The 72,089-nt window shown below is 36.3% G+C and overlaps 4 protein-coding genes across 4 annotated transcripts; all 4 read left to right on the top strand.

Annotated features, from left to right (window-relative positions):
- Positions 1-18,778: 18,778 nt before the first annotated feature.
- On the top strand, positions 18,779-21,596 carry LOC141484195 (uncharacterized). Its single transcript, XM_074179282.1, has 4 exons — positions 18,779-18,858; positions 18,980-19,417; positions 19,686-19,917; positions 21,451-21,596. Exons 2-4 carry the CDS (start codon positions 19,000-19,002, stop codon positions 21,542-21,544), a joined length of 744 nt encoding a protein of 247 aa, XP_074035383.1. The 5' UTR covers positions 18,779-18,858; positions 18,980-18,999; the 3' UTR covers positions 21,545-21,596.
- Positions 21,597-26,525: 4,929 nt separating this feature from the next.
- LOC141484210 (uncharacterized) lies at positions 26,526-54,049 on the top strand. The gene is made up of 2 exons (XM_074179295.1): positions 26,526-31,042; positions 49,971-54,049. The coding sequence occupies exon 1, from the start codon at positions 28,802-28,804 to the stop codon at positions 29,183-29,185; it is 384 nt and encodes a 127-aa protein (XP_074035396.1). The 5' UTR covers positions 26,526-28,801; the 3' UTR covers positions 29,186-31,042; positions 49,971-54,049.
- LOC141484169 (uncharacterized) lies at positions 34,164-38,407 on the top strand. The gene is given in 5 exon segments (XM_074179265.1): positions 34,164-34,262; positions 37,515-37,533; positions 37,536-37,559; positions 37,562-37,670; positions 37,895-38,407. Coding segments are annotated over 5 exon segments (666 nt in total). The 3' UTR covers positions 38,310-38,407.
- On the top strand, positions 39,256-56,632 carry LOC141484170 (uncharacterized). The gene is made up of 8 exons (XM_074179266.1): positions 39,256-39,871; positions 39,964-40,092; positions 40,155-41,323; positions 48,873-48,935; positions 49,005-49,130; positions 50,029-50,160; positions 52,491-52,612; positions 56,395-56,632. The coding sequence occupies exons 1-8, from the start codon at positions 39,808-39,810 to the stop codon at positions 56,630-56,632; spliced, it is 2,043 nt and encodes a 680-aa protein (XP_074035367.1). The 5' UTR covers positions 39,256-39,807.
- Positions 56,633-72,089: the final 15,457 nt, after the last annotated feature.

The following is a 72,089-nucleotide window of genomic DNA, read 5'->3' on the forward strand; positions in this document are numbered from 1 at the left end:
AAAATAAAGAGTGAAAAAATGGAAGTAAGAAGTTGAAATCAGAAATAGTAAATAAAAAGTTGATTTCAATCGGGTAATCAAGTAGGGATTTTCAGAGTAGGTTCGTCGGAGAGAAGCCAAAAAATAAAAAATAAAAATAAAGGTAGTATCGCTTTCTAGCTATAATTTTTGATGCATGTAAAGTTCACCCACTTATACTAACCCATAAAAATGATTACAACCACAGGAACAACTAGTACCACAGGTACTTCACCGATATATACGAGGGCCGAAATGATGATGCCAATGGCGTACTCATTGGGAATGATTGCGTCAACCCTGGATGTTTTTTCCGGAAAGGAGGTTATTAAATATTTTGAAAAACTAGAGCAAAGGTCTAGCTTAGACGGATGGTCTGAGGACCAAACTGTCAAGTTATTGAAATTTAAATTAGTAGGTGAAGCTTACAATTTTTTTAAAGCCGATCCAAATTTGGATACATTGTCTTACAGCGATCTTAAAGCACGATTTATTGGAAAATTTAGACCGATTAAATTACCAGGGGAGAACCAATTGATGTTGAGTAGGTGTTATCAAAGGTACGAAGAAGATGTCTCAACTTATTGTACGAGGTTACGCGTCTTAGGGGCCAAGCTGTTAAACGAAGATTTGGAAAGAGCTGAAGCCACAGAAATTGCGGGATTGAAGAAAAAGAATAAGGAAATTATAATGAATCAATTTAAGATAGGACTACGGAAGGATTTATTGAGAGAAGTTGGAATTTTGTTGCTAAGGGAACCAGATTTGGACCTGGATAAGGCAGAAACCCTTGTGAGGCTACAAGAGACTACACTTATGATGATTCAAGGGAAAAGAAACTCTTCGAATGTTTCGCAAATCGATCAGGAAAAGATCTGTTTCAATTGTGGGAAAATGGGACATCTATCTACAGTTTGTCGAAGTGGTCGAGAAAGAATGCCGAGCAAGAGTTTTAGTTGCTACAAGTGTGGAAAAATAGGGCATTTGTCAAGAGAATGTGGCAGCGAAGAAACAGTAAGGAAGGTGACTTGTTACCACTGTAACAAAGTAGGACATTACGCGAATGTATGTCCAGAAAAACGGAATCCACCCGGAAATTGGAGCCCACGGAGACGATATGACTCTTATGAAAAAGGGCGAAGAGAGAATACAAGGAAGGCATTAAATCCACAAACCGAAGAAACCGGAAAGAGGCCGGTCGATTTCAGGAACTTTGGAAATGGTCGACATACCGGGGCGATTCCAAGACAATCGAGACCTGATGGACGCTTTTCAGCGAGAAGCGAAGAAAATAAGAACGCTTTAAACTAAGTAGGCCGACTTTTCAACCCCGAGAAAGCGGCCAAAGTAGGTATTTTTATAGGGGAAAACTAGAAACGGCAAGAAGATGTTGGGATGCAGGAGAAAGGAATTGGAAAGGCGAGAATGGAAGAAAACGAAACCCTCGTGGAAGAGAAAGAAGCCAAAGGATGGGCAGCAAACAAAAGTCTTTGCAAATACCCCAGGTGGAACGACAGGAGATACCCTATATAGTGATTCTTCAGGTAAATGGGGAATCCTGTAATTGTTTAGTGGACACTGGAGCGGCGGTCACATTGGTAAGAAAAAGTCTGGTGCCAGAAATCGATATTAATTACAAGCGAAGAAGAGATACTCATCTCATTAGCGTTACCGGACATCAGCTGAAAATTTTTGGAACACGACCTTAGCTCTTGGGATCAAACCAGGGATGGAAGAGACGAACTTTGAAGCATATGTATGCGAAGACGAAACTGCGGGAATTACGCCTGTTATTTTAGGAAGAGATTTTTTTGTTGCAAATAATGTACATCTGATCTATGGACCAAAGCCTGTAATGCGTATATGGGAACGTACTGTACGTTTCCGCTCGAGAAATGAAGTAGAGGACGGAATCTGTGGAATTGAGAAACAAGTCAGACACTGTTTCTGGAATGGGATACGCGAGGATTCGCAGGGAAAAACTTATGGAAAAAGAAACATTGAAGGAAAAAATCAAAATATACAAGAAGATGGGCAGAGAACATCAAATGGTTGGACCGAGTGGCTTGGGCAAGTTCGACAATTTTATAAAATGTCAAAATGGAACGAGGTGAAGACTTCGGAAGAAAAACAACGACTACTGGAACCTACAGTTTTGGTAGAGAAAACTAAAAAAATGGAGAAGAGATTAGTCCAGGAAATGGGGACACAAACCGAAACCGAAACAGAAGAGGAAGTCCGGGAATCGGATGAAAAATTGAGCCTGGAAAGAGAACATCTGAACAAGGTGGAAGTAATCATTCAAGAATATGGAGAACGGAGTGAAGACGACTCAGATTACGAGGGGTACGATGAAAATATGACCCGACCAAGATTCACAATGAATAAAAAGAGGGAAAACCCCCAGCGAGAGGAAAGAAAGAAAAAAGAAGAGTTGCAACGGGAACAAAAGGAAATCCGAGAGCCCAGGAAAAACGATCTTGAAGGAGACAAAGCAAGGAAGAAAATTTTATGGAAAATGGAAAAGGTGGGAACAGGAGAAGAAAGAGCGGTTAAACAAATGGAGGAGCTGATAGTAGGGGAGGAACTCCACAGATGGGAAACGGACGTAGTAGCAGGGTATGACTTGGATATTCCGGCCAGGTCAGAAGTGGTGATAATGGGGAACTTGAAGAAAAATCTAACAGGAAAATTTCTAGTATGCGAATCGGTGGAAGTAGGAAACTCTCACGTAATTACCGCAAAAACCTTGACGGAAAATGGTAGTCAAGTACCGATAAGACTGATAAACTTGTCGTGGAAAAATGTTGATATAAGAAGAAATCATAAAATTGCGCATGCAGTGAGGAGAGAAACGAAGGAGAGAGGTTGAAAATTCAAGGATTTGATTTTTCAAATGACAAATGGATCGAAGACGGATTTGAACTAGATCATCTAAAAAAGGGAGATAAGGAAAACTTAATCAAATTACTGAGGCAATACAAGGATTTGTTCAGAGACGATGACGACGAACTTACTAGTACTACGAAAGTGAAACACAGCATAACTCTAGAACCCGGAGCACAACCCATATGCCAAGCGCCATATCGCATACCGTATGGACAAAGGGAAGTGTTGCAACAGGAGATTGATAGGCTGTTGAAACAAAAAATCATCAGACCATCTTACAGCCCATGGTCGGCACCAGTGGTATTAGTGACACGAAAATCACCGACTGGGGAAGAAAAAGTGAGGATGTGTATTGATTACAGAAAACTCAACAGCGTCACGAAGAAGGAATATTACCCTTTACCAAATATATCAGATTTAATTCAAGGATATAGTTCAGGCAATAAGGTCTTATTTTCGGTGATTGACGTTGCAGAAGCATATCATCAGATAGATATGGAGGAAAAAGATATACCTTTGACTGGGTTCAGTACCTTTCAAGGTCACTACGAGTACTCCAAAATGCCATTTGGATTAGTCAATGCGCCCAGTACCTTTCAGCGTTTTATGAATATGACGCTTTCCGGACTTACAGGACAAAGTTGCATGGTATATTTGGATGACATCATTATATTCAACGCCGAAGGAGAAGAAGATTATTTAGCAAAAATAGCATAGGTCTTTGAGAAACTAAGAGAAGTAAACATCAAATTGAAACCGAAAAAATGTAATTTTCTATTAAAAAAGGTGAAATACTTGGGACATATGATTACACAAGAAGGAGTTCTTCCTGATCCGGAGAAAATTGAGGCCATTAAAAAATTCCCAATACCCCGAAATGTCAGAGGAGTCCGAGCATTCATGGGACTCGTGAATTGGTATAGAAGATTTATACCGAACGTCGCAGAGATATCAGCACCTTTAGTGAATTTAACGAAAAAGGATGTGAAATTTGAAATTTCCCTAGAAGTGTAGGAAGCAATAGACAAATTAAAACAAAGTTTGACGGCAGAGTCTGTCTTAATCTTTCCAGATTTCGAGCAATCATTTATTGTGTCCACAGACGCTTCAGGACTAGGAGTGGGGGCTATTCTGAGTCAAATGAGGGATGGTTATGAAAAACCAGTCGCCTATGCAAGTCGAAAATTTAAAAAAGCAGAATTGAATTATTCAACAACAGAAAAAGAACTGTTAGGAGTAATATTTGGGATTCAAACGTTCAGATGCTATCTTTATGGGAGAAAATTTACCGTAATTTCGGATCACAGACCACTTAAATGGCTACTTTCGATGAACGACCCAGGGTCGAGATTGACCAGATGGGCCTTGACATTAGCAGAATACGATTTTGAGATCATACATAGACGAGGAAGACTTCATGGGAATGCGGACGCACTTAGTAGGATGTATGCTAAAGATGATCATTACTTCGATATAGAATTCGAAGAGTATGAAGAATACTTAACAGTTCATCAGCCGCTGAAGACGAAGAATTTAATCTTGAAACAAGGAGACTTATTTTCAGCTCCCGAATCGTGTGCCCTCGCGCACTGCGTATCACAAGATTTCGCTATGGGACAAGGAATCGCAGTACAATTCAGAGAATCATTTGGATCAGTGAATGTTCTACTAGAACAGAAGAAAATGGTAGGAGAAGTGGCGGAGTTGAAACTCCCCGAGAGAAACGTGTATTACTTAATAACGAAATTTAAATATCATGATAAACCATCATATCGAACGGTGTGGAATGCTCTGCGGAATTTAAAGAAGACATGCGAAGATAATCAAGATAAGAAATTAGCAATGCCAAAAATAGCATGCGGACTAGACGGATTGAATTGGGAAAAAATACAAGCAATGATTGAATTCATTTTTTATAATACAGACATAGAAGTGTTTATTTATACGTTGCCGAAAGAAAGTGGAGCAATTTTACGAATTGAAGAAGAAATTATCGAACCAGAGTGGGATAGAGAACTACTGAAGAAAGCGCAATCACAAGACCCATTCTGCAAAGCTATAAAAGAACAACTAGGACAAATAGAGGAAAGGATGGACGATGTGTACTATCTCTCAAAGGACGGAATATTATATCGAATAGAGGATAATACAGATAAATTAATAGTACCCAAGATATATGTTAAGAAAGTCTTAGAAGATTTTCACGACTCACCACTCGCTGGACATCAGGGACAACAAAAAACTTTGTGGAATATAAGGAAAAGATTTTATTGGATAGGCATGAGGACGGACATTATTAATTATTGTACGAGATGCGATGCGTGCAATCGGAGAAAAACTTCAGCACATCAGAAGAAAGCTCCCCTACAGCACTTTACTCCTACACGAGAACCTTGGGAATTAACATCAATGGATATCGTGGGACCCCTAGTTACTTCAATGAATAGGAATAGGTATTTATTAACATTCCAAGACTATTTTACGAAATACCCTGAAGCTATACCTATACCGGATCAAAAAGCGGAAACAATAGCAAGGATATTCGTAGAGCACATCATTGTGAGACATGGAACACCTAAAAGGCTACTGACAGACCGAGGAGCAAATTTTATGTCCAACCTATTTAAAGAAGTGTGTGAAGTATTAAATATTGAAAAAATTCAAACTTCTAGTTACGCTCCTACGTCAAACGGGCAGATTGAAAGAATGCACCGTGTTTTTAAGGATATGTTGTCGCAATATATTTGTGAAAGTCAACGAGATTGGGATAATTGGATACCCTTTGTTTTGATGGCTTATCGGGGGAGTATTCACAGTTCAACCGGTTATAGCCCATACTTTCTTTTACATGGCCGAGATCAGGTACTTCCTATGGATAGCTTCATTCGATCCCAGAGATTGAAGTATGATTATGACGAAAATTATGTCTCGGAATTCATGGCTAGGATGCATAGAGTATACTCGGAAGTTTATAATAATACTGAAAAAACTAAGGAGAAAAGAATTAAAGAATTCAATAAGAAATCGGAAGAGAGAGCATTTGAACTGGGAGACTTAGTGTACCTTAAAAATATGGCCACGAAAATTGGGACGTCAAAGAAGCTGAGTAAACCATGGATAGGACCATACCGAATTATGACAAGAATAGGTCCCGTAACATACGAACTTAGGAAGGTGGGAACAAGACAAAATCAAATTGTCCATGTAAATAGACTGAAAGCATTTCACGGGAAAGTAGAAGAGGACCCAGAGGAAGCGGAAACACCTCTTAGACGAAAGAAAGAGGAAAGAGTGATGGAAGAAGAGGAAGAAGAGGACAAGGAAGAGGAAACTTCAAAATGGTCACCTGCAGTAATTCCATAGTTTTGGGCCCCTGGCCTACTAAGAGGAGAGAGCAACCCCAATACAAGTAGTGATGAGGGATCATCAGAAGAAGGCTCCGAAGAAAATTTACTGGAGGAACCTGAACCGGTTCTAAGGCGATCCACAAGAATTCGCAAACCTCCGGAGAGGTATACACCCTAGAGACAAAGTTAAGAAAAAAAGAAAAAAAAACTGCCTCCGTGGAGGGGGCCAAGAATATATCTACCAGGGCCGACATTGTCTGATGGAAAAAAAAATCTCAAAGTAAGTAACACTTCAAAATATCGCGTGTAGCGAATTTCTTTTAAAGAGGGAGAAGCCCCTTTAAGCTTCAATGGAGACCACGGGTAGGCAATAGGCTAGGTATAAAAACGTTAGAAAAACTGTTTTGACAAAGTTTTAGGTAAGGAGTGATTGTTTTGATTTTTCTATGGAAGAAGTTTGGCCATTGTTATATTTAATATGTCGATATTTTGTGTTAATTGTAACTGAAGAACTGATATTCTTACTTGTATTTTTGATTTTGATTGCGTAACGATATTATAATAGCAATTATAGGCTCTCGTGTGGAGGTACGGGTTGATATCCTTCATAATGAAAAGGACAATTTTGCTCAAAGACATCAAGTTGTAGGGACAGCCTGCAACATCATGTATGAATAGCCTTAGAACAATTATATAAGGACTCATTGTACGCTGAATAATCATTATTGTAATCTATTCTTAGGTGGTGCGCGAATCGGAAAAGAAACCAATTAAACAAACAGTGCCACATCATGAGCCAACTCCGTAGAGCAGCAACTGATAGCAGCAACGGGAACAACTATAAGGCGATTACCTTTATTCTGACCTTTCTGCTAATTCTGGAGTGTCGCGGAATAATTGTGTACGACTGTAATGACTACAATACAGACATTATAAAGGTATCAATTAGGGACGTGGCGCAATGCCCGGAACCGGAATCTGAATACTCGAGTGTCGATGCCCAAATTAAAGTGATTCAGCGAAACGAAATAAACATCATACAGGTCTGGACTTGTTTAATCGAAATAACTCGGTTAATCACCCATTGCGGAATGCATAGCCATAGTTCGGTAGTGGCCGGCGGACTTTCAAATTTTGTGCACCGAATCGGGGCAGACGAATGTTTATCCTTACATCGTTATCGAAGCATACGGTTGTATCACCAGGATATAGGAGGTATAGCGATGAACGGGACTACCACAGCTTCGCTGACCATCGCTGGGACGGTGAATGCAGAGGGTACCTGTAAAGGCACTACCTACCACGAAGGAGGGCGCACCTGGGAAGATGTAATCATTACCGCTTCTATAAAAATTCAAGCGAGTGATTATTGGGCAAAAATCAAAATGGATGAAAACCAGATACAGCTGGTAGGAGGAGTAACCTGTTCATTTCTAACAGGATACTGTTTCGACACGACGCTAGGAGAAAACGTCTGGAGAAGTAACACTCAAATCCCGTGTGAGCTTACTTTATCAAGGAAAAGCGGAAGTGGTAACCAATGAAAGCAATAGGGAACGCTACGTAGTAGTGGAAAGTCAAGACAAGATATTTGCTCTTACTTTACTGAAAAAAGGAATAAAGTGTCATGCCGAAATCTGGCAGACCGAGCACCCTAGGATAGTAATCTGGATGAAAGAAACAGGAAACGTATTAGACCCACATATGGAAATACTACCATACAATACGGACCTGATGACCTATGTAAACAGTAAATTCCTATACGTAGAGCAAGCGTATAAGAGGAATCTGGAAAAACTCCATTTAGATACAATTCATCGGAGATGTCTGGTACATCGAGAAGTACTCAGAAACCGTTTGTTAATGGCACCCCTGATACCAACCTTGATTAGTCAGATAGTCCAAGAGGATGGAGGACATGTTGGACGTGTACTAGGGGAAGTACTCTACATTATGAGGTGTGTACCAAAATCCGCAAGTATTAGGCGAACCGACAAATGTTACCACGAATTACCCATAGAAGTAAATAACCAATCCAAGTTTATAGCCCCAGTGACGCGGATCATTCAAGATCACGCGGAGGAAATAGACTGTAACGGACTTATTCCCCCCCTTGTATTTTATAGACAATGAATGGATTGGCCTAGCGCCATACCCCACGATTAAAAGGGCGCCAAAGGAACTAGAAGTAGAGACATCGCCCAAGTTGAATTTTTCTCCTATATTACCAATAGGTTCAGCAGGGTTATATACCCAAGACGAAGTCCATAAAGCGCAGAAAATACTAACATTTGGATCCGAAAGGAAAGCAGTGGAAAATATAGTCTCCAGGCGAGTTGTGGGACTCGAGACGACAGGGCAAGGATTTTCAACGTTGAACATATTCAATTCGGAAGAAATGAAGGAATTAGCCCATTCGACAATGAAACAAATATGGGGATGGTTTACCGACGTCGGGATGTTTATGAGTGGTCTCATAGGATTCTATACCATATTCAAAGTAATTAAATATGCAGTTGGAGTAACCCTGAACGGACTACGTTTATATAAAATAGTAGGTTGTGGCATCACCCTACTAGCAAGCTTATGGAGCAATCTTACGATGTGGATCATGTATCGCCAACGAGAATCAACACCGCCAACTAATCCGGGTGAAAATTCTAATGCGGAAAACATAGATATTGAAAACGGGAAAACCCCTATGGGAAGTCCCATACCGCGAACAAAAGTCTATCCGGACTTATCCGTCGAACCCCACTGGACGAAACGAAACGAGGCAAAATAAACAATGAACTCTTAATTTAGTAATGTCAAACGGCAATTTAGTGCGGTTCGAACGAATCGGAATTAAATCGACTAAATATCAGCGAAAAGTCAGAAAAGGTCGCCTTATAACACAGCATTCCAGCAACGAGACAACGCCAGTGTTTTCAGCAAAAGTGCGTCGAAAGCTCGGGAATGTCAAGTGAAAAAGTCAATTCTTAAAATGCCGATACCCGCGTCCGACAATATAAACATAGTGTTTAATTAGGTCATAGAAAGATAAGAGTCTCTCAGAGGTAAGAGGAACCTCCATATAGTGAACAGGACCGGACTTAACTTTAGTGTAGGGCCCTAGAGGATTGTGGGCAGTTAAATTTTTGGTTTTATATTTTATCATTTTATTAAATACAGGTCCCAATCACTTATTTTGGGAAAAAGTCAAGGCAAGATGTAGCCTTGGACTTTTTTTCAAAGGAGGGAGTATTGTAACAGTTCGCCTTATGAGAAGACGCCCTGTATTTTATTTTTAATTGTGTGGTCTCACATATTTATCTGAATAGGAAAAATTGAAGTTCATGGGGATACGATATCTTACTGAACGGATGTATATAGGATTTGTACGTGCTAAAGGCATATTTCTTAACCACAAAATACAGTGGGTTTATTCATAGTTACTTTGTAAGGGCCAGACGAAAAAACTCATTATTATTGATACACTTTGTTTATGAAACGCAGCTGGGTCTTTTGAAAAGTCAGCGATAAGCTGGGAACGTTATGCTAAAAAACCACTTAAATACTTAACGAATCACGAAGCGACTGAAAGAACTAAATGATAGAATTGAATTCTCTGATTGGATGTATGGGCCGTAACTTTGCCATTCAATTTTGAGAAGGGAAATATCCGCTGACTCAGGAAAAATAATTAGAGTGGGTTTTGCCGGGAAGTCGTGAGGTGTCCGTCGGTGATTTTGGGTCGTCGAAGGGTCGATTTGAGAGAAAATAATTAGAGGGTTTAAGTTTGGGGAGTCGTGAGGTGTCCGTCGGTGATTTTGGGTCGTCGAAGGGTCGATTTGAGAGAAAATAATTAGAGTGGGTTTTGCCGGGAAGTCGTGAGGTGTCCGTCGGTGATTTTGGGTCGTCGAAGGGTCGATTTGAGAGAAAATAATTAGAGGGTTTAAGTTTGGGGAGTCGTGAGGTGTCCGTCGGTGATTTTGGGTCGTCGAAGGGTCGATTTGAGAGAAAATAATTAGAGTGGGTTTTGCCGGGAAGTCGTGAGGTGTCCGTCGGTGATTTTGGGTCGTCGAAGGGTCGATTTGAGAAAAATCAATTAGAGGAGAATTTTTTTGAGATAAAGTCGGAAAACTAATTAAGTAGTAGAAAGAAAGGGGTAACCGAGAGTTCAGTCGCGAGTTATTCGAAAAGGGTGATATTCAAGGTACTTTTGGGAGTTTGGGAAAAACCCGATTTTCCTTTTCTTCTTTTGGGTTGCAAATTCGACGAGTGAAATTCGGAATTGGTGTTAGATTCAGCGAACCATAAAAGGATTAGCCGCGTTCAATAGCTGAACGGAGGAATAGAGCTATTGGTAAGTAAGTTTTAGGGTTTTTTCGTCTGGTGGCTAACCATATAATTTTATTGAAACACTGTGGGTGAATATTTATTTAAATAAATTGTCTCATATAGAGTTGTCGAATAAAGGGTATGCTTATGAATATTAAATCGAATGCCGGTTGAGCATGCTCTTATGGTCTGGTTGTTAATTTGATGGTCTGGTTTCTTTTTGCTTATTTTTGTCGTTAATATTATATTAATTTGTAAGTTTCGAATTTCTTATATATTTTTTTTTTATTATACTTATCAACTTTGAAAGCGGTGTATTATTGCCGGTAATTATACTGGTAGGAGAGCAGGGGAAGAAGGGGAACATAGAGTATATTTATATCTCACAATACATGAGAGAACTCACTAGGAAAAGTTCATAAGAGGTATCAATGGCATATCCCGACAAAGCGCCTGGAAGGACTTAAGTGAAGAAGTTTTCTATACTAAAACAGTGCCTATTTGATAGGAGAAGCTAAGCCAAACCTTTGGAGGGTGATTACTTCTGCAGACAACATCTAAGATAGTTCTCTGGTAAGTATCATTCTTCGTTTCTAAATTTCAAATGGTGACAGCGGCTGCTCTAATTTTAAGTTTGGCTATAGTTTTCCCTAGCAAAAAGTATCTTCCGCTTTAAATACAGAGTTCAAACCCATCATAGGGGTTACATTAGTAACGTTAGATTCGTCAAAAAATCCTTTTTTCGGAAATTGCTTGTCAAAAAATGGTCGCCATTTGAAAAATAATAGTTAAACACGAAAATGTTATTTTGTAAACTTGTCTCATTCATATTCAACACACTAGTCACTAAAACTCCGCTATTGCAATTTTCTGATATCACCTGAGGTCCATAGATTAGTTTACGTCCGATCATGGCCACCTAGATGCAATTTTAAAAGTGACTCTGAAAAAATCAAGTAGGCTGAAAAACTTCCGGAAATGTCAGTTTCTGATCCAGAATTGTCTCAGAAATCCAAAAATGTTACAATATACAGGGTGTTCCATTTAAAAATTCAGAACCGGAGCCATTTCCGCTGAAACCGGAAGTGACCGGAAAGTGAAAAATATGTGAAAACATTCCTCTCCACATACCATTCAACTATACCAAATCTCATTTCAATTCTCCTAATAGTCTAGAAATTATGACTTGTCTAATAGATTCGTTGACACCGGGTATATATATATATATATATATATATATATATATATATATATATATATATATATATATATATATATATATATATATATATATATATATATAATATAATATAATATAATATAATATATATATATATATATATTATATTTATATATATATATATATATATATATATATATATATATATATATATATATATATATATATATATATTATATAAATATAAAAATCTCGATGGATATACAGGGTCCTGCAACAGTGGCGCGGTGTTCCATATCTCTATATAGGAAGCAGATAGGAATCTAATTTTCTATAATATTACTTTATTGCTCGAGCTCGACAAAATAAAAATATTGGCGGTCACACAGGGTGTTCGATTTTTTCTGGGCGGATCCCAACTGTGTCTTTTTAAATGGCAACCTATATTTTTTTATCGCTTTTTCGGTTTCTTCATAGAAAATAAAATAAACTTTATGTATATCTGCATTTCGAAAATATTGACGGTTTTCGAGATATCTAGCATGACAGGTTTTTTTTTCCAATATTCGTCACTCAGAATATTTGAAATTATAAAGTGGTGCCAAGTCCAGTTGAAATTTTTTTTTGGTCGAATATTCTACATTGGTAACTCTCTCAAACGATATATCTGAAATCGACCTGTGATATACAGGGTATGAAAAACCGCTTGCCAAATATTGTAAATGAAAATTTGCAAAATCTTCCTTATATTAAATGGAACACCCTGTATATTATTGATCCATAAGAAGCGCCAACGAAACCTCTACAAATTTCATTAAGTATTCCCTATGGCTAAGTTCAATAGTTTTTCTTAAATGAGCATTTCTTTCGAAAAATGGTCATTTTTTCAAAGCGAAATCCATTTGACGACTGATAAAAATATACGAAAGATAACTTGTTTCAATTTTGTACATTAGAAGGTGTCCAAACAAATATTTTTCAACGAAATAAATGTATGTACCTATCACTTTTTGCTAAATGGAAAATTATTTTTTCATTGGATGCAGAATTTCACTCATAAATCGTGCAATATCAAACCAAACAAGTTAAAAGAAAAAAACATTATAAATAACTATTTTTTCATGTTATTATATTCATTCAGAGCTTGAGTTCTAGATATTCAAATTTGTCAACTGGCAAATTACAAAACTACAAAAGGGAGAGTTTAATTAAGTTTGATAATGAAACTTTTATAAAATATGTTCAACATGTCTTCCATTTTCTTGAATGCAGAGCTGAAGTCTATGTTTGAAAGACTGTTCTACCCTGCGCAAGACAGCTGGTGTAATGCTGCGAAAAGCATTCGTTATTCTAAGTCGCATATTTTCGGGAGAAGTTGGTGGCTCAACGTAAACCATATTTTTTATGTATCCCCATAAGAAAAAATCTAGTTTCGTCAAATCTGGTGATCTAGCGGGCCACCGTACAGGCCCATTCCGTCCTATCCATTTATTGGGAAATACTTCATTTAGATGATCTCTCACTTCTGCCGAATAGTGAGCAGGTGCACCATCATGTTGTAACCACATTCTATTGCGGAGGTCAAGAGGAATATCATCTAACAAACCTGGTAAATCATTTCGTAAGAAATTGAGATACATTGCACCATTCATATGTCCCTCAAAAAAGTATGGACCAATTACATATTCTCCAATGATGCCTCCCCAGACATTTATCGACCACCTATGTTGATAATCCACCTGTCTCAATAAGTGAGGATTTTCTGTCGCATAATAATGGTAATTATGTCGATTTACAAATCCATTTTTATGGAATGTCGATTCATCCGACCATAAAATATTATTGAAAAAATATTCGTTTCGACGAATTTTGTTCATGGCCCAATTGCAAAATCTCACTCTTTTCTCGAAATCAGCATACAGTGGTTCTTGATGTAACTGAACGTGGTATGGATGCAAGCGACGTTTCTTCAATACTCGTTGCACTGATCTCTCACTTATATCCACTATTTCCCCAATTTGTCGTTGACTCCTACTAGGATCTTCTTCAACAGCAAGAAGAACTTGCAATTCATTATCTTCATTAGTAGCTGGCTTGATGCGCTCATGTTTGGAATAATTAATAGATCCAGTTTCAACGAATCGTCCCAAGACCTTTCGGAAAGATCTTTCATCTGGATGCCTTCTATCTGGATACCGTTGAGAATAAATTCTACTTGCCAATAAACAATTCCTGTCTGATTCACCTAATATGAAAATCATATCAATCAAATCACTTTTTGATAACAACATTCTGATGAAATTATACCGACAGTTCAACTTCACGATTGACTAAAAATTTCAATATTCATTTGCAGCCAAATATTTTGTTCTGTCATTTGCCAGACTACTTGATTTCCAATTAATATTTCATTCGCTGAAAGGTGGTTTTAGATCGAAAGAATATGGCACAAATTCCGAGATTTTTGAAATTATTGTAACTATTCAAGAATGTCCATTTTGTGGTGTAATTCGCAACTTGTTTATCTAGCAACAGGTAATTTTAGGAATGGGCGATATTTTAAGGAAAGGGTATTTTTTGTATATTCTTATCAGTCGTCAAATGGATTTCGCTTTGAAAAAATGACCATTTTTCGAAAGAAATGCTCGTTTAAGAAAAACTATTGAACTTAGCCTTAGGGAATACTCAATGAAATTTGTAGAGGTTTCGTTGGCGCTTCTTATGGATCAATAATATACAGGGTGTTCCATTTAATATAAGGAAGATTTTGCAAATTTTCATTTACAATATTTGGCAAGCGGTTTTTCATACCCTGTATATCACAGGTCGATTTCAGATATATCGTTTGAGAGAGTTACCAATGTAGAATATTCGACCAAAAAAAAATTTCAACTGGACTTGGCACCACTTTATAATTTCAAATATTCTGAGTGACGAATATTGGAAAAAAAAACCTGTCATGCTAGATATCTCGAAAACCATCAATATTTTCGAAGTGCAGATATACATAAAGTTTATTTTATTTTCTATGAAGAAACCGAAAAAGCGATAAAAAATATAGGTTGCCATTTAAAAAGACACAGTTGGGATCCGCCCAGAAAAAATCGAACACCCTGTGTGACCGCCAATATTTTTATTTTGTCGAGCTCGAGCAATAAGGTAATATTATAGAAAATTAGATTCCTATCTGCTTCCTATATAGAGATATGGAACACCGCGCCACTGTTGCAGGACCCTGTATATATGTATATAATAAGATGTATATAATAATCCATGGCGTGGTTTCACTGTGCGTCCATACATACAGTTGTTGTCTCCATTGATATACCGGCTAACTCGGCATCTCTTTTTGAACGAAGGTGATGAAATTGGAAATCTGTTTTTATTGTTGGTGGGAACAATAAACACTTATCGTATGTAATACTCTAGCGGACATCTCAGCATCCTTTTTTTATATGCAATTGAAGTTTTAGAAATCAAGTATTGTATACCTGCGACCATAAGATATATTTACAGATAAGGACGTACTAACGGTGGGTTTGGATTATTTCATACTGAACTGTTAAATCAAGTTGAATAATTGAAATTTTGGAATTAAAATATATAGAATTAATTTATATTTTATATTAATTTGTTACTATTACTGTTTATGACAGACAAAAGATAGTTTAATATTGAATCTACGCAGAACAGAAGCTTTTGCTTATTGCAGACCTGTATGTTAACGTGATTGTTTTTAAAATGTATAACAGGTGTGTAAGTAATATATAGTTGAACAAAATATTCCTCCTAACCGAGATAAAGGAAGATTTATTTTAAAAAAAATGATTTTGAAATTAACATATTTAACTACAAGAGATCAAAAATATGATAAAGGTCAATGGAAGTCATTTTGAACATTTATTGTAGAATTTATTTTTATGAAACCTAATTTCGTTTATCTTCATATCGTACTAGTTGATAATGAACATTATCAATTCTGAAATTTGTAAAATAAAATTAAAATTGATAAAATGAATTTGAACGAATAATCAGAATAAAAAATGTGTAACAATATTATATTAAAACGCCAAAATCACCAAAACTTCATCAACAAGGTAGAAGGGAAACGTTGATCTCAAAAATATTGGGGAATAAAAAAAGTCATTAGGATGACTAGGGCTGAGGAGGGAGGTACTTTTCGAACACTGCCGTACGCCTCTAGTAAATTCGAGAAACGTTTACTACAAGTGTTTTTACGTACAAAATGAATTAAGATGCACAATCACATGTTTTGGATATCCGCATAAGGAATTTTTCATTGTACAGTCTCACCGAGCTTCTATATTATATACCCATAGACAACACTGCACGTGTTTAGTGTAGAAAAATTCGTGGTTTTTTCCTTATTTGTTACTCAGCGTTCGTAGTGAGTGGTACTTTGTTGTGATTTGTAATGTACTCGTTTAGGAAACGAACACATGCCATGGTGGCAGCGGCAAAAAATATGGGTAAGTACATTTTCCGTGTACTAAATATTTTAATAAATTCTACCACTAATTCCAAAAATTGCTTTTTCCGCTCCGAACCATTCTTTTAGTTTCTTTGGACAAGTTTGAGAAAGAAAAGTCCATATAAGCTTTTTTAAAAGAAATATTTTTGTTGATATAAGCGGACAAACATTATACGGGTAGAAGGAAATGGAAATAGTAAGTTCAAATTGACTGTGACCCTTTTTGTATCTGAAGACAAAAATAATCTTAACCTATTTTTTTCTGATATACAAAGTAATTTATCAAAACGTACCGAATCTTGAGTATCACATATCTTTAGAATTATTTAACCGATTTAAATGATATTTGCACAATAATAAAACTATCTGAGACTGAGCTAAAGCTAAATCAAACGGGTCGAAACTCCAGGGCCAGAGTTGATTTTTTTCGGCTTTAAACAATCATAGTTTTGCAGAATAATGGTCGTTATTGAACTATACTTTGTCAAGTACAACATTCTGTAACTTTTACTACTATTGTATCACCAAAAAATTAACAAAAATATATATATGAATAAGAGGCAAAAGTAATTTCATGCACCCCATTTATTTTTCTGAGTGATTTTTTAAACATTTTTCCTACTATTTGATTTTGTATATCATGACTTCGGATGTAGAGGAGAAATGACCTTTATAACGCAATTTTACTCAATTCGAGTAGTGTGCAGCGTCGAACTTAAAATTTTATTATGTCAGAATTTAGTGGTAGAACTTGGTTAAACCACATAAATGTACCAACCAGTTTTTGAATTTGAATATGTGTTAGCTTTGTTAACATATTTCAATTAATCTTGAGATGATATAGGACGTCAAATTTCGAGAATTTTCATAATAATTTCTAACCATTTCCCCTCTACTAAGTCTTACTGAACAGCTTCAGTTGGTAGGATATGGTTCTTAAAAACAATAATAAATGAGGAGCAAGAGTTAAAGGGTGCTGCGTTTAGTAAAATACGAAAAAATGGAATCCAACCCTAGAATTTTGAGGTGATAAAACATTTTTAGTTCAAAACTTTCCATCATTCTAAAATACTGTGATGAAATCAAGTTATTAACGTCTCAATTTGTGGGAATTTTATTTCGAAATTAACAGATAATAATAATAATGTGTCTTTATTATTTTGAAATCCATATAACATACCACATAATCGCAACAAGGAGGCGGTATTGAACTTAGTTGCTCTTCCATACAACCTCCTGCTCTTCCATACAAATAGATATTAATATAATTTGAATAAATATTACCTTTTTACTGAAAGGCCAAAAAGGTGCAGAAAATCTTTTTTGCCATTAATAACTTCCCCACACCATTGTTAACTAGAAGGGTGCTTGATTATATATAATATATATAATAACTTCCATTCATTGACTTTTTGTGGATAGTCATAGATTTCAATATATTACATGAAAGATGTTGATTTTGAAAAATATCAAAGTGAAAGTGAAAAAGTGCGGCCCTGAATATTTTAACTGTCCGAATAGTTTTAGGTTTGAATTAGATACTTTTATTATATGCATCTTTGTTTTCAAAGACAAAATGGCCTCATTTCATACTAGGTACCTACCGTGTTACTATGTCCATTTCCTCCCGGAACACCCTATATATAAAGAATTGACTTTATTGGTTTTAATTTTCCAAAATTTTCTTCAACATTCTTTAACAAAAGCCCAAAGCGTTTCAGAAGTCATTGTTATTCTAAGCTTTTGTGAAAGCACTTGCACAATGTGGATCTGTATGAGTGCGAGAGACCGTCACGACAGTGCTCTCTCTCTTGAACTCATACAGAAATACAATGAACAAACACCCACTTTCTTAACAACTAAAAAACAAAGGTTCACAATAATCAGTAACAGTGATATCCAAAATGCTTTCGGGTTAATGGATGTTTTGTATCTAGAATTTTGGAAACATTAAAATTTTGCTTTTCTAATATTGTTCTAAATAGGTATAGTACAGGCGTTGCGTGGATTTGAGTATAGTGAAACTTTCATCTACTGGGTGTCTCTAGTATATTGAACATCTCTCAATTTTTCAGATATCTCTGAAGAAAGCTTTACGGAAAGCGACGGAAGCGAATATGTTTTCAGTTCTACTACGAGTAGTTCTTATTGTGATACATCAGTCGATAGATCAAAAGAAACTGTGGCTGGATACCTCGAAGTGAATCCAACTATTTTAAGAAGTGCTCAATTACAGACGATTTCGGCTGCTAGCATGGGAGGTAAGCTGTTACTTTCCGAAATACTGATAAGGAATTTTACAAAAGTAAAAATCATGAGCTTATTAACATTTTTAATTTTACCGTTTCCTGGTCATATTTATAGCAAATGTAATGTAAGATAAACGCAGCATCTGAACTATGTAATATGAAACAAAGAAGCTAAATAACCTATTTAATTCATTCCAGGATGCAGTGACGAAATTGACATAATAGTGTCCGAAAGTGATAATTTCACCACATTAATGCCAGTAGAATATGCAGTCAAAACAATTGCAAACAACAATTATGATAGTAACTCTAATGTCATTACAAGTACGCCTACTATTAACCGAGATAGAGAGAAATTGGGTAAGAAATTCAACCGAATATAATTTTTACGAATGCATTTCAGCAGAATGGGAAATACAGAGCACTCTTACCTGATACTATAATTCATACAACTCAAATAACATAATTTAATTAATTTCAGAATGCAGTGGCGAAGTTGCCATGATGACGTCTGAGAGTGGTATTTTCACCGCATTAAAGTCTATAGAATATCCAAGTAATATGATTGCAAACGGCAATTATGATAATACTTCCTCTGCCTGTACAAGTACGCCAACTACCTACCAAGATAAAGAGAATAGTGTGGTCTATAAAAGGAGGAGAAAACATCACTGTCCCTATTGTGATGTGCAGGTGAACAATTTTCCAAGACACCTAGAGAGGCAACATGGTGATGAACTAGAAGTGGGACGCTTTCTCGCGCTGGATAAAAAAGATCCAAATCGAAAAAGGATTATCAACAAAATAAGAAAAGAAGGGGACTTTATCTCTGGCAATTGCATACCTGTTCAAAAACGGAAATTTGATAATAACAAAGGAGCATCCAGTGATACGCTACTCCCTTGTATTCACTGTAAAGGTAAGTTTGGAAAAGAAGATGTGAGATCTCGACCTTTTACTTCTCAAGCAAGGGTTTTCATAAATGCGTACTGAGTCAATACGATTAACACTACTTTTGTCGATTTGAAGAGTTAATTTATAAAGCCACTTCATTTTGAAAACAAAATATGTATCTGTGTGGTTACAGCTCTGAAAAATAACTCAGCATTCAATTAATATTATATTAATTAAATATTTGAAATTGAAATTAATTGTTGTATTTTTCAATTTCATTTGTTTCATTTCAGGATACTATATGAAGAATACATTGAGACGACACGTTGCTCGTTGTTCCCTGAATGCAGAAAAAAAGAACAATAATAGGCGCCATCGACATCAGTCAGACAGCCAGACACTACTAGCTGGATATTTCGGACCAAATGATCCTTTGCGAATATCCGGGGTTTTGCAGTCATTAAAAGCTGACATCGTGTCTTTGGTCGCAAAAAGAGACAAAATAATATGCGAAGTTGGGCGAAGGTACGTCAAGTGCCATAAAGAAAGACATTTAATTTCCGTAGCGAAACGTTATATGAGAAGGCTGGCAAGAATAGTGATAGAAGTTAGAAAAATACTGGAGGACAAGTCGCTTACTCTCGCTTCTCTGTTACACCCTAAGAAATTTAAATATATAGTTATAGCTGTTAAAAGTATTACAAATTACGATGCTGGACAAAAGGCATTTGGTTCTCCTTCTTTTGCCCTCCAAATGGGGACCTTGATGAAAAAAGCTATTGCAGCATATTACTCTTTAGAGGTACAAGAAAATATGAACTCGGATAAGCTGGATGAATTGAATGTCATGAAGAAACTGATAGAAGAAGAATATGCCATCGAAATATCGACTGAAGCTGCACAAAACTCACCTGACTCACCTGAGTTGATAGCAATGATGTCCTTTCATGTACCCCAGAGAAACACAAGGAATAAATATTTATTAGCTACTTCCACATATAACACCAATGTGGGGAAAAACTCTCCAATAAATAGAATTACAGACTCATTCAACAGTTACTGTTCCAATTTGGACGTTTTCTCCATGTCCTTACAAATGTATAAAAGTAACATAAGGAAAATATTCAATTTTTAATCATTTATGTTTTAGATTAAGCATTTAGATCATTTACCTGTTGAACGCCAGTTTAGTTAGCACAATCTGTATTTTAGTGGATACTTGTTTGGGTTCTTTTACCTGTATGTGTCCCGAATTTAGAATAAATAAATAAATAAATAAAAACATCAATGTAGAGCGCTTTAACAAACCAACGATAGTACCAATTGCTGAAGATTTGGCAGTAAGTTTGTCTCTTTATTAATTGATTAATGTGGTAAATAAGTGTTTCAAAATTGAATCTTGTATCCTTTTTCTGAATATAATGCTTTTTGAGTCAGTTTCTTTTTCAAGGAATCTTAGAGTTTAGTACCTTTTAACAGACTCATTATACTCGATTTGTATTCCGAAATGAGCTTTCAAATTATTTCCCCTTCAATGAACCACTAACTGTTCGACAATATTTCAATCAGTGGCACAACAATTTGTTTTGTGTACTATCACCTGTTTTCAGGTGAAAATTTACTGAACGTTGCATAAGCATCACTTTTAATATGTTGTAATTCGGCCCATAAAACTTGTTAACTCTTCCAAGATTTCCTGATCGATATTTAATCACTTCTAGAAATATTAGAGGTATTTAAAGCTTTTATAACTTTTTCCTGAACAACACTTGCATATTTCTATCTTGTTCTCTCAGAATGATAATGCTTAGTCAGTGTCGATACATTCTTCTTTATTTTCATTAAAGAGCCCAAAGGTTACTTTATGTGAACTTTTGAAAATATCTAGCTCATAAAATCCTGGAACCAATGTTCCATAAACTCGTAGCACAGTTTGTGGTCGAAACCTCCCCAAAACCAATTACAAGCAAAAGCTGTTGTTTTATTTGACCAGAAACACCAATATGAAATTTTTGCATGCCTCACTATTGCTACTACATATTTTTTTTTCTGTTTCAGAAGCTCAAAGTGTATCTGGAGAGCATATTATCCGCGGCCAAGGAGCATCTCATACAAAATGACAAAAACGAAAATGCATTTAGGGCTATTATAGAAGCAGCATACTGTAGTCTATTACTGTTCAATAAAAGAAGAGTAGGAGAGCTTCAGAGGATTACACTGGATATTTATGAACGATACATTAACGAAGAGATAGAATCGGGCGACTTTGATATGCTGCTATCACCAGCAGAGAAGATCTGCATCAAAAAATTAAAACGTATTGTTGTACGTGGAAAACGAGGCAGAGGTGTACCAGTGCTCTTTGAGAAAAACATTAAAGAGGCCTTAGATATCGCTGTCGGATTTAGAAGCAATTTCTGTCTAGCCAATAATCCATATTTATTCAGTATATGTGGTACAGATGGACCTATAAGTGGCTATCATGTTTTTCGAAAACATGTAACGAAAGCATTGGGAGATCCAAAAAAAGTTGCTTCCTTAACTTCAACAAAGTTGCGGAAGCACTTGGCCACGATTTCGCAGATACTGAAGATGGATCAGGAAGATTTAGAGCAATTAGCAAGTTTTATGGGCCATACCACTAAAACCCATCAAGAGTGGTATAGACTGCCATCTGACATATACCAGACTGCAAAAGTCTCTAAAATTTTTCTGATGTCTCAAAAGACATCAATTCAACAATATAAAGGCAAAAGCCTTTCTCAGCTGGATGTTGATGATAGCATTCTAGAATTGGAAAGTGACAATGAAGAAAATGTAGTTGAGGATGGCAGGCCCCAGAACTGGCCCACTACATCCGTTGCTCCAACATCGACCAATGAACAACTACAAATGGAGACTGTCTCTTGTCCGAGAAAGCCAAAAATTTTAAGGAAACAATGGTCTGAACAGGAAAAGAAACTCACTGAAAATTTTTTTAATGATCATCTGAGGAAATGTAGAGCACCTAGAAAAGATGAAGTCCTATCTCTGATGCAACAGCACCCTGGAGTTTTTCAGGACAGAAAGTGGGACTCCATTAAAGTATATATTTGTAACAAATATAATAAAAATAAATAAATGAAGGGCTAAGGGGGTAAGGGAACTATGCCGTCCTAAACTGCATAAAAATAATTTTGTTAGTTCAGGTTGTATTTTCGCCCTACCCTTAGAAATATTTTCTGATTTGGATTACCATGTTTGTTTTGTTAATCAATAAGTGCACTTTATATTTGCTAACAAATTATCATTTCATTTTATTGATCACCACATTTTAGTTTAATTTTTAATAAAAAAAATTTTAAAATAACATCGTATGCCATTGAATATTTTAAAATTTCTCGAGATACTCGAAACAGTGAAATAATAATCATAAAATGGACGCTGAGTGTATCACCCGAAAGTCAGGAATGCGAACTCAAAACCTTAGAAACGAAATAAAAACGAACAAAGCAAATAATTATATTGGAAGTTGTGTAATCCTTTAGATGTACCTAAGCGTATGTAGTTTTTGCAGACGCCTAGTAAACCTGTTATGTGTCACGGATTCCATGTAACCTGTTTTGGAGAACTCACTTATATACTCCGTACATATGCCGGAAGCCCACTGCAACGAAGCTGGACCGGATGCCCAGTGGTACATTATATATATATATATATATATATATATATATATATATATATATATATATATATATATATATATAATATATATATATATATATATATATATATATATATATATAATATATATATATATATATATATATATATATATATATATATATATATATATATAATATATATATATATATTATATATATATATATATATATATATATAATATATATATATATATATATATATATATATATATATATATATATATATATATATATAAATATATATATATATATATATATATATATATGTATATATATATATATATATATATTTATTGTGTACTGTTGTGTACTATTCGATAGTCGACGTTTCGCCATCATCTCAGATGGCATTATCAAGACGAGTTACTGAGTTACTGCTTCGCTTCGAGAGGTGTAATATATATATATATATATATATATATATATATATATATATATATATATATATATGTTAACTCGAAGATTCTCACGGATAAAGTATGATGAGCTGTTTTCTCGGGTTTCGCTCCGTGTTCTGTGTATTTTCTCCCCATAAGGATTATTTTCACAACGTTTCGGCAAAGTCTCATTTGCCATCTTCTGGTGATGTCTGGTTTTTTCAACTAGACTGATTAATTCGAACTCTGTGTCTCAATTTATAGGGATGGATGTTTCCCTTTATTATAGAGTAAAAGTATTAGTTCTCCTGAAGGCTAACTCCACCTCATCGGTGTTGAAACAGAAAACTAAGAAATTCCTAATACTCTTTGAAGGCCCTTATAGGGTAAAAAAAAGGGTACCTTCCATGCTAGCCATATGAAGCGGTATATTGAAGATTCCAACCCTAATACGGAGTTTCCATCCAAATCCTCTTAGGTTGGATTCTTGGGGAGAGATGAAGCGGTACGATGAAATGATGGTTGCCTACTTCCAGGCCTAATTATTTCGATATATACCTTACCTGTTCAATAAGTTGTAGCGCGAGCGTTTTTGTTTCCTTCCGTAAAAACGCTGTGTGTTATCTTCAAATCGTTCTGTATTCGACCATTTCATTTGGTTGTTTGATGATAGGTGTGACCTCGTGATTTTAGAAACTTACGAAATTCTGTACCAATTTTGACTGGGTTTCTCGTCTGGCACAAGTAATAATGGTGCATCATCCTTTAAATTGTACACACACCAATTCGAATTCATCTATTTATTACAGTTATCTTGAATATTGACCAATTACACTAAATCTATAAAATTCGGCCTAGTTTATTGAACAAAAATACCAGTAATCCGAACCCCGTACTTCCAACGAAACTGACCAAAAGTCGTTTCGTTACAATAGCCACTCCGTCAGTAGACAATTACAAAATCGAACCAATCAACAACACTGTAGGTGTGTATTACCACCAAACTGGCAACATTGTCCACACAAATGACAAACAAGTGGACATTATTAGTAAACAAAAACATTTCCCAATTCAGAGAAGCTTTTGAAAACAATTTCAAAATTCTTCATTTATTATTCGATACAACTCAAATCAGTGGCCATAGCATGAGTAAATTCAGATCAGAAGTAAAGACTCACGTTAGTCTTCTCATTCAAATTGCTAAATCGATACAAATGAAAGTTCAAGAAATAACATTTAATACCAAAAGATATAAAAGAGGTCTTATTGATGACATAGGAAGCATATTTTAATCAATCACTGGCAACCTTGACGCCTCTGATGGTGAATTTTACACCATTTCTATAAACAAGCTGAATAACGATGAACATCAATTAGAAAATTTATTGAAAAACCAAATATAATAATAATAATAATAATAATAATAATAATAATAATAATATCAATAATAATAATATCAACTCGACGTAAGGACCCGAAAAATGATGCATATCTATAGGAGTTTGCATCCCAAATCGTCCGTTCCACGGTTGTACTTCCCCCGACAACAGGGAGGTCGTGGACTTTTGAGTTTGGAGTGTCTACATGACAGAATGGTACTGGATACAGCCTGTAAAGTCGTCAGGAGTTCGGATCCCCTTCTCTGCATGGTCCGTGACCATGAGAGAGCAGGAATTGGAGCATTTCTTCTTAGGGCAGCTGGTCGAGCAGCTGATGAACTCGGTATAGTTTTCGACTCTGAACGAGGTGACTACAACTCTGTCACCGAGTTGGAACCCGTTCAGCAAAAAGCTCAGATAAAAGCCGCAGAGATCACCTCACTTCTGCGGAGACACAGGGATAAGCCGATGCATGGGGTCTTCTTCAATAACATTGAAGACCTTGGCTTATCAAAGCGCCTGACGTTCGCTTTTCTCAGGTCGAGTGGGCTGAAGTCGGAAACTGAGGGGTTCATCATGGCTTGCCAGGATGGTGTCTTCAACACCTTAGTCTACCGCAGTCGCGTGATGGGTATAGAGGTTCCTGACACAAGGTGCAGGGCCTGCCGCGAGGCGCCCGAGACCCTAATGCACTTGCTATCAGCATGTCCAGCATATGCGGTCTCGGCCTATATCCATCGACATAACGCGGCCCTAAGAGTGCTATATTACCATCTACGGCACTCTTACGGTATTGACGAGACACCGGTGTTGCCCTACGCTCCGGGGGATATTGAATCCGTTGTGGGGAACGAGAAGTGCCGAATTTATTGGAACTATTCGTTCCCCACCCTCAGGCTCATACAAGCTAATAAGCCTGATGTAGTCCTTCTCGACCACCAGACCAAAACGATATTTGTCGTGGAGTTTTCAGCTCCTGGCGAGACGAATATCGTCAGAAAAGAGGAGGAAAAACGGATAAAATATCGAGATTTTCTCTTCGAACTCCGCAGACTCTATCCAGATCACTCTGTCAAGATGGTCGTTCTGATTATTGGAGTCCTTGGTGGAATGATGTCTTCTCTACTCTCGAATCTCAAAATCATACCGGCTTGCCGCACTAAGGCAGAAATCTTAGCCGCACAGATGCAGAAGGCTGTCATTCTTGGCTCACTGCGTTTGCTCAGGGCACATGATTCTCGGACCCAATGATCACTTACCCCACGGTGTGGGGAGTGGTCATTGGTTGATTATGCTGGCGCGCCCTCCCGAATGTATCGGGGCTTCGGGGGATAGGGCCTGACCAGCGCACACTACGGTGAAAAAAAAAAAAAATAATAATAATAATATTGGAGTCCTTGGTGGAATGATGTCTTCTCTAGTCTCGAATCTCAAAATCATACCGGCTTGCCGCACTAAGGCAGAAATCTTAGCCGCACAGATGCAGAAGGCTGTCATTCTTGGCTCACTGCGTTTGCTCAGGGCACATGATTCTCGGACCCAATGATCACTTACCCCACGGTGTGGGGAGTGGTCATTGGTTGATTATGCTGGCGCGCCCTCCCGAATGTATCGGGGCTTCGGGGGATAGGGCCTGACCAGCGCACACTACGGTGAAAAAAAAAAAAAAATAATAATAATAATATTGGAGTCCTTGGTGGAATGATGTCTTCTCTAGTCTCGAATCTCAAAATCATACCGGCTTGCCGCACTAAGGCAAAAATCTTAGCCGCACAGATGCAGAAGGCTGTCATTCTTGGCTCACTGCGTTTGCTCAGGGCACATGATTCTCGGACCCAATGATCACTTACCCCACGGTGTGGGGAGTGGTCATTGGTTGATAATGCTGGCGCGCCCTCCCGAATGTATCGGGGCTTCGGGGGATAGGGCCTGACCAGCGCACACTACGGTGAAAAAAAAAAAAAAAATTATTTCCAAAGTCACATTTACATTTATCTGCTATTTACAATAGTTTGAAACAGAAATGAAGGAAGAAAGAAGGAAAAGCCCTGCTGAAATCAATTCTCAGATTCGTGCGTAGGGATTTTACATTTCTCTACTAAATTTAATTTATGGTAACCAAGGTATTCTAAATGGAAAATGAATAATATTTATTAGCGAAATGGATACAATTTGTTTCGCTGACTACTTCTGTTATTCAAAACTTCAATACAACTATAAGAAAATTACAAGTTGACGAACAAACCTTCAACCAAGATATAAAAGTAATTGAAAAATCAATTATAGAATTGAATAACAGAATGAGTTAAATAGAAGCAAAACTGAAATTCATAGAAATCTGTGAAAAACTCATGGAAAGCTTTTTATATTTACAAGAAAATGTGGATGAAGTTTTAGACTCTTATCACATTTGCACGATTGAATATCATTCATTCTTCAATCATAACACCGGAACACTTAGTAAATGCATTGTTAGAAATATCCCAAAACTTAGGGAGGAATAACCTTCCCCTCTCTCGAAATCTAGAGAAAGTCGCTCAATATCTTGAAATAATAGAGCTTCAATCATTTCAAACCAAATCCAACTTGGTTTTTGTACTCAAAATCCCATTAATAGAACCTGAAATGTATTCCTTATACCATTTATATCCTATTCCGATGTTTGAACAGAACAGGATTGCATCATATTCTGTCAATCATTCAACAATATATCGCGAAAGACGATGATTTTTTTATGTTTGTACCAATTACAGACATGAGTGTTTGTAAACCGTTGATAGATCGAACCGAATTCTGCTACTATATGTTCGCGTATCCAATTGACCAAAATTCAATCTGTGAAGCCCAAATCTTCAGTAGTTCAAGAAACATTCCAATGAACTGTCAAAGTTCTCTTTTCTTCAGCAAATGTTATAAAGTGCATAAAATTGAAACAAATTTATGACTTGTAATACTTTCCGAACCGCTACAAGTAACTGTGAACTGTCTCGGAAAGAACCCAAATACGGAATTAATTAACGAAAATTCCATAGTGACTCTCGAAACCGATTGTAGTTCATTTATCCGAATCACAAAAATTCAAGCGGATTCCAGATTTTCAAAACTGTCAAACGTTTCGTATGGATCACATCCAGTTCTAATTCCATACGATTGCTGAAACGAGATCCCGGACAAATCAAGCCTCCCGAAGTTGAAACTGCTGAAACTAAGTGACTTAAACGTCGACGATTTGGATGTCGCCAAGCATAAATTGGATTCTTACTCCAAAACCCTTGACGATTTGATAAATCAACCCTACGTAACCAAACATATTTCATGATTTACCTATTTGACTATCACACTCATTATTGTACTAATACTTTTGTACATTCTCTGTAAGTGCAGAAAAGGGCGCAGAAAAAACCTAGCTATCGAAGACTCGAGCTACCCTCCATCGCCACCACCCAAACCTTTCAGGCTCCTGAAAACTCTAGCCAGTATCTTCCCGAAGCGAAGACCCAACCTCAGAGACGGAATTCCAGAGGAAGAAGAAATCGACATCAACGAAATGTGAACACTATAGTTCTCCATTACAGCTATAAAAAGTTGCCGCATCGCACCAACTTTTTGAATATGAAGGGAGTTGTTATATGTTGTTTATTGACCTTCTCCATTCATAACCAAGGTGACTCGTAGTGAACAAGATCCAATGTCAACGCTGATGCTGCAGAATCAACACCTGCATATACGCAACTCTTCAAGACGACACAAAGACTCTTCTTCTTATTTTATTTTTAGAACATGTAAACAATATTTTCCTATAGATACCGCCCTGCGAGACGAAATGAGTTAGTTATTAGAATTGTATTCAAGTACACGCTTGTTACTTAATATTATTGTGCATTCTGTAACTCAGGGTCAGTACTGTTTCCCCATTTTCAAAATAAATATTTCAAAAGTGAGATGTAACATGGATAACAGAAACCTTTTAACTGAGAAAGAACTTGCTGATATACTAACAAGTGAATATTTTTGGGCCGATGAAGAAATTACAGGAGAAGATGGGGCAGGTCCTTCTAGCTCCCAATGTATAACAGCTGATGATGAAATGAATGTAACAAATATTATTCTTCTTGATGGGAACAAAAGCGAGGAAGGGGAATCTGATCATGAACTGTTTAGTGATCATGATACAGAAAGTGAGGATGGTGAGTGGGGACCCGAAAATGATGAAAACTCTGGAGCGGTTACAGAGTATAGTGGTAGTGAAAAAGAGGATACTAATGAACAAAATTTGGTGAAGACGAAGTGGAAGAAAATTTTTGTAGAAAAAGATTCTTCTATGAAAGATTGAATAAGAAAACTACAAAACCAAGTATGAAATGGTCACAGCAAGCTCCAGATAGAGGACGAGAGTGAGCAGAGAATATTCATACCATTCTGCCTGGTCTAAAAAGTCCTGCACGAGCAAACCCCCCATCTGAATCTCTATTACAAGCATGGAGATTGATTATTTCTGATATTATCTTGGCAGAGATTGGTACAAACACTAACAAAAAAAATGATCTTATGAGAGTGAATTATGTTTCATTCAAAACCAAACGTAACCCAAGTGAATTCCATCCCCGTTTCATACAACCCATAAATAATGTTGAAATGGAAGCATTCATTGGCCTATTATAGTTGCAAGGTATTTTCAAATTTGGCCACGAGGATCTGAAATCTCATTGGGCAGAGACATTTTTCGGTGTACCATGACGTTAGCTAGATTTCTATTCATTTTAGCTGCCTTTTTGGTTTCACATCTGATCTTACTCTTGTCAGCTACTTCCCAAAACAGAATAAAAGCGTCGTTCTGCTATCCTCTATGCACCATGACGATCGAATTGATGCTGCCACAAAAAAAACTGATATAATACTGTTAAATAATAGTACCAAAGCCGGGGTAGAGGCATTAGAGGAAAAGTGTGCCAACTATACTACATCTCGTCGTTCTAGAAGGTGGCCACTACAGTATTTTATTGTATTCTGAATATATCCGGAGTGAACAGTCGCATCCTATACCAATTTGCAAGACATGGAAAAGAAATTTCTCGATATAATTATCCAAAGAACCTTGGGTTAGCTCTTTGCTCTCAACACGTCCACACAAGAATTATTTGTAATTTTATTCCGCGACAAATTCGCGACAGAGTAGCAGATATTTTCAAAATACATCCTACAATTCGGCAGACAGCTGAAGAAACCCAGGAAAATGGAAAAAGGAAAAGATGTGGCCTCTGCCTCCCAAAAAAGACCGAAAAACTATCTATATTTGTAGAACATGTGAAAAACCAATTTGTCTGAAATGTTGCTGTACCGCTTGTCCAGACTGTTTAAATTAAATTTCATTTCACTTGAGTTTGTCATGAATGTTGTGATTGTTATTTTCTTTCGCCTGAATAAATGAAATTTGGTTTCTGAACATTCATGTCTATTTTTGAGATATGGGTCTATATGACGTGTAACGAAAATTTCGTTCCATTGCTAAAGTTTTAACATTTTGCATCGAAGTAATGCCGGGACAGTAGTCACTTCTTCTTTCAAATTCGAGTGAAGACCGCTTGCGCGAAAAAGATCGGATATCGATGGCATATCGTGAACATCGAGTGATTTTTGCTTCGGAACGGGACTTGAGTAGCGACCGTTGACGAATCGACAGGTTTGTGCAGAGAACGTGCTGTAAAGGCATTTTCTGGTAAAAGACCTACTTATACTATTTATTTTTTATTAAATTGTTTAGAAAGGTAGATTGATTGTTTACATAACTCATTGAGTAATTCTGTTGATTTAAAGGGAACAATTTTCGGAATTTTCCGAGGCCACGAGGATTGAGGTTAAACATTTCCTTTTATTTAAAGAATCGTTGGAAGGAATCGAATTTCAGTGTTATATACCTGTTAATGAGATCCCTTTGGAGAGGATCGATAACATATTTCTGGTATTCATTGAAATATGATCACTTTGAAGATTTTAGTTAAATTCCTCATGTTCCTTCGGGGATAGGAACTTGCTAGCCCAATATCGTGCGATCACGAATTTAACCATTCACGTTTGTTTGAACAGTGTCTACTCTGTATACCTTTTTCAGATATTAAAATAGAATTATTCCGGGGATTGATCATCGACTGCTAGTACAGCCGGACAAGGAACCAACAGAGGAATTTTTGAGGTAAGCATTTATTTTCTAGATTTAATTTGTTCATGATAAATGATCTCTCTGTGAGAAATGAATGCAAATCTGATAGAGTTGTTCTCTGTTCTTCTGAGCTGTGCAGCTCAGGTCTACCGGGTAGTATCTTGGGCCTTTACCGATTGTACCTGCCACTCCTGTCAGCGTTGAAGGTAGCTCTTTCTGAATTCAAAGTTATCTGACAAAATTTTGTTTAGGATTTGTTACCCAAAATTTATCTTCCTTTGGATTCAGAATTATCTGGCATATATTAGCCGTTTTGTCTTATTACTATCTTAATAACACCGGAAATTGCATTGCATGTCTTTACGATATCCTTACCAATTATCAAAGATTATTTTTCGTTATATTTAACCTGGCAGTTCGTTATCAATTGGACACCTACTGAATAGATTTTCAATAAAGTTCATAAGGAATTGATTCAATTATCAATTTTATTGTTCACCTACCACTTGTAGTGGAATTTACTATTCCCCATTTTCTTAGGAGAATACTGGCTTTTCTAGTTTCGTTTTTTCTTATTTTATTTTGTTTCAATTTTTCATTAACCTTTACTTGGTTTTGAAAGTAAAATTTTGTTAAGTAAAATTCAGAATATACCCTAAGGTTCTAAGGATATCCTTCGTTCATTGAAATATTGTTTAATCAATTCTGATTCATTCCGTTTGTTTTGCATAATATTGAGGTAGGCAAACACTGGGTAGAGGATTGGTATTACCAGGAGGTCCCATCGCTGACGAATTCTGATCGAAGGGGCTCAGTTAACCACTACAAACAATCGTCCTGCTTCATAGAGACCATTGAGTCGTTATTGTTGTCAAGTTAGGAACGATAACAAGTAACTGTTAGCCCAGTAGATTCCAGCCCAACAGCACTTCGTTAGGACCAGCTTCGTTCAAACCACCCACCCAGATATTATCCAACCAGGACCATCTTCCTTTGAATCAGATTGACAGATTTGTAAATGTTCTGAATTTTAGAAGCCTCCAGCTGATATTTTTTTGTTGTTTACATAATTTTGTTAGTTAATATAGCCTTCAGCTTTTGATCCTTGATGAATATAGCCTTCAGCTTTTGAAATTTTGATTAATATAGCCTTCAGCTTGAAATTTGTTATAGCCTTCAGCTTATTGTTGATTTTTTATTAATAAAAATTGTTAAATGTTCCTGCTGGTCTATTCTGCCTCCTCCCCAAGATAAAAAATTTCTTCGGTGATAATTATCTGTTATTTAATTTTCATTTGCTGCCTGGCGCCCACTTAATGAGCCAGTCAAGTCAACTTTGTTATATTGGAAGTAGTCAGTTTCGATTTGCTTTCGACTGTTACCCATCATTTGTTGAAACTTACTCACACCCTCACCGTAACATACTGAGCAGCCTATAAGCACATAAGTGATAACTTCCATATTTTGAACTTTGAGTTTTTACCTTTGCACATTCAGAACTTGGAGGGTTACATACGAATGGTATAAAAGTAGGGTAGTAGCAGTTACGGGTTAAATATATGTCAAAGTCATCATTTCAATTTCCTTTCATGTTACATTGCAAGTTAAATAGAAGCTATTAATAAAAAGGGTATTATTGATAGATACTACACTTGTTTCCTCATCGAATCAATTGTCAATGTCTTCAACTATAAGTAATTCCAATGAGGCGCCTATCTCCCCTGAATACAATATATGACTTTTTTTCACTCAGGTTGTTTTCATTGTTTTACTGAGAATACCCCTTCCCTTCAAATTTGCAGACGACTCGATGCCATCAACCTAAGATATCGGTTTTTCGAAACTTTTCAGATAGTGAATTTTGCATTGTGATTCACTCTAGAATTTATTTCTACGAAGCATTTCACTGGATAAGCTGTATCAGTTTATTTATCTGAATACCATTGTTTCAGTATTTTTCAGTACCCATAGACAGCGATTTCCAAAACTACTTTTGTTTCAATACTTTTTAGTACTCATACAGAGATAGGGACTCTCAAAACTATTTTTATGAATACTCAATTTAACATTTTCAATCATGGCAGGCAGAAATACAAATGTTTGTTTTGAAAAGGATAGCGCAGGCTCTTTTAGCATTTGATTTGGATATATCCAATTCTGTTTTCAGTTTGAAGCCAAGTCATCCAATTTTCGTTTTCGTTTGTTCAAAAATTAGAATTAGAAAACTTAAATACCCGAGTCAAGTATATAGGCGAATTCATTATCGAAGAAATGAACTTGAGAAGTTATTAAAATCGGATACGAAAAGTGGCGACTACAGAAGTGATGCGCGAATAATGATAATAATAGTAATAATAACAATAATAACGGTGCATTTCGTTTTTTAGACAATAAACCAATAACAAATTCAAATGTGACAAAAAAAGATAATCTTTCTATTGAAGATGCTTTACTTCCTTTTACTTTACTTCCGGCCCGCAAGAACATTTAATCAACGAGAGTAAAAACAGTGCCAATATTGTCTGTTCCACTCTCCTCAATATTAAAATCGCCTCTCTGAATATATCGGATATGAGTAGAATTAGCGATGAAAAAATTGAAAAATGTATTTCAAACGAAAGTACTGTTAAGTCGGAACAATACGAATTATCATCGGCGTCAGTGAATAAAAAACATGAAATATATTATTCGTGATAATAAATCAGTAACTGAATTTCACCTTTTTTATTTTCGGAACAGGCTTAGTAAATATGTCAATAACATTTGTACTGTAGCGATGAAATATCCTAAATATATGAAAGACGGTTCTATCATAATATTTGCGTTATGTAAAAACAATAACTATAGATATAAAAAGTTTGTAATTGTCATTAGAGGTCACTCCGTCCATGTTTTCAGTAATTATATTGATTTTTGTCATTCGAATAAAATTACTTCCTGTGTAAAGGGTACTGAACGCGAAGTCTTGAAAAAGCAGGTATTGCACAAAAAACCCTCTTTATATAAGAAAAAACTATTTTGCTCGCAAAAGAAGGAATTTTGGAACAAGAAAATCTCCTTTGACATAAAATCCGACTGTGCCATTAGAAAAATCAAATCTGAAGTTGAATTACATTGAGATAGGGATAAAAACGACCTGATTGATGTTTTGAAAATGCAAGAAGAACATTCTGAATACTTGCAGCAAGTTTGCATGCCGTTCAATATAAAAATGTTCAGCGAAGAACAATTCCACGTTTTAGATAAGAGCGGGGTGGATAAATTTTTTTGACGTTACAGGTGACATAGTGAGAAAATCAACTCCTAAAACAAAGAGAGTTCATTTATACTGCGCAGTTTTACCAATAGTCACAGGAAGAATTTTTCCTGTTTTTGAAATGATCTCAGGTACCCATTTTACCAAATCTATTTTCTCTCTATTTTATAAATTTCAAGTATTTTGTGAAAAATATTGCTAATATTCATGCCATCTTGCAATAGATTAGAAATAATAGATTATTTGAGAATCACTTACGATATTGCGTTGGGAAAAGCTGACATTAACAATAATTTCGTAACTTTGCATTTGTGTTGCGGCCATATTATTGAAAATTTCAGTAGAGATATAAATGAATGTTATGCTGATAATGAAGTGCGTGGATTTTTCAAAGACATATTGGCTAGCGTGATAAATATGGAATACTTTCACGAAATTGAAGATTGGTTTCGCTCCATGGTCGTGGTATTACTAAAAGTCCAACGTTAAACGATAATACGAAGTATAATTTCAACAAATTATTGAAAATGAAAGATTGTGGAATCCGTTCAGCTGATCAAGACAATAAAATCCAGGAGTCTAATAATCATATCGAAAATAATTTCGAAGGACCTATAAACATTTCGATAATATATTATAAGAAATAATTGGAATTAATAAATTTTCTTCGTCCGTTGAAATTGTGAATCCTAATGAATATTCAAGTGAGAAATTTCTCCATATCATACTTTCGAGATATTTACCATTTTGTTCACTATGGAAGGGAATAATTCTGAAAAAGAAGAGTATGGTACGCCATATTAGTAATACCTATGTTGAAAATTACTTCGGAAATCTAAAGAAAAATATTTACGAAGATAACAGAAATTTGAAATGTTCCAGATATCTGAGGAAAAGCATGGAAAATGTTTTGGCCTCACATAAAGAATTCATTTTTAAAATTCCATAATCTAAATTCAAAAAATAGCAAAACCGGGTAGACCCAATTTCAGATAATGTAGTGCACTTTTCGGAAAATTATTTTAAAAAAATGGCTTTACTCAACTCGTCACGTAATGAAAAGGTCGAATCGAATTCGGATACTACGAAACATATTAATCATGATTGTGCACATATTTTTACGTGTTATGGAAAAATGTTTGTATTGAGGATTTGGTAGACTTGACACTACATAGAAATGGGTAGCGTGTGATAGTTGCAATCGTTGGATACATATCAAATGTGATCCTTTCTATGGAAATAGAACGTATAGCGGATCTTTCGTGTGCGGCTTCTGTATTTCGGAATAATCATTTTTAAAAAACGCGTCATATAAATGTCTTTACTTATTGTGGTCAGGAGATTTGGAGTATTCTGTAGAATGGGTAGGTACAATGCAATCTATGTGATATGTGGATTCATCAGATCTGTGATGAACGAAATGAATCATATAGTGGTAGTTTTCACTGTAAGAATCGTTCATCTAACAATTCGAACAGGTTTCAAATATGAAAAAAGTGGCTTAATTATACATAAAATATTTTTGGGAAAGAAAGTTTTTGGCTTTCTACTACTCCATCTGATACAAAAAAATGGATGAGAGAATCTTCCAATGAAAGGAAGGAAGTAATCAATTTGAAAATAAGTAACTCTATACATGGATGTGTAGATCATGCAAAGGAGTAACTTTCATGTATAGAGTTACTTATTTTCAAATTGATTACTTCCTTCCTTTCTTTGGAAGATTTTCTCATCCATTTTTTTTTGTATCAGATGGAGTAGTAGAAAGCCAAAAACTTTCTTTCCCAAAAATTAATCACTCCTAAAAATATAACCCTTTCAATTCACATGAAATATATTCGTATTTATGTGGGTCTCAAGAAGGACTTCTGAGTGAAGATGGCATTATAAAGATTAAATGCCCCTTCAAGGTGCGCGACTGTAACACTAGTGAAACATTAGAGAAACTTCAATACATCTCGGTAAAGATGAATAATTGAAAAAAAAATTGGGATTATTATTATCAAATCCAAAGTCTTTTGGAAATATCTGATAGGGCATGGCGCGAATTATTAATTAATAATTTTCAAGGAATTGAATTGTCGGAGAAGATCGAAAGAGATAAACTTTTTTCAAAAATGTAATATAGAAATTACTATGAAGAGTCTCATCGCGATTATGTTGTAGCAGTTTTCAAAAATCTACCGTGTTTCAATGTTTTATACTCATCAGATTTTGCCACGCTTTCTGGGAATAACTGGCTTACAAATTTCGTATTAGAGTTTGTCTCAATGTATTAAATGTAGGTAAGAAATTTCAAATAATTCCTGAAGAAATTGCAACTTATATATTTCAACCAGAAATTAATGAAAACCTAGTGACCAAAATACATTTCAATGAAAATTGTATTGTTTTAGCAATAAACTAGGACAGAAATCATCATTGCATTGCTATAGTAGATTTTAAAAATTCAACGTTTGCTTATCTCGATCCATTGGGTAGTAACGTAGAAAAGACTACAGTATACCTGAATACATTCCTCAAATTTTTTTAAGTTTCACAATGAACAGAATGCAGAGAAACGTGTTGATGACAATCTTTCAATAAGTTTTTACGATCATGATAGACAAAATGATTCAGATAATTGTGGAGCTTTCTGCAATAAATTTTTTAAGTGTATAGTCAATAATATTAAATTAATTTCTTTAACATGCATGGCAATTTACAGGAATAATTTGAAAACAATAATTAGGAAATGTTGCTTGATATGCTCACGTAATATCGACGAAAATATTTGATTCAGTTGCGACTACTGTAAGGGATAAAAAATGTATGTCTAATAAAAAATGGAATTTCATAAATAACAATAATATATGTCAGTTATTTTCTCGTTATCGAAAATTATATTTATCGAAGATTTCAATCCGTTAATAGTTATGCAGATAGGATACGACTTAAAACAATTGAAAAAGAACTAATTTAATTTTAAACGAACGCAGAGTAGCGGCTTGAAGGACCTGGTTTGCGGATTAGCGATTATGAAACACTCCTCAGTGAAAAAGTAAAATATGTGTGGCTAGGATAAGGCTGTGAGGGGAGGAAGAGGCCTCATTTGATAGACGGAATCAATATTAGCTTTGAATAAATGTCATACGGCGATTTGATAGTGATCAGTTTGCGGATTTGCGGTTTTGGAATATTATAAATTCTAGGGGTATAATATGTGTGGCTAGGGTAAAACTGTGAGGGGAGAAGGAGGCCTTTTAGCAGAACAAAACTGGCAATAAAAAATTGTTTTGAAGCAGTGGGAAAAAATGTACATGAATTAATGGATAGAGAGGAGAATCCGACCATAGGTAAATTAAAGGTAAGATTTTATTTTCTTTGTTATCTGATTGCAGAAAAGTTTGCATCACATAAATCGATGTATCTTTTTTATTAAAATGTGATATATAGATGTACGTAATACAAAAGTGCCGCGACTATGTCAAAAAAACTCCGCCCTCTTTTATTGCACACGGTCGATAATAACACAAAGCTAGAAAGCGGAATATAATTTAAAAAATATGCTTTTTTATATTTTTAAACAGAGCATTTTTTGCACTATTGACTGACTATGTCGCTTTTAGAATAGTTTAGCGTCAATAAAGTAGCCCTTTGTTTGCATACGTACATAGAGAATTTTTCGAAAAACATTTAATTAGAATCTTGATAGATTATTCCATTTTAGGAGCCAAAAGTGTTGGACTCTCTACAGCTGCGAGGAATGTAGGCGACGAAGAATTATATCACTCTTCCTTATCTTTTCAGTCAGAGAAAGAAAAGGAAGACTGGCCTATACCACGGCCACAAAAAGCGTTGAAACAGCAAACAAACAATAACTTGCAGTCATTTGAAACAGAAGAAACTTCCAGACTGACAACACAGGAATTACAACGCCTTGTTCTTATCGAACAATTGAAGACTACTCAGAGGCAGTTTTATGAACAGGCAATATGGAAAGCATCGGCGCTGCCAAATGCCAGCCATGATGATAATTCTTATATAATAACACAATTGAACTAAATATATACACATATTTTTTTGAAATATTTTTTGTATATCTTTGTATTTGTATATTGTTGAGTTGTACTTAATTCGAAATGAAATATAAATATTTTCTTTATGAGAAACTAGAAAGTATGAATAAAATGGTAAATTAAAAATTTCATCGAGGATTTAAAAAATATATTAATTATGGCCACTGGTCACCAACTGAAAGCAACAAAATAATCATGTGCCGAAAATATGAGAGCTAAATATTAAAGTTGGTAAGATTTACAAAAAAAACACCTTACTTATAGATAAATATTTATTTTGTATACTTCTGATTTAATTTACATGGACCCACCATTTTATCCAAGATCTTGACCAAGAATAACATTTGTTATTTCAAGCCGTCTCTCTCGTGCACGCTGTAGGAGCCCATCTTTTACTTCGTAGTCACCACCGTTATGATAATTGTCGCCTGGTTCTGCATTATATACAAAATCAGCATCTGCCACGTATTTGGCAATATTGTGAATCACGATACAACAAATAATGACGAATGGAACTTTTTCTAATTTAACTCGGTAAATATATATCAAAACTGGAAACCTACGCTTAAGTTGGCCAAATCACCTCTCAATTATAACCCTTTCTTTCTTAAACAGTATGTTGTAAGCTCTTCCCAATGCGTAATTAGGGTTTCTGAACGGATTCATTAGCCATGGTTCTAAGCCATAACCATCATCGCCCAGTAGTACTGCACCAGGAAACTGTTTTCTAGTTACACGTATATCGCAGTTCCTCCAAATTCTTGCGTCGTGTACAGAACCCGCCCAACTAACACAAGCACTAGTAAACATTTCCACTGAGTTACATGTTGCCTGCACATTTAAAGTCGCCAATCCCTTTCTGTTGATGTATTCATCACCATGTTGATTTGATTTTAAAATCTGAACATGCGTGCAATCAATTACTTCAATACTGCCGTGTGAAGGTAAAGGGCAGTAAGTAACACTTTTGCCAAAAATCAGATATTGATGTTGCATACCTAAGCAGTAACTGCGCTAACTCCACACATGGTTTGGTATACATTTACGAATCAACTTAGGCCATAAATCGTAAGGCAAACGGCAGTAACTGACGATTTGGCACCACAGTGTTATGGTAATAGGCAGTATCTAACTCAATAATACATTACTGCTGTTTACCTACACAGTTACTCCTAAGATAATTTCAAATGTGAATGTAAAAAGCAGTATCTACTTTCTTCATTTGTTACTGCCTTTTACCTCTACTTTTGTATATGTTGTTTGTATTATTTCAAGACACGAGGAAGTATTTTACCAGATACTGCTTTTGTTCTAAACGTCACATGACACGTTTTGTCCTCGCATGAATTTGCGCAGGCTTCAACTTTACTGTGGTAGTTAGTTGCTCTCAGTTTCTTGGCGTGCGTAGACATGCGAGAACTTGCTCGGTACGCCAACTAACATTTTGAAATATACTTTGTGTTTATCAAGAAGTTTCAAATAAAATGTCACGGGGCAAATATTTAGTTTCTTTGGCAACAGATAATCGAACGGAAGTATTAGCTCAAGGTATGTATATTATTGAAATGAAGTAAATAGAATATTTTATTGGATTATTTAGACATGTTCATACAGAAATCCAATATAATTTTATATTTTAGACCTTACAACACCGGACTCAAGAACTTTAGCTAATGAAGTTCAAAACAAAGAAGAAATAGATGAACCTATTATTATTCAAACAACTACTACTGAAGCATTTTCTTATGAGACAGCATCTTATCACAGAGGTAAGCACATGATTTTTTAATGAATGTGATTCAAACTATAAATAATGACTTCGTTATTTCAGAACTTTTACAAACATCGGCTAAAAATGCACAAAACGATGAAGAAATTGGTGAAATTACTGGATACTCTGACGATTCAATTGTTGATCCGAATTATCAACAATCTGAGAGCTCAGAAGATAATACAAGTTGCGAAGCTAATGAACATGAAAACATGAATAATGAAATAATCTGTACCCGAAAAAAGAGAAGACTAAGGAAAAATTCAGAGAGGAGGGAAAGGGATAAGAACAGTCATCAATTAAGGAGCCCATGTGCATGCAAGAAGAGATGTGTGGAAAAAATAAATGAACAGAGAAGAGTAGCCATTTGGAATGAATTCTATAAAATGGATTACAATACAAGAAGATCTTGGGTACATGGTCGAATTGAACAAAAAGGTAAAGCACGTTCAACAACGAAGGTGGAAGTACGGAAGAGAAGTAGATCTTTGATGTATACGTTACCTGATGAAAACGCACATTCTCAGACTATATGCAAAAAATTTTTTTTGAGAACTCTTGGCTATGACGAAAAAAATGATAAATTCATTACAACGGTTTTTAAAAATTTGGCACCGGATAGCATAACCCCAAATAGAGACAGACGAGGATTAGCAGCACCGAAAAATAAGTGTAATCGTGAAATTCTGCAACAACATATTTCATCCTTTCATCCATGTATAAGTCACTACCGAAGAGAACATGCTCCTAACCGTTTGTATCTACCTCACGATATCACAATTAGAAGTATGCATGCTGATTATCTTCAGAAATTTCCGCAAAATAAAATTAGCTATTACACATATCGGAAAGTAGTGTCTGACATGAACATAAGCTTTACAAAATTAGGAAATGAGGAGTGCGACCACTGCATGATGCAGATTCAGCATATTAAATCGCATAATGAGGCAACAGCCACAGTAGTAGAAGTAGACGAAAATCTTAAAAATGCAGAAGGTTCTAATGAATATGAAACAACACAGAGAAATAGTACTGGTAAAACTGCTACTACTGATCTGAATCTGTCAGCTCTGGAATCTTCAACTACTAAATTTCGAGCCTCTTGTACAACATGTATGAAATGGTTACAGCATATTGAATTTGCCAAATTAAGAAGAGTAGAGTACAGGAAAGATGTGGCAAGGAAAAAGATAGAAACCGAAGCAGTGAGGAGTGTAGACTTGCAAAAAGTAATAATGCTGCCAAGGATTCCCGCAAGCCAAAAAACATTTTTTACAAGAAGAATTGTAGTTTTTCATCTAACATTTGCATCAATGACAGATGTGAAGAGTAGAGACGTTAAAAAAATATAGCAGTTTTATGGCATGAAGCTGTGGCTGGTAGGAAGAAAGAAGAAATTGCATCTGCATATTATAAAGCTTTAGTTGAAGAAAGAGATTACCTTAAAGTGATGTATTGGACAGACAACTGCTCTGCCCAAAATAAAAATTGGTGCTTATACACCATGTTTGTCACAATTATAAATTAAAATGTAATAGCCGCGTCTGAAATTACCATCAAGTATTTTGAGGCTGGCCACACATTCATGAGTGCGGATTCTGTTCATCACGGGGTGGAACAGAGTATGAAAACTACAAACAAAGGTAACATTTATGACTTCAACGATTTTGTCAAGGCCGTAGAAAATTCCAATGGGAGAAAAATGAACGCAATATGTTTGACAAATGATGATGTTTTGAACTGGAAGCCTGGAGATTCAAAAGCCAAATCCAAACAAAAAGATAGACCTTTACTCTGCGATATATCTGTGGTTCAGTTCAGACGAGGGAGCCGATTATTATTTTATAAAAACAATATTGATGACGAAAAGTTTAAAGAATATAATTTTCTTAAAGTAAATTTCAAACTAGAAATTCCCAATAAACTACGGGATAATTCTAGAGGTGTCTCTACACGAAAGAAACAAGGCATAATTTCGCAACTATGTCCCCTCATGCCTGAAAACAGACGACAGTTCTGGCTTTCATTGAGAGAAGCTGATGTAGAAGATTTGATAGATAACGACGATTAATTTGTTAATAATATAGGTACCTACTGATTGTTTTCTTTTAGTGTCATGTCAATGTTTTTTTGCTTTGCTTTATAATAAACTGCTTGATTCATTTTGTATTTGTTTTATTCATGGAGCCGATATTATTTACATGAATCTGAAATATTACTTACTTTTACTGTTTCGAATATCATTTTTTTATTGCACTACTTTTAGGCAAACAGCAGTAACTGCTGATTTCTCCACAAAAGCCAAAGTAAGAGAATTTTCTCTTTTGTGAAAAAATAATACATATTCAATAACGATATTCAATGTCTTTTTATTTGAAATCAAAATAAAAATAAATTGCGTAGAACAAAAAAGACTAAAATGACAATATCTCGAAATCATTATCATTGCACTTACTGCTTTTTACTTTCACACGGCAGAATAGCACTTGGAAACTGAAATTTTTCTTGCCACGCTTGCTGTGCTTCGTTTATTTTGAGTTGGGTTGACGGAAATTTGATCTATAAATGGGACTTTTCAACTATTTTGTTCATTACAAATGAAACTGTTTTTGACACAGTCGACTGAGTGATTCCCAATTCTTCAGCTCTGTTACGCCAGCGACGCAAAGTACGGAAATTGCATTCACAAAATGCCAAAATTAGGAACTTTTCAGGTGCTTTTTAGGTAACGAAGTGAAAAATTAGGTGCTCTGTAACTTACACCGCAACTCAATACTCAAAGTTGCGTTGCTAGCATTATGTTATGCTAGCAACGCAATGAAAATACTAGCATTATGTTATGCTAGCAACGCAATGAAAATAACGAAATAATGAATGTTAAGGAAACACTATTAGGTGCTAATTAAGTGCTCTAAACGGTGAGGATCGTAAAATTTTCTAATTAATAAACAAAAGCTTCCAAATTCGCTAAACAACAGATCTAAGAATCAGGTCTTTCAAAAACGAGGACGAATGCTCGATCAGGTATAAACTAAGCGTGGTAATGAAGTGCTAATTAGGTGCTTGCTAGAAATTAAGATGAAAACGACCGTGAATAAGCGGAAAAAAATTCGAGATATCTGATTTACGAAAAAAATTAACAATACGCAATAAAGTCTTGAGATGCTCGTAAACTAATACATAGACAATCAAAATAAAGTGCTTATTAGGTGCTCACTAGATATTCATACTAAACCTAGATTCTATAATGCCTATGGGGCTCATGAACTTGAAAACCACCATGACGTATGTACTGAGTTTTTATAGTACTTTTCTCAATAAATAATGGCAAGAGAATAAGGTGCTAAATGGGTGCTCATTAGATTCCATAATTGCTACAAAGCCGTGAACATGTATGATTCTTGGACTACTGGAGGGGCACCCCCGTACAAGATATAATCGTAGTAAATCGGTATGGTTCGACAACTTGTTTCGAAGATTGGTTACATTCAATTGCCATACCATACTGGAAGAAGTTACCTGGCAAAATATTAACTGGTGACAATTTATTGTCGCACCTATCAGTACAATCGATACAAGAGTGCTCAGAGAACAATATTAGTTTTATATTTTTACCCAGTAACTCCGCCCACTTGATGCAATCCTTAGTTGGACGTTGCCTTTTTCAAGCCATTGAAGGTGGCATGGAGAAAGATAGTTGAATTATATAAAAAAGGACCTGGAAGAAAGGAATCTGGTATTCCCAAAAACGTCTTTCCAGGTTTATTAAGGAAGCTATTAGAATCACTTGAAGACAACAGACCTTAAAATATAATGACCGGATTCGATAAATGCGGTATTATACCTTTGACTGCTGATAGGGTATTGAACATGTTACCTGTGGAGAATCTAACGAATAATAGGGAAGTCGATGCAGTATGATGAAAATCAACCTAAACAACGAAAAAAAAAACTTCATGTACAAATTTTTTTTGTGCCCTTTTTATTCGATTTTTTCGTGTGTAATTTTTTTCTATTAATGTCACAGATTCAGATTGGGACAATAAACTTCTTATTAAATTTCCATCATAATTTATTGAAGATACTGTCAAATATAGAAAATAATCATGAAATGATTCAGATTCATTTGAGTAAATATATGAATTGAAAGATATTCTAACCTCACTTCAATATTTTAACACAAGAACACTCAGTATTCAGAATTCCATCTTTTGATATTTCAAGTTCATAGACATCGAAATTGATCCGATCACAGGATATGGAATATAAAACAATCTCCAAATATGCAAACTTGGCACACATTGCATGCTGTGCATTTTACCTCAGTACAGTGACCGGATCAAAGTCGCAATGTCAGCGTATAATTCTTTATAAATATTGAGGGAGGTCAAGATCATTAACAGTTAACAGTCAACAGACAGTATTCATTTACGTATCGATTGGGTCTTCAGAAATGCAGCACATCTCCTTTTCTTCAATCCTGCTGGGTGGCAGTATAATGTAAGTTTTTTGATTATTTTAATGTATTTTTTTTATTAACATTGAGTGTGAGTTTATTTAAAGTATTTTTCCGTTTCTTTCACAATAAATATTTTATTAAGTTTTAAATGAGTTCTTTCATTATTTGGGATGAATAAATGAGCGGGTGAAACAGCGAATAAAATCCTCTCGTTAATAGCCAAGCGAGAACTGAGTTGCGACAATACAATAGGTGAATGTTCACGCTCTAAGATAGGTACCTCCTATCCCTATACCCTTATCAACTTTGAGTTGCGAAGGTGAGGAGCTCAATATTCATTTCTGAAACCAACGAAAAAGAAGTAAAAAAAATTATCCAATCTCTCATATCAAAGAAATCCCCTGGACCAGATGGCTTCCGATCAGAAACATTGAAGATAATTGTAAATCAGATTTCTGAACCGCTCACCTTTTTTATCAACAAGGCTATACGAACAGGACAATTTCCAACAGCTTTCATTGATGCTATAATAAAACCAACTCATGAATCCGGAAGTATGGAAGAGATAATTAACTATATGCCAATATCGCTCATAAGTAATCTAGATAAAATATTCGAGAACATCTTAAAAGAAAGAATAACAAATTATTTAAATGAATACAAAATTCTACCAAACAGTTCGGATTTAGAGAGGGTAGGTCGACGGAAGATGCAATGGCATATGTAACAACACAAATCTTCAAAAATTTAAATAAAAATAAACAATAGATAAAAATAGACAATATAAAGTCATGGTTGGAGAGACAAGGAGCTCAAGCAAAACAATGGAATACGGGGTATTGCAAGGAACAGTCTTCGGTCCACTCCTTTTAGATATATATCTAAATGACCTTTTTATATCTAAATGACCACCAGATATATCTGGTGACATAGTGACTTTTGCCGATAACACGGTAGTTATTTATCATTCGAACACATTGAAAACCATCGTCGAAAATGACTTTCCAAATATTATCGAATGGTTTGCCAGTAAAACTCTCACGATAAATTCAAATAAGACATTTTTTCTACCTTCCGCACAATATTTCAAAAACATGCCGATGTACAAAACTTTGAAAATTAATACGGGTGATAGGGAAATAGAAATAAAATCCAAAGATAAGTCACCCAAAAGTGGATCTTGAAAATAATCCATAATAAAAATTTCAATTATCCTTCATCTTTTATATAACGAGAGCAAAGCGCTAGATGCACGGCAACTATACTTCCAGAGTATAATATTGCATTTTTATAAAAATAAAACTGATTTTGAGCGAATAGATAATGTATACAACACGAGATAAACACGAAATAAAGCGAAAACAACTGTTATATATGTATAGGTATATATATATATATATATATATATATATATATATATATATATATATATATCGAGATTTTATCGAGTATGTATGATGTACAAATCAAAAATTGAACAATTAGTGGACATAACACTCCAAAAAGGGGGGCAAACCGCGGACACGTGTTTCTGGCACATCCGGATCATCACAACAGACACATTCTAGCCAAGTTATGGAACGAAGTGTCAATCGAACTGGAAGTTTCCCGTGAGTTAAATATTATCACTTACTAACCAATCCTAACCTAATCAAGGCTATGAGGCTATAGGTTTCATTTCACCTCATTTTTTGGTTTAATGGTTTATTTTTATATTTTAAAATATTGTATAATCTATTGTAACCTAACCTAACATATCAAACCAAGGCTTCGAGGCTACTTTTGGAGTTTCATTTTGGCTAATTTTTTGGTTTAATGGTGAATGGTGTTATTTTATGTTTACAAATCACATTTTATTTACAACTCCATAAATAAGAATAAGGATTGTATTCTAAATATTTTCGTTTAATTTCAGGAGACACCGTCCAGAAAAAATGGAAGTACCTAAGGGATTATTTTCGATCTGAATGTGCGAAGATTCCAAAATTGAAATCTGGTGACAAAGGTGGCACGAAGGTATTTAAGTCTAACTGGCCTCACCGCGAAGCTATGAAGTTTCTCTTGAATCAAATGTCAAATCGATCATCAAGTGGAAATTTATCTGCTGCCCCACGTTCTTTAAATTGCTCACAAGCAAGTTCAGATGGTGACTTTTCTGTTGTTGTTGAACCTCTGGACCAACAGTTAGAGAATAGTCTGCCTGAAGATGTCGGAAAAATATTTGAAAATCAAGAAGAACTAGCAGAAACCTGTGTAGATGAGCCAAGATTCTCTATCCCTAGCAGAAAACGTAAAAGCAGGAATGAAGCTATTGGCAATGCTCTAATTGAAGTGGAAAAAGAAAAGCTAAGCTTTTTGAAAGCAAGACAACATGAGACTTCCTTAAAAACATCCGGATCCGGTATAAATGAAGATATTAATTTTTTTTATAGTCTCCTTCCTCATAAAAAACTCATTAAACAAGAATGTAAGCTTATGTTCAGGAATGAAATACAACAGTTGGTTTAACGTTACGCTTACGGTGAACAGCAGCCCTTGGAAGCGGTCATTCCTGCCTCCAAAAGCTCATCAGAACTTAGAAGCACACCTAGATACTCGCCTGGTTCCTCCTACTCCTCTTACTCACCAACAGTTTCAAGCGGACCGGTGTTGGAGATGACATCTCGCACTGCTCACAAAAGTGATGAAGGACTTGCTGATCTCTTTCAAGATGAGCCTACATTTACAGACCTTTAGACTTCATTTGTATCTAGTTTTGGTTCAATGTTCATAATGAAATATTTATTGTACATTCTTATTGAATACATTCTTGATTGTACTCAGTTGTATACAGTTTGACTATTTGTTAGGTTACTGATAATTATTTACTAGGTTTCCCTGTATTCAATTATGTGGGTAGGTTTTTTTGTAGAATTACAGTATCAATAACTACAAATGGTTTGTTATCTACAATACGAGGCTGCATACACTTAAAGTAATAATTACACGAAATTATGTTGAGTAATTCAAAAGTGTTTATTACAGGATAATAACTAATTCTAGGTATATCATAGTATAATATAGAGGGACGAACAAACTGTTTAAATCTTGATAGCAGATCGGATAGATATCTTGGTGAGTTATGTTAATTTCCATATTGGATAGAGTTAGAACTGAAATACATTTTTAACAAGTCCCGAATCTGTTTGGCTTGAGTTGGTTGACGGCCTCTGGTACCACCGGGGTTAATTGTCATTTTCTTAGATAGTGGTTCTACCTGATTTAGGTGATGTTCAACACCTTCACGATCAATTATTGTGTTTTGCAACACACAACAACATTTAACAATTTTATCAGCTGTTTTTGCGGTAGTCTCAATAGATTTAGAGAATATCCTACATTTTGCATACAAAATGCCAAACGCACACACCACAGATTGCCTAGCTCTGGAGTGTCGTTTATTGTACATGTCTTCGTCAGGTAAAATGTTGCCCTCATTGTAAGGTTTCATTACATTTCTCATCAAAGGGTAGGCATCGCCTCCGAGAAAGACCATAGGAGTTAGGATATTACTATTAGGTAAACATTTGGCAGTGGGAAGTTGCAAGGTATTGTTCTTTATCATTTCATATATATCTGATGTACGAAAGGTTCCTCCATCACTTTGCTTTCCGAACCCACCAACATCTATTGAAATGAATCTATGATGGCTGTCAGCCACACCTTGTAGAACAACAGAAAAGTAATGCTTATAATTGTAGAACATTGTGCCTGAATCTGGAGACGCTTTTATTTTAACATGCTTGCCGTCAATGCAACCAATACAGTTGGGGTAGTTCCACATTACTTCAAAATCTCGAGCTATGTTTTCAAAATGTTTTACTGTGGGTACTGGCATTTGTATAGGTTGCAAAACTTCCCATAAGGCTTCAACTGTTTCTTTCACAATATTGCTTACTGTGGAAACTCCCATTCGAAATGAAAATGACAAATGTCTGAATGATGCACCTGTGGCTAGATACCGCAATGTTAGGACAAGTCGTTTCTTTGTAAAATGGGATTTCTGTGAAGATTACACCAAGTCTTTTGCAGTTTAGGGGATACAAGGTCATGCATGTAATCAAACGTTTCTTTTTGCATCCGTAGGTATTGAAAAAATCTACCAGGATGGATTCTTAGCTTTTTGTATAGATGATGAAACTCACCGTAATGTTCTCTTTCCATATTCACAGGGTGAATACTAAACTCACGGTCATTACTAAACAATAGAAGCCACTTAGTAGCAGTACTGTCAAGCAACATTGTTTCTTCTAATTCATCCATCTTGACTGACAACACAGAACTGCAAGGAAGGAACCAGCGATTATAACAGCGCCAACGTGAACACTCCTCCTTCCGGTCAGGTACTCATCGACTAAGCGAGTAAGCTACCATCCCGGCTACATGCGTACATCTCGGCACCACTCTGTAAGTACCCTAAGGGCGGCCAGGCAATGCTACTGGGGGATCCTGAGCTCCATGGATCCGTTGCAGCTGAGGACTTGTTCACAGCGACAGGGAAGAAATGGGGGTATCCCGAAAATGTCAATTACATTCAGGTGAAGTTTCACTGTTTCAGTCTGGTAGTGCTATATCTTACCCCAGTTGCAGGTGACAACTGGTTAAACCAATTTTATAACCTTTCTTGTATTTGCTGGTTTCGTTTTATAAACAACTTTCCTCAGATGGCCCCCCATAAAGTAATTCAACGGATTTGAGTCTCGCGACCTCGCTGGCCATTCAATATGTCCACGTCTACTAATGCAAATATTCGTAAACATTTGGTCGAAATGTTATGTTCGACCGTGTTATGTTTGAACATAACCAAACACTGCTCAGAATCTTCGGAACGTTCTTATTTTTGGTCGACGGTGAGCTCGGGCGGCACCCACTTAGAACAGAGCTTTCTCATAGTCTAATGCACATACAGTATAAAGCAAACCATTCTTTTGACATTTTTATCATTATATCAGCTAACTCACGTAACTTCACTTTTGCATCATTCAAAACGATTTTGTGGATTTCTTTATGTTTTCTGGTGTTACTGCCTCATTTGGACGTCCACTACTTTCTGCATCATCGGTGTCTCTACGACTACGTTTGAAGACACTTCAAGCCGGTGCGTCGCTTGAACGGTATTTTTTGCCATTAAGAAGTAGTGTAATATTACAACATTGTTTTGAAAATAACAAAAGTAGTGTCACTCTTAGCACAATAACTCACACACTTATGAATAGAATATCATGAAATTTCAACAGCTTTCTTTTGAAGGTCGATACTAACTGAAAAAGCTGTGAATGCGATAAGACTGGCGCCATCTTTATGTTAGGCCCGAGACTTTTCAGTCCATGTATTATGTAGGTATGTTCGTATGTATTTCCAATTTTCTTTTTTTGCAGTACTTTGAAAGAAATATTGCAATACAGGATGAAGAACCGAATACAATGATGAAAATAGACAGCGACAATCGAAGAATATGATGACAATAAAGATGAGGACGATGATGGTAATGGATTTACTAAAGAGACTGATAATTGTAATGAAGTTGATGTACATTCCGAAGCCGGGCTGAAAATGGATTACACAAAAGTATGTGTTGATGTCAATTATAATCGTGAGAGTGTTGAAACAGAAGATGTCAATTATAATCGTGATATAACTAGTATTACTAATGACATGGTAAATTTCCATGAGTTGAACGCCTTGAATGGTATGTTTCACCTTCAAGAAATGTATTTGTAGATGTGGAAATAGAGATCCAAGATGTAGATAATTCGGTTTGAGTTCTATGAACATGTCAACTAATAATGAACGAACATATGACAAAGGCAATGGTTGGAAAAATTGTTTGTGGTGATTTTATTGAAAAAACTACTGATACAACAGGTTAAATAGTTGATGCCATCATAAATTACCGTCAATTGGAAAACTTGAATGATATGTTTCATCTATGTTCTTCAGTGTAATCAATGGAGATTGTTATTTTGATTCAAACAAATAATTCCTCAATAACCCATACTAAATGTAACACGTTAAATAAAATAATGAAAAATTAAATTCTTAAACTAAACATGAGACTACATGCAGTCTGTTATGTATTACAAATTCAAAAATTTTAAAATAAATTAAACATTTTGTCGGATTGAACTATTCAAAGATATCATCTAAGAGATATTCCTATAGAAGGGTATATATAAATCAGGAAGAAGAAGCGTTGTTGCTTTTGTCAAAAACGTTTGTTCAAAGTTTACCGCCACTACACTGAAGTACACAAGATTGAAAGAGAGGTGAGATAGATAATAAATATTCCAAAAGAGTCAGAAGACCTCTTCTGGACAAACTCAAGAAAAAGGGAGATCCTTTATTTAAGTCTCAAATAAAAGATAAATATCAAAATGGCATTGTTTGTAAGGAACCAATTCATCAAACGAAAGTTAAAAAGTGAAAGAAATATGTTCCATGTTTCAAGTTGTTTGGGGTAATATAGTAAATTTAGTATGAGACATCATTTGGAAAAATTTATGCCAGTGAAAGAAAAAAGAATGGGAGAAATAATATACAAGCTCAATGCAGGAAGTTTGAAAATAAATTACACCCTAAAGCTTCTACAGTGTTGAGAGGAAATATTTTTTCAGTATTAAATGAAGATGATGTTAATGCGATCAGGTATGATGACCTAGTTATTACATATGCAAATTATTTATGTAGATAATACACAGCTGAACATCACGGTCAATAAATAAGATCCAATATGAGAGCAATTGGGAGATTGATTTTAGCTATGAGATAAGTTAATCCTCAAATAAACAACCTCACTGATGCTTTTGATCCTTCTAAAGTATATTTAATAATAAAAGGAATTGAAAAAGTTGCAGGATTGGATGAAATTTCAAACCTATACAGGTCTCCTGCTACATCTATGTTGTTAACCGCTGAATTGAAAAAAAAATGTAAATTATTGGAAATAGAATTCATTAAAAAACAGGAAGATGAGGGCAAGAAGAAAATGGAGGACTTATATTTGCTTTTTAATCTAGAAATCCGAGGACTAGAAACACAAAAAATTCAATTCAGAAGGAAAAAATGTGATTTGCCCAAAACAGATTGCGAAATTTCGAATATATTTGGAATCTAAAATAATACATTACACAACTAGGATGAGTCAGAAGTACTCCTTCCAGGAGTATTCTCTAGTACACGGGGCAATATTCAATACGAAGAGGCCTGGGGAAACGTATCGCCTTATAACAGACGATTACAAGTTATGAAATGATTGACAACGAAGATTCATCAAATGAAATGGACAATTTATCCAGAGAACAAATAAAAAAATGGGCCAGAATAAAATTTTCAAGAAAATTATGGAAAAATACTGCTCTTCTCATTCTTCGAAATTTCGGCTTTAAATCAATTGATTTAATCCTAAAGTACAGGGACAAAGCTGGTGTCAGTCCTTCAAACAGATTTTTTTTTTGGGATCCATCTCGATTTAACACTCAAAGTACCTTTCAGGCATGTAACTTGATAAGGAAATTTTTCGTATTGATAATCCAGAATTATTAAGGACCCAGACTATTGAGACAGCATTTAGAAACAGAAACGGCTCGCTCTCCAGTAGAGTCTCGTCTAGAAGGGAGGGTTTCAGACTTTCAGTCTCATAAAAGACATACAAATTATGTATATAAAACCCTCCTTTATGCTTATTTATCAAATGCTGACTAAGTTATAATGAACTTATAAAAGCTACCTATCTTGAAGAAAGAGTCAGTTCTGTTAGTACGATTGTTAGAGTAACATCTGTACAATAAAGTCTGTAAATCCAAATAAAGTCTTTTTAAAAAGTGGTTCCCGTGGTCCGAAACTATAATTGGCGCAGTCGGTAGGATAGTGGAAGAAAATCGATCCTGAATTTTCTTCAGTACCAACTGTTTGTCCACTACAAGAAACCAGCTTCGTCCACCAACCACCCACCAAAAGGACCGGATCGTGTCAAACTCGGCTACTACCGTCCTCCAGGAAAGAATACCGACACACCATCGAGGTAAGTCGAGTTTTCCTACTTGATTCCAAAATTTCTTTAAAATCTTTGTCGTAAATATTTGTGGAAGTTTCGGAAAAGTGATTATCATAATCAAAAACGAAAACACATCATTTTCTTTCATAGCAATTGAAATTGGTGACAGGACTATAGAAGTCACGTAGATTAAGAAAGACAATTTAAATACTGATTTAAATTGAAGCAATTAAGTGAAAAACGCCGAAACAACATTTCATACATTCAAATCATTTTTCTCTTTCTTCGCTCACTGCAAACAATAAATGCATAGTGTTCATTAAATAGTAAAACAAAGAAGCTGAAGAATAACTTGCTACTTATATCATACTATTATATCAACTATTTGTTAAATATGGCATTTTACTCCACAGAAGAATTCTTAAATATGTAGAATTTATATGTTTAGTATGTATAATATTTGTATAGATGTATGTACTGGGCCTATGTTTATTTATTTAAAGTGTGTATACACATATATTATGTTCATAATTTTAATCTAATCCTATTTTCTGACAAGTCCAACAGACTCTATACATTGTTTTTCTTTTTTTTCTTGCAATTGTATTGGAGTTTACAGTGATGAATAAATTGATTTTGATTTGATTTGATATGATTAATAGACAGAAAATAATCTATTCATATCATACGCTGATATAAAGAGAGTATTAATTTCACACACACACAACGACGCTTCAGAAATATTCTTGTGATAAACTTCGCAATATTATTACCGTGATTCTTTTCTGAATAAATGAAGAAAGCAAACTTTTATCTTGAATAGACTCGCCGAGCAATCTTTTCCGATAAGATCGCGACAATAACACATGACCGAACCTGAAATTGAAGATTCAGTACAGTCGCTTGTCTCTCTATCCGTTTCAAATATGTCCACCGAAATCCACCGAAATCAATTATACTTTATTTAAAATTTATTCTGACACCATACCTTTGTATGATGGATCTCCAGACACCCTCGAAATTTTTATAAATGCAATTGACAAATTTTATAATAAATATTATAGTGCTGACGATACACTAAATCAGTGTATCTTGAGTATTATTATTGGTAAACGGAATTTAACACATGGATTTTAATAAGAAATGAATTGAGAAATACATTTGGTGATAGACAAAATTCAGATAACCTTGAACAACAACTTTTTACACTTGTCCCTGATAGAAACGAACACCCCCTTGATTTTGCAAAAAGAATACAAGTACTGAGAAGTTGATTTATCTTTAAAATTAATTCTCTTGCCGCTATAGACCCACAGACTAAAGCGATATATATTCGTCACAGTCTTTGAAAGTATTTATGAGAAATTCAACTATTAGATTACAAGATAATGTATTCAACGGAAGTCATTTTTGTGGAGGAAAAAATCAGTTTTTTTATCGAACTTTTTTTGGGTAATTGTTACCTTCCACAATCTGAAAAAATATAAAAATTATAATGGAGAACTTTATACAAGTGTAGAAGGGCAAACTTTTTAGTTTACCACGATAAGTTACTGCGTAAAAATCAAAGTATTTTTCACAAAGAAAAATCTTCTATTTGTCAGTAACTTGTCGTATTTAACAATTTTGCCTATCAAAAAAATTATTAACAAATAATACTTATCTTTTACGTTTCGGAGGCCAAAATCTGCCCCCGTCTTTTCCTTTTTTGATTGTTTATTTCTCTACTTATTCGACAGATGTCAAAGAAGTTTTCAAAACTTCTTTGAATAACTGCGAATATATTCGAATTTTTTATCCATTTCTGAAGACGGAGGCAGATTTTGGCCTCCGAAACGTAAAAGATAAGTATTATTTCTTAATAATTTTTTTGATAGTCAAAATTGTTGAATACGACAAGTTACTGATAAATAGAAGATTTTTCTTTGTGAAAAATACTTTGATTTTTACGCAGTAACTTATCGGGGTAAACTAAAAAGTTTGCCCTTCTACACTTGTATAAAGTTCTCCATTATAATTTTTATATTTTTTCAGATTGTGGAAGGTAACAATTACCCAAAAAAGGTCGATAAAAAAGATAATGTAATTGTTCAAAAACCAGATAGCCTTGAAGAAGCAATGAATTCAGTTTTGGAAGATGAAAATTTTAGACAAACACAAAATATGGTTTTTCAGAATCGCCCAAGCACTAACGTTCAAAAACAAAACCCACCAAAACAAATAAAACCAAATTATAGTAATTTTCCTGTAAAAAATTATTCACACTTACAAAACTTTCAACAAACTAACCCTCCTCCCAAACTAACAAATCCTACACCCTCTACTAGTCAAATGTCAAATAGACCTTTCAATAATGATCAACAATTTAACCAAAAACCACAATTTCCAAGCCAACCCATAAATATCCAATCTAAACAAGTTCAACATAAATTTTTAACGAATGAAGAAGTGTTTGGACCACCCCAAAATGTGTTTAAACCAACAAATAAAAATGATACTAGAATCATTCAACCAATGTCGACTACTTCCAGAAATCCTACGATTAGTAGATCAAATATGCCTTACCACCCAACAAATATCCGATCATTTAGGCAACATATTTTATGATGAGAATACTAGACTTTCTTTCACAAACAAAATAAAACATGAAATTAAAACGACAGAAGTGATACCGTACATACTAAATCCTATCGGTTTCCTCATTGCCATAAAGAAGAAGTAAATAAACAAATAGAAAAAATGTTGAATGACGGAATAATACGACCATCGTCATCAGCTTGGAGCAGTCCTATTTGGATTGTACCAAAGAAAGCGGACGCCTCGGGAAAGAAAAAATGGAGAATTGTCATTGATTATAGAAAATTAAACGAAAAAACGATTGATGACCCCATTCCTAATATAACTACTTCACTACTTTGGATTTAACTTCAGGATTCCACCAAATAGAGATGGAAGAAAATTCTATTGACAAAACAGCCTTCAACGTAGAACACGGCCATTACGAATATGTCAGAATGCCGTTTGGTTTAAAGAACGCTCCAGCGACGTTTCAACGCGTTATGGATTACGTTTTGAAAGACCTAAGAAACAAAATATGTTTCGTCTATATGGACGATATGATAATTTTTTCGACCTCCCTTCAGGAACACATCTCTAATCTAAAACAAGTCTTTAAAGTATTAAGAGAAACTAAATTAAAAGTACAATTAGACAAATCGGAATTCTCAAAACAAAATGTAGAATTTTTAGGACATATTGTAACACCCCACGGTATAAAACCCAATTCGAATAAAATAAAAGCAATCCATAATTTTCCCATACCAACTACTGCTAGAGATATTAAATCATTCCTCGGTTTGCTAGGATATTATAGAAAATTTATTAAAGATTTCTCGCAATTAACAAAACCGCTAACTCAATGTCTAAAAAAATGAGACAAAATCATTCATTCTGCCGAATTCCTAGAAACCTTCGAAAAATGTGAACAAGTTTTAACTAATAAACCTCTTGACAACCGATGCTTCTAACGTAGCAATTGGAGCTGTATTATCAAGAATGCCTCCCGCAGAACAAAATTATTCAACTATAGAAAAGGAAATATTGGCAATTATCAATTTTACCAAATACTTTAGACCTTACCTTTTTGGTGGAAAATTTACGATTGCTACCGATCATAAACCAATTTGGTTATTCAATTTAAAAGACCCCTCTTCAAAATTAGTAAGATGGCGCCTAAGATTAGAAAAGAATGAATATAACATCATACATAGAAAAGGAAAAAAGAATTCTGTTGCTGATGCCCTATCCAGAATTGAACTACATCTATCAGAAAATTATTCTTTACTAGGAAATTTCGATACGGAAGAAAACCGTTTAGAAGATTTCGCAGAATATTGCGTAGATAAAAACGATAACCCTGATATTGATGAAATTGCCAAAATAGTGCAAGAAATAGATGAACTTGCCAATGAAGAAGTCGAAAAACATCAATCAAGAGAAGAATCCCAACCCGAAAATTACCACATAGGACATTTTCAACTAGCTTAAGAAAAACATAAATTCCCAGAGGAAAAGAAGACTAAAATACTTTCAGACATAACAGTCGTACCAGCCCAACAAGAAGAACCGAAAATAAAACACTCAAATGAAACACAACTTTCTTCGCAAGAAGACCCGATTTTAGAAATCCCAATATCAGAGCAACCATTAAATACATTTAAAAATCAAATATTCCTAGTTCAAAGTAACGACTCCATCGACGGTGTCTCCACCTTGTCGTGGTGACGAAGCTTGAGTGCTTTAATGATCCTGAGAGCCATGTCGGCGGTAGCATGGCTACGGGTAGGATCTCCCATGCCGAACGGGTCAAAGGGGAAAAGCCAGACTAAGAGGGACACCACACAGAGGGAGTAAACTCTTCAAAAAAATTCGCAACCCATGGTGTTACGCGACCCGTGCCGAGGGGTGAATGGCCAGGCGTTATATGGTCTCGAACGGAGCCACCGGGAGACTGGCGATCTCCTGGTGTAGATAGCCTCAGCGGGGTAAGGGCGCACTGCCCCGTGGAAATTATTACGGCCCACCTCGTGGGAATAGATATTAGTTCAACTGAAGATTTACAACAAAAAGCAACGGGAGACCACCAGCCCGGTAATTCTGGTGGCATAAATAAAAACGTAGCCCATATAAGCAGACAATCAAAAATAGGCAGAAGTCTCTCGGTCTCTGAAACATCGAGAAAGAGGAGAACGGCGGATACGTCGTTTGAAGAAGGAGGCGGTGTTTTAAAAAGGAAAGAGAGTCCAGAAGTTTTCACACTCATGGAGGCGATAAGATGTAACAAAGCCCAAATGCAGGATCTAGAAAAGTTACTGCCGGAATTCTCAAAAAATGAGAGGAGGATCAAGGACACTTTTCATAAGATGTGGAAAACAACTGAGCTGTTTCAGCGCAAAATGATTCAGACATGGGAGTATCATAATTAGATACAATGGAACGGCACCGGACCTCTGTGGGAAACTGAAGGAACTGAAGGAGGTGACTAAAGAGGACAAAAGGGTGAGTCATCTTAAGGCCATCCCTATAACAAACTCAGGATGATGTTAGCGGCAGTGTTTCACACGGGGGACACTGCCCTGGAAATATTTGCTACGACCCAAAATAAGCTGGGGGCAAAAGACAAGAGCTTCGGGGTAATTGTCAGCGAGGGGGGAAAATCCTACAGGGATATTCTGGGCACGGTCAAAAGCGTCGTCAAAAACACAGCAGCTGCAAAGGCCATCAGAGGTATAAGGAGCACCAAAGAGGGAAATCTCCTCCTTACAACGGAAAAGAACCCTGAAGATCTGATGGAGTTGAAAAAGGCGCTGGATAATAAAGGAGCCCTCAAAACAAGAACCTTAGGAAGAAGAGGGGCGTTAGATACTTTCCACCTAAGAGGCATGACGGCTGACGTCACGAAGGAAGAAGTTCAGGAGGTGATCCAAAGGGTCACGGGACGATGGACTAGCGATTGCAAGCTGAGCGAATTTAGGCCGATGAGAAACGCCACAACGGCCATAACAGCAACCCTGCCTAGGGATCTGGCTAAAGCGCTGTTTAAGAGGAAGGAGCTATGGATTGGCCTGATAAAGTGCAGCGTAGAGGAAAGGGTAGCTATCCTAAAATGTATGAGGTGTTGGAGCCACTCGCACAAAAAAGACGACTGTGAAGGGCCGGATAGGTCCGGCCTTTGCTATAGGGCCCAAAACTGTGAAGAGGAGGAGTACTGCCCGCTATGTGAAGAAAAGGGGCACACAGCGGGAAACGCGAGATGCACGAAGGAGGCGTTAAGGCTGGCTAGAAGGAGTCGAAGGTTAACTAGGAGGTCCAGTGGCAACTAAGGGGAAGACTATTTCCCATTAATAGCCTTCCAAAGGACAGCCAGAAGGCAGACTGAGGATACTGAGGAGCACTCCCCTACCTGAAGCCTTGTCGACAGCAGGAACGGCTGAACTCAATGAGACGCACTCTATTCTACTGGATATGATAGACCACATGGGGGAAAGGCGGGAACAGGAAGGGATGGCGGAGGGGCCTCCTACCATTTAAATGCCCCTAAAAATTTTACAAGTTAACGTGAACAGAAGAGGGGCAGCTCACAATCTGCTGACAAAAACCATAGAGGACGAGAAAATAGACATAGCCCTGGTTCAGGAACCAAATATCAAGATGACCAGCAAAAATCCAAGATGGCTAACGGATAACACAAATAGCTTTGCGGTATACTGTGCAAATCCAGGTTGTGGGGTTATAGGACATGACAAGGGTCAGGGCTTTGTCTGTATCAAATTTGAAAAATGGGCAATCTATTGCTGCTACATATCGCCTAATATTCCGTTGGAGGTATTTAAGACAAGATTACAGCTTCTTCTGGATCACGTTGCCGATATAAAGATCGAGGCGATAGTGGCGGGGGACTTCAACGCCAAATCATCGTCCTGGAATTCGCCCTCTACAGACGCCAGAGGAACATATATGGATGAAGCCCTACAAGCGTTAGACATGGTGGTACTGAATGAGGGGAACACTCCGACCTTCTCCAGGGGCGCCTCCAAATCTTATATAGACATAACCTTCGCTACACAGAAGGCTAGCAGGACGATACAATCGTGGAGGGTATCCTTGGAGGAAAGCCAAAGCTTAGTAGTATACCAGGTGTCCCAGAGCTTTTAGGCCAGCAGATATCTCAGTTACCTGCAGAACAAAAATTAAAACAAAAATATGTATCATAGGAGAACACAAGCACTTTCATGCAGCATAGCAAAATCCACCCCCTGGTAAACAACCCCCAAGAAACCACCCCTAACTTTTGTTTTTCAAATGGCACGCCCATGTTTGTTTTGGTTCAACTTACAGTTTTTTTCATTTCTCGGTCAATGATGTATCATGGTAGGTAGAATGACATACAGAATCATAGAAAATAAAAACACAAATGAAATATTAATGTTTAAGGTCATCTGTATTTTGATACATGATACTACAGAAAATGTTCAAAATGTTGGCCAGTGAGGGTTGTCCTGTGACTAATAGTGCATGTTATGTCGATTAACAGTACCATTATTATGGAAGCGGGATTCGTCACTCCACAAGATTTGATTGAGGATGTTTGGATTGTCATGGACTAAAACTTGAATGTGAGCAATGAATGCCGTTCGTCTTTCGAAATCGGTAGGTCTGAGTCCTTGGTGTAAATGAATTTTGAAGGGATGATACTTGTACTGTTTGAAAATTCTTTGCACAGATGACTTATTGATCCCAATCTCTACCGCCAATGCACGAACCGAAATATGAGGATGTGCTTCGGCGTAGGCCAACACATTTATGCAATTTTCCTCAGTTCGAACGGGAGTAGGATGTACTTGATCTGTTTTTCCTGGAAATGATCCCGTTCGCATGGTATTTTCTACATACGAAAACGTATTACGACCTGGTTGTCGACGATCAGGAAAGCGCTGCCCATACAGCCTCTCTGCAGCACATTTATTCTTTCGGCATTCACCAAAAATTAAAAGCATATCTACGTATTCGTTGGGAGTGAAGGTAAAAGGCATTTTGATATACAACAACAATATCACGACTGATGGCAATGTGTCATCCAGATATCAGAGGAATGAAAGGAAGCACAAAAAGTTCTAACATTTTATCGCCTCTTTTTCTGCGTAGCGTCCACTTTTTCTGGTGTCTACAATGCAGAACAATTCGATCAGTTCAGTTAATAGTACCCACTAACGTATTCAATTTTCTCGAACAATTATGATATATCGCAGGGGTTGCTCGCGAGGGGGTGGATTTTGCTATGCTACATGAAAGTGCTGGTGGTCTTCTATGATATACATATTTTTTTTCAATTTTTTTCTGCAGGTGACTGAGATATCTGCTGGCCTAAAAGCTCTGGGACACCCGGTATAGTTATATATACTACTCAATAAACACAGGCAAACAGAAAGCGAAGAGGGAATGGCTGGAAAGGACTCGGCGGCAGGCGGATGCATTCAGAGACGCTTTCGGCATCGCAGCCGGAGGGGTGAAGGACTACAAGGGCCTAGTTAGAGTAATAAAAGGTTCACAAGATCTTAGCACGGCGACAAGACGGGGCGATATAGAAAGGTCGCAGCCAGTTTGGTGGAACGGGGAGATCGATCAACTTAGAGCCTCCTGTAATAGGTCTCGGAGGTCTTTGACAAGAGCCAGAGGCAGGGACATTAGTCAAAACATAATCGGTGGCCTAGAGGCAAGGTATAAGAAGAATAGGAAAGACCTGGGAGACGCTATTAAGAGAGCACAGAGGCGCAAGTGCGAGGAATTGGAGGAAAATCCCTGGGGTAATGGGTACCAAATAGTCACGGGGTCAATGAGACATCTCAGGACCCCCTACGAATTGCACCACACATCCAAGGTGGAGAAAATCCGGAAACTCTTCCCAGCCGACGACAGCCCTATCCCGATAGTCCCAAGACCTGCAGAGCAGCCACCGCTCTTCAGACTCGAAGAGCTGGTAATCGCGGCTGAGAAGCTAAAAAACAAAAAGACACCAGGCCCGGACGGTATCTTCCCGGAGGCAGTGAAACTTGCGGTTAAATCGCGCCCGGAAATCCTTCTCAACACTATGAATGTGCTGCTGGCGGAGGGGGTCTTCCCAGTTGAATGGAAAATTGCCAAGGTTATCCTGATACCCAAGGGAGCAGGAGACGGGACAGACGGGACGTCAAAGTCAGGCTGATAAGCCTAATAGACATCTTGGCAAAATTGTACGAACAATTACTTGAGGCAAGGTTGCAGGAGGAGATCAATGAAAGAAGCGGAATATCAGATACCCAATTCGGTTTCAGGGCCAAAAGAAGTACGATTCAGGCCGTCAAATATGTGTTAAAAAGAGCAAGCGAGAGAGAAGCCATCTGTGGAACCATCATCCTGATTGACATAAAAAATGCTTTCAATACTGCTAGATGGGGTACAATTCTGCTTAGGCTACAGGAAATGGGCATAAGTGATTACATATTGAACATTATGTCGGAGTATCTATCGAAAGAAGGCTGGTGTGTGGCAGACACCAGCAGGAGATGTCACAGGGAGTCCCACAGGGATCTATATTGGGACCAACTCTGTGGAAAGTCATATACGATGGAGTGTTGAGGCAAGAACTGCCAGAAGGATGTTCGACAGCAGCGTTCGCTGATGACCTGGCACTTGTGGCGAGAGCAGAGAAAACAGATCTCCTGATGCAAAAGTCTAATACGGCACTTGCAATTCTGAATTACTGGTCTTGAAATGGCGCCACAAAAAACAGAGGCCACAATAGTAAAAAGTCCGAGGAAGAGGGAAAGCATCCATTTTGAAATACGGGGGACAAGGATCAAGCCCAAGAAGTTTGTTAAATACCTGGGAGTATGGCTGGATGACAAACGGATTTTTAATGAGCATATCCGCAAGAATTGCGAGAAGGCGAACAGACAGGTAGCAGCTCTGTTCAGGATACTACCCAACACGAGGGGGCCCACCACCGGTAAGAGGAGCCTGCTAAATATGCGAGGGTTGCTAAATATGCGAAAGTGGTTAACTCGACGCAAAGAAAGATTATTAGAATCATCGCCGTGTACAGAACGGTGTCAGCGAAGGCGGCTTGCGTGATAGCAGGGATCCCCCCTATGGATCTCTTGGTCAGGGAAAGAGCTCGTCTGGATGAGAGAAGGGACGTAAGAAAGGAACACAAAGACGCTGAGAGACAAAAAACGGTCCAGGAATGGCAAGACAGGTGGGATAGCATTAACGATAAGGCTCAATGGACAAAAAGGGTGATTCCAGATATCAGGTCCTGGTTAGCATGCAGGCATAGGCAGTTGAACTATTTCACCACGCGTTTTTCACGGGACATGGCTCTTTTAGATGCTTCACAAAAAGAATTGGCAAAAGCGAGCATCTACTGTGGGAGAGTAGATGACGTGGAGCTCACCATAGTAGTGTGTGAAAGGTGGAGCGGCGAAAGGAGCCTCCTGGAACGGGAGACCGAAATGGTGGTGTCCATTGACAATATAGTAGAGAAAATGCTAAACAACAAAAAGAGCTGGAAAGTGGTATGCAATTACTTCAATAAAGTTATGAAGCAAAAGGAACTGGAAGAGAGGGAATACCAGAGGGAGGAAAGGTAAGAAAGAGGACTGAATAAATTTCAATAGCATATGTCGCCGCCCTACTCTGAATATGTCCATTTGTATGGTTCCGGAGAAGGGAATAGGGCCAGGGGTGGTTTTTGGCGGAGTAGCGCCCGCCAGTACTAGGTCTGATCGACTACTAAGGCCAAGGATCTACTCCTAAGCAGTTTCCACCCTGAAGGAAAAAAAAGTTCAAAATAACGACATAATTTCACCAAAAGTAAGCATAACAAAACCCTTTGATAAAACACGTTTAAAAATCGTAATATCTAATAGAAACATTGAAAACGACATAGTAAAAATCTTTTTCGAATATTTAAAACCTAATACTGTTTATGGTATAATATTTCAAGAGGAACTAAAGAATGTAATAATTCCGATAATCCAAAACATTTTAGAAACTCAGCCTTTAAACTTGTTCAAAGTAATATACTTTCAAGACATTTTGAAGAAAAATGAACAACGAGAAAAAATTAAATACCATCATGAAACAAAAACTACTCATTGAGGTATAAATGAAACAAAACTGTCTCTATGAAAAGTATACTATTGGCCTAATATGATATTGGAGAATACCCGTTCGAACATATTTAAGTTGATGTTCTATCACTTGATAAAATAAAATTATTAACAATTATTGACAGCTTTTCGCGCTTTGCACAAGCATACCCTATACAACTAAATGCGACAGACATCTTAGATGATTTATTAAAATCCATATCCCATTACGGTATTCCAAATAAAATAACCTGTGATTCCGGCACAGAATTTAAAAATAACTTGATTGAAGATTTTTGCAAACTCCATAAAATTATGTTGCATTACATCACCCCAAAACTGGCGCAATAGATTTTCAATTATTGGAACACACTTGCAGACCGGTTTCGGGCTGTTTGGCCACTCGTCAGTGCAAGGTAGTGTATATCAACATAAAGTGAAGAATCCTGCACTGACACCTGTCGGATATAATCCAACGCCCTTCGTGGTATTAACCAGGGGAGTAGTTGTTTTCTGATAGGTGTCAGTCCATTAACCTACTGTGTAGGGTGTTGAGACTGGCCTGAACGAATTGTTTAGATGATTGTTTAGATGATTTGATTTATAGCCAGTCTTCAAGTATGCCCACTGACTATACGTGAAAGATTTCTTTCCTTTTACGAGGAATTGGGCAAATTTGGATATGCAGTTGGTTACCTCGTTCACAGGCAGATGGAGCGACGACAAACCTGTTGTTTGTTGTAGTCTTCAGCTTAGTTCGAGGAATGATACTCTGACGGAATTCGATTTTCAATTATCGGAAATCATCGACTTTATGTTGATGATATACACTACCTTGCACTGACGAGTGGCCACAAAAGAGGGTGTCAGTTTCTGCATTGTGAAGTGTTTGGGGGTTCATCAACACTTGAATCTGTTGAAATAGTTATATCGAAAAGTAATATCGATGACTTAGTTCGCAGACCTAAGTCCCAGTTTTACCAAAAATAATTTTAATGCGTTTTCTCATCTGCATGTCCTATTAAATATACTCAAATAATTGTCAAGTCCAATACATTTAAAGAGTCGCCAAAAATCGCTTGCATGAAAAACCGCTAAGTACTGACTCATACAAGACATTGCGCAGATCGCCCAAATCCTAACTTGTCGGCCATTTTAGTATGAGTTTGGTAGCTGTACGAGGTATACGTTAGAATTTATGTCCTTTGGTGATATTTGGTTATTTTGAAGTTGTTGAATAATATTGAAACGTTATAAAGGTGAGTAAAACTAATCAGAATATCTATTTTTCTAAAGAAATGAACTTTAAACGTTCAAGTCAGTCTCGAATATACCTACACAGTATGTTGAATGGACTGACGCCTATCAGAAAACAACTACTCCCCTGGCTAATACCACGGAGGGCGTTGGATTATATCCGACAGGCGTCAGTGCAGGAATCTTCACAGAAAATTTCCTGTATATGCAATTGGCAATACAACTGAAAGAGTCGACCTTCAATTTTAGAATGGGCACACTTCCACTGGGAACGCACAAAAAATGAAATGAATCGCGAAAAAGGATGAAGCTATACGGGTAAAAGAAAATCGGGTGATACATGAATGAAGCGTATACCAAAGGAGATACGAATAATGAAAGCCCGGTGCAAATGTCATCGAAAAGAGAAAAGCATTTTACCGGGCACATATTTCACTGGAGATGACAGAAAAACTATATTTCAACGATTTTGGGAAATGACGTGGGCTGAAAAAAATTTTCGTTGATGTTATGGTAAAAATATTCCCACCAAATAGACTCAGGAATCGAAAACAAGATTCAGAGTTGAGGAGATCCTGCTCATTTGCGTACAGTTTAAAAAAACATGATAACTTATTAGGAGTATGTCAAACAATGTTCCTCAACACTTTGGCCATTGGAAAATGAAGTGTCCAAAACTGGCCTTTAAATTATACACACAATTTCTCTGAGCCACCGACTTCAAGACGTCCATTTGCCAATGAAAAAGAGTAACTAAATGATTTTTTGCCGAGTTGCCAAAGATGGAATCACATTATTATAGGTCTAGTACAAACAAACTTTATCTGTTACCAGAATGGTAACGATTTGTACCGTCCTAAATGTTTAAATAAAGGAACAAAACCTCTCTCTGTCTTCACATTCAGTAACACAATGGATATTGAAAATATATCATTGTTCCAGCCAAAAAAAGATCAATGCGAACTTTGCTGCAGCCACAAGCTTGGACACGTTGCTGATGATGTATACCAAGTTCTTCTTCACAAGAAGAAAGATGCACGCGACGAAAAACAGTTAAACGCACCACGTTGCAATGTATCAAGTCTTTATTATAAAACCAAACTCTGCGTTCATTACCTGTGTATTTATCAGCTCAACACACAAAAGGGTTTCTGTTATTTGTGGCATGAAGGTGATGGTGAAGTCAACGCCGAAGAGTTTGCTAGCATCGTGGGGCAATTTTTAGTAGATACGATAATTCCGCAAAGAAAATATACGGACGGATGTGTCTACTAAAACCGCAATGTTACGATGGCAAATTGTTTACTAAATATTGCAATCAACAGTGGAATTACTATTGAGCAAAAGTATCTTGAGGTTGACCACACACGAATGGCGGCAGATTCCAAGCATGCCCAAATTGAACGAAAACTCAAGAATAAGGTCTATGTACCTGCAGAATACGTTCAAATTTGCGCAAGCACCCGAAAACACCCAGAACCATTTCACGTGGAGTATTTTTTGTAAATCGTTCGGTTTCATCTCTTTTTATGATTGAGTACGATCAGGAAAGAAAAAAAGAGATTCCAAAGTAACTGACGTTCTGGCATTACAATATACACCTAGAGGAGAGATATTCTACAAATTAAGATTTATAGATAATTGGCAGCTGCTCCTGCAACGTACAAATATGAAGATTGAAGCCATCGAATTTCAAGAGTTACCCAACTTATACACTGAACGACGAAACATTAAAAAAAGAAAATTCCGAGATCTGTGAGACTTGTTGAATATTATGCCAGAGGATTACTATGATTATTATAAAAATTTACCCTTTGATTAACATTGTTATTATTTAGTTTTGTTCTTGTAACAATCATCTACAGCAATGAATAACAAAATTTACGTTTTGATTCACTTTTTATGTTTCTCTGATATTATGAGAAAGTTCACACAAGTTCGAATACCTGCTAAGTATACTATTTGAAAAATTATTTCAAAACTCAAATAGTTTTCAACATTTGCTGAATACCATAATAGTTTAAGTCAAATCATCTGTCAAATTAATATTCCTCCCTTGCATATTTGGAGTAGCGAGCAAACAGGAACGTTTTTACTGCGCCCTGAAAAAAACTCTATTTGTAAGAAATAAAGCTTTAAGATTGGCATCTTCTCATTGTACACAAACAAAACTTTTTAATTCGTGACCCTTATCATACGGGGCTGCAATCTTTACTAAGTACAATAAGATTGTCATCGTGAAAAAAATGAAAAAATAAAAAAATACAGAGAGTGTTCACCATATCGCATGTTCTATATATTGTAGAATCACAATTAATGAATGAAATATTCTCACCTTTACGTAATTATGTAATACCTTACCTTTATGACTTACTCATACCTTCAAAAACTATTTCAGATGATCTAAATATTTTACAGACAGTTTAAGAAATAATGAAAGAATACGGTTTGACAATGAAACTAAACAAATCTTCATTTTTGTTGAAAAAAATGAAATATCTAGGTTATGAAATATCTTTGAATGAAATATCACCCTCCAGTTCATAAATAGAGGCTGTTGAAAATTTTTCATACACAAAGAATCATCATCAATTGCGCCAATTTTTAGGTTTAGTTGGCTACTTCCGGAAATTCATTAAAAATTTTGCTCGATTGTCTGCACCACTTACAAAACTTTTGAAAAAAGATTCTAGCTGGGAATGGAATGAAAACCATACACAAATAAAAGACTCTTCAAAAGTGAAAATGTGTTCCAAACCAATACTGGCAATTTTCAACCCGAAATTGCCTGTACTTGTTTATATTGATGCTAGCCGTGATGGTTTTGCTGGAATTTCGACTCAAAAATAAGACAATTTAGAAAAACCTATTGCCTACTTCAGTAAACAAACTACTGGACTTTAAAAAAATCATTATTCATTTGAGTTGATTGCAATTGTAAAAACTCTCGACAGATTCCGTTATCATTTGCTGGGACATATGTTTACCATTTTCACAGAGTGCAATGCAGTGAAAAATGCGTGGAATAAACAGACACTTGTTCCCCGCGTAGCTCGTTGGATTCTTTTTTAGAAGATTTGACATTTCACCTCGAGCATAAGGCAGGTCATCAAATGCAGCACGTTGATGCATTGAGTCAAAATTTTCGTGACCTTGATCCCGAAACAATACAAATATTCATAATAAGTGAAAACGATTATTTAAGAGAGACCCAAAGCTCAGATGATCGAATCAATCAAATTAAAGAGATTAAAAAGATATTTTCAATGATTACGATCTTTGCGGAAATGAGAATAATCGAATTACGCGACAAGAAAGAAGATTGTTTATTACAAAATTGTGTAGGTGGCAAATTACTGAAGCAAACCACGATGATATTGGCCATTTTGGTTATGACAAAACAATCGATAGGATTTAACGAGCCAACTGGTTTCCTAAAATGAACCGGTTCGTAAAAAATACATTAATTCGTGTCTTCATTGCTTATATTACAAAGAACATTGTAACGCTCTTTACGCGTTACGAGTCACTTTGACGCTAAGTTCAGGTTACAGGTTGCCTCCGGCGCCAGCTTTCGGCGTGGTATGCTCCACGTGCAGCGTCAGTGAAGAAGTGTAATACACCAGGGGTCTCTATGTTATTGACTAAATCAACTATAGCCAGAACGGCAGGCTTTAATTGCTGTCCTGGGTTCGAATCCTGGTTACCTGCTGCTTTTAGTTAGAAGTGAAATGAAACAAATAAATCAAAACGTTATCAAATTTATTTCAACACATCAATACAGGTATCAAGAAAAATCAATCTACTATTTTTACAAGCGGAAGAAAGCGGACAAAGGTTACGCATTCATCATGCCAAGCATCGACAGACGGTTAGGAGACTACGGCAAACGGCAAGCACAAGTGCTAAGTTCATTCAAAGCTCTCATAGCAGGATTCGTGATTCTCGGTTCAAACAGATAATTAGTAATATATGGAGGTATCAACTTGAAGGGTGTTTGGCACACGGCCTCGACAAATTATAACGATAATATAATGGTACACCCGGTATAATAATCAATCGGAATGTGGGGTGTTTATCACACGGCACACGAAAAACAATCAGTATATCAATATGAAGGGTGTTTAGCACACAGCCTTATTCAAAATAAAATAATCAATAACATAAATATGAAGGGTGTTTAGCACACGGCTTTCTTCAAAATAAAATAATCAGCAATATCAATACAATGGACCGCTCGGTATCAAGGGTGTTTTCACACGGCCTTTAATACAAAACATATCAAACGAACTGAAAAACACTACTTTTTATCCACTTTCTTTTTTTGTCTATTGGTTTGCCTTTATTTATCGGCGTTCGGACTCGAGCGGAGCTGGAACTGAGACTAAAGCTCAACTGAACTCCTGGACTGCTTTGGTAGATGCTCTCGAGATTATTTGAAATAAAGTCCTACGGCAGTGTCTGGTGATGGGAGAGTTGTGCCCTTCATCGGTGGTACGGTGTATTGACAAATAACGTATGATTTTCAAAGCGCCTTGACGACCCGTCATAGTACAGTTGCCTATCGCTATAGAGTGGCAATTCGCATTGGCGAATTGATTTCTATCGCGATAGAGTGGAAATTTGATCGAGGAAGGTATTCATTCAAATGGGTCAAATAAATAACGGAGCAATAATATAAACAAAAAATAAAAAGCTGATTCTACCTGACGTACAACTGGGGAAAATAGTAACTTCGTTACACACCCTTCCCACTTAGGGAAAACAAATGTGTCAACTAACATTTTTTTGTTAAGCCCAGAGAAGATCATTTTTAAAGTCAATACGTGTGAAATATCATTATTTCAACAGTTACTAATGAAATTACCAACCCGCTAACTTTAATTAGTCCCCCGGACCGCTTTTCGACACATCCTATCCTTTTAACACTGTGCCGTGTACACTACGGAAGGTCACAGCCGTCGATAAATATAAATATGTTGTGGCACCATATGATTTCACATGGTCCTGGCGGCACATATACCCGTGACACCACTTAGATCTCACCCGGTCGTTAACGTGTTAATTTACTCTTCCTATCAATAATAAAGATTATATTACCCTCAAAACATTACCTAATCCTAAATGAGAGTGAAGAAACTTTACCAGTATGAAGAAGATTCAGCCTGGAGGTTATTTCATTTCAATACTTGTATGGATTATTATCCTTCTTTTGCATCTTTTTATGCATGGTCATATTCATTGAAGTAGCATTTTACAATAAAAATTGCTATCTATATAATCTATGGCAATATTACAAGTCGAAGCGACGTGAACAGCCAACCCATACGGAAGATATGCAGCCTGGCCAGCCAGACCTACCCCTGTCTTCATCTTAAGGAGGGAGTAGTTACGTTCCTGAGTACTACCCTGCAGCCACCAGTAATTCCGGGATGTATTTATGCCGAATTGCTTTCTGCCGATACTCTTTATGCTGAATTGCTTTCTACCGATAAATATTTGTTATGATAACTTGCATTTTTACCATGAATACTCTTTCATGCCGCATAGACATGTCGTTGTTTGAATTGTATTATAAATATACTCATTCCAGTTTTGTCACTTGTAACCTGCATTTACAATTTTTATTAAAGCATTGAGAAAAGTGAATCTTTTAGTGTGTGAAACGTTAAAGTTGTGAAAGAGTTATTCAATATAGAATTGGTTTCAAAATACGAAAATGCCTCTCAAACTACACCACTGCTGAGGCATAAACGTAACTAAAGCACGTATTGTCGAGTTGAATAACCACACCCGGATTGAGAAAGATAAAAATGAAGAGGTTTATAATGCTCCCAATGATTCTTACAAAAAAGTTGCGCATCACTACATAAGGTTCGAAATTAAAGGAAAACTAGGCCGTGGGGTCCCTGTATTACTGAGTAGAGAATTAGAACGCTACATAAATTTGATACTAAAGCATCGTCAACAGGCTGGAGCCAGTCCTGAAAATTCTTTCATTTTAAGGGTACCAAAAGAAAATGATGATTTTTTTACTGAAAAAAATATTCAACTGAGTGTGGAACAAAAAATCCGATCACTCTACGAGGCATCCTTCTGAGGAAACATCTTGTGTCTCATTGGATCTTGAAGATAGTGAAGAAAATGGTGGAAAACTGTACCTGTCAAGTCAACAGAAAATAATGAAATATAAAGTGAATTGAATTGTCTTATATATTCAAAGACATTTTTCTATTGAATAGCTATTCGAATTGTAAAGTTGTTACTGATAAAATTAATAAATGTGTTTCAGAACCGTCTGCTACATATATTCACAGAAGATCTTGGACTACTCCTGAGAAAAGTAAAGCCAGTGAGTAATGTCATTTTAACACTTTCAAATTACCTTCAAGTTGTTGATGCCAGACGTATATCTCTAATCAATGTCCCGAACACCAAATCAATTGGAAGCTTGGGTGTCCAATGAGCTTGAGAAGATAAAAAAAATGGATGGTGTTACAACTAAAAAAAAGCAATGTGAGTAGATACACAACTACATACATACATAAATCGTAATTATAAAAACAACGAGGTTAATAATTAAACTACGAATCAGTATGCAAATACAACAAAGTTTATTTTACTTTGTCGGGCAGTGGCGGCGTGTAGTGCGGTAGGAGGGTGCAGGCTCACTTGCTCTCACGCCTCAAATACATCTGCTGGGCGTAAAATAAGAGGCGGAGATCTTGTCCCAAATATGTCGGAGAGTGAATTCACTTGTGTTAACTTCCATACGGTGCCTATAATAAAATTTTATTACAGGTCGGTGTCCATAACACTATCCAAATCAAAGTTTCACTTTAATGTCATTTAAGGTTACGGGTACAGAGCATTCCACAGATCACCTGACAACAGTCGATTTTTGGTTCGCAAACATTGCTAACAAACCATTTTTCCATAAGAGATAGAAGAGTCAATGTTAACTTAAGGTAGTACTTCCTTGAAGTTTTGATTTGGTCGCGCGCACTGCCATAGCACTAGCTATATTTGTAAAGCGAGACATTTTTAACAGACTACAAGTACGAGAGATCATACACAAACAATTGATGAAAAAAAGTTGGATCATTTTCCGAATAGTAAAAACGCTGTCGAGGATGCTGGAATAAAATTTTCATTGGAAAAGTGATAATATGAAGGATGTTTTAACCCTTTCGGACCTGACGTACACTGTAGTGTACGTAAGTTTGATCATCACATATAGAGAATTTCTTATTGTGGAGCGCTTTGAACCCAACGTACATTTGAGTGTATACCTAATGGATGTTAGATGAGATATAAATGAACTGTCATCTCTGAACGAATAACTGAAACTATCGACAAATTACCATCTCGGGAAGGCAGATGGCGACATTTCTCCGCAGGTCTCTCAGATATTCATTGTACTTGACAGATAGTTTGAAATATATTCGAACAAATAATATAGTGTTACAATAAGGTTTCAAAGTGTGTTTTCATAGATGATCGGGGCCTAAAGTTTTTGTGTAGGTTTTTTGGGACTGCCAAATGCCTGTAGACGACAG

The sequence above is a fragment of the Leptinotarsa decemlineata genome, unplaced genomic scaffold, assembly GCF_025532065.1.
Source record: "Leptinotarsa decemlineata unplaced genomic scaffold, Ldec_3_MD MMD2_tig00005002_RagTag_RagTag, whole genome shotgun sequence".
NCBI lineage: Eukaryota > Metazoa > Arthropoda > Insecta > Coleoptera > Chrysomelidae > Leptinotarsa > Leptinotarsa decemlineata.

Excerpts from the sequence above, each read along its gene's own strand:
- LOC141484195 (XM_074179282.1), top strand. The coding sequence starts at position 19,000 with ATGATGACGTCTGAGAGTGGTATTTTCACCGCATTAAAGTCTATAGAA. Across the intron at positions 19,418-19,685 it reads CCCTTGTATTCACTGTAAAG|GATACTATATGAAGAATACA; the intron begins GTAAGTTTGGAA and ends GTTTCATTTCAG. Across the intron at positions 19,918-21,450 it reads ATATGCGAAGTTGGGCGAAG|AAGCTCAAAGTGTATCTGGA; the intron begins GTACGTCAAGTG and ends TTTCTGTTTCAG.
- LOC141484210 (XM_074179295.1), top strand. The coding sequence starts at position 28,802 with ATGGATAACAGAAACCTTTTAACTGAGAAAGAACTTGCTGATATACTA.
- LOC141484170 (XM_074179266.1), top strand. The coding sequence starts at position 39,808 with ATGTCACGGGGCAAATATTTAGTTTCTTTGGCAACAGATAATCGAACG. Across the intron at positions 48,936-49,004 it reads ACACTCCTCCTTCCGGTCAG|TACCCTAAGGGCGGCCAGGC; the intron begins GTACTCATCGAC and ends CCACTCTGTAAG. Across the intron at positions 49,131-50,028 it reads AAAATGTCAATTACATTCAG|ACAGCGACAATCGAAGAATA; the intron begins GTGAAGTTTCAC and ends TGATGAAAATAG.